At 44.1% G+C, this 57,606-nt stretch overlaps 1 protein-coding gene and 1 long non-coding RNA gene across 2 annotated transcripts; both read left to right on the forward strand.

Annotated features, from left to right (window-relative positions):
- Nucleotides 1-10,018: 10,018 nt before the first annotated feature.
- On the forward strand, nucleotides 10,019-45,413 carry LOC121166701 (splicing regulatory glutamine/lysine-rich protein 1-like). Its single transcript, XM_040995951.1, is given in 14 exon segments — nucleotides 10,019-10,217; nucleotides 16,839-16,972; nucleotides 22,810-22,929; nucleotides 23,787-23,791; nucleotides 26,407-26,571; nucleotides 26,701-26,879; nucleotides 28,086-28,216; nucleotides 29,060-29,174; nucleotides 34,474-34,593; nucleotides 34,969-35,265; nucleotides 40,154-40,249; nucleotides 41,191-41,216; nucleotides 41,219-41,331; nucleotides 43,276-45,413. Coding segments are annotated over 14 exon segments (1,812 nt in total). The 5' UTR covers nucleotides 10,019-10,056; the 3' UTR covers nucleotides 43,426-45,413.
- On the forward strand, nucleotides 29,182-31,424 carry LOC121166702. Its single transcript, XR_005885462.1, has 3 exons — nucleotides 29,182-30,228; nucleotides 31,295-31,300; nucleotides 31,413-31,424. It is a non-coding gene; the product is annotated as an uncharacterized LOC121166702 (long non-coding RNA).
- Nucleotides 45,414-57,606: the final 12,193 nt, after the last annotated feature.

Consider the following 57,606-nt stretch of genomic DNA (forward strand, 5'->3'; position numbering starts at 1 on the left):
TCAGCAAAGGGCAAGAACATGGCCTGCCTTCAGACTAGGAGCCCAGAGGAAATGAGGTCCAGGTTTTCCTTCTATTTCCTTCTATTTCTACCTCCCACCCCTACCCTGGACACGGTAGGCACAGCAAGAATTTCCACCTACCGCGCGGGGGAGCGATTCAGCTTTTTCTCTATCGTTTCTCAGCTCCAAGCGCACCCTTTTCAGTTTCAGCTTTTCGAAAGCGTGGCTGGGCCCTTTGCTAGACGGCACAGTATTAAGCCTTGTCAGTAGGGGGCACTGCGGAGCCAAGGCAGCGGGAAAGGATTTTTCCTTTGCGTTTCTGCTAGGGTTTCCCGACAAGGCTGGAGTCCGCTCGGGAGGACCACGTGCGTAGTGCGCAGGGTTCCCACGATTCTGCAGCACGGGCTGCTCCCCCAGGGCTTGAATCCTGCCCTGAATGTTAGAGGGTTACTCATTCTGAAGCAACAATCTCCAGAGCACATGATGGGGGTTAACTGGTTTGAGCATCCTTCATGATTGAGCGCTTAGTCTCCAGGATAGTGGGATTGGACACTTGCTAATGAGAGAGAGAGCAGTTATACAAATCCATCAAACCTCTCTGTGCTCCTGGTATGAGATGTAACCCCTTGACACTGCAGTCTCCCATGATGTGATGCAGTGGAAAGAGAGACCTCGCCCCCACCAAGCTGATGCCAGTGCTCTTGCCCTCAAACATCCAAAGCTAGAAGCAAAATAAGCCTCTTTTTTTTTTTTAAGATTTATTATTTATTGGAAAGTCAGATATACAGAGAGGAGGAGAGACAGAGAGGAAGAGCTTCCGTCTGGTAATTTACTCCCCAAGTGAGCGTAATGGCCGGTGCTGTGCCAATCCGAAGCCAAGAGCCAGGAGCCTCCTCCAGGTCTCCCACACGGGTGCAGTGTCCCAAGGCCTTGGGCTGTTCTGGACTGTTTTCCCAGGCCACAAGCAGGGAGCTGGATGGGAAGTGGAGCTGCTGGGATTAGAACCGGCGCCCCTATGGGATCCCGGGGCGTTCAAGGCGAGGGACTTTAGCTGCTAGGTCATGCCGCCAGGCTCAAGCCTCTTCTTTATAAGTAGGCTGTACCCGCTGTTTTGTAATGGAAACCTTACTACCATTGAACAAGATTTCTGGTGTTTTCTAAACAGAGCTGAGAAAGAAAGAGAATTTTTTTTTGCTCACTGCTTCATTCCCTAAAGGGCTGCAATGGCCAGAATTGAGCTGATCTGAAGCCAGGAGCCAGGAGCTTCTCCCAGATCTCCCATGTGGGTGCAAGGGCCTTGCTCTGCTGCTTTCCCAGGCCACAAGCAGGGAGCTGGATTGGAAGTGAAGCAGATGGGACTTGAACTGTGCCCATATAGGATGCTAGTTCCAGAGGAGGAAGATTAACATGTTGAACCACTGCATTATTCTCCCTATATATGTAATTAGATGTATTATATATATTACATTACATATGTATATTTTTCAGATGATTACAATGACTGCCACCTCTGCCTCTGGTCCCCACTGTTTTTAGTATATCAGCATCATGAGGACACGGGGTCATTTTAAGACAAGACTCTGGGGCCCGGCGCGGTGGCGCAGTGGTTAAGGTCCTCGTCTTGCACACCCGGGATCCCATATGTGCGCCGGTTCTAATCCCAGCTGCCCTGCTTCCCATCCAGCTCCCTGCTTGTGGCCTGGGAAAGCAGCACAAGATGGCCCAAAGCCTTGGCACCCTGCACCCGCGTGGGAGACCCAGAGGAGATTCCTGGTTCCCGGCTTCGGATCGGCGCAGTACTGGCCGTTGCGGTCACTTGGGGAGTGAATCATCAGACGGACAATCTTCCTCTCTGTCTCTCCTCCTCTCTGTGTGTGACTTTGTAATAAAAATAAATAAATCTTAAAAAAAAAAAAAAAAAGGAAAGCAGCCAGGAATCAAATCTGCACTCTGATCTGGCACACTGGCAGTACACATGGTGGCTCTATCCGTGGTGCCACAGTGCCAGTTTCCATGAAACCTTTGGTGTGCGTCTGTTTTTATTCTCAGCCTGCTCAGCAGTAATAAGTGGAACATTCTAGATCTGGCCTGGGCTCTCTTATCTTTCTCTGCCCTCTTATAATCTGCATGTTCAGACTGGAATGCCCTTCACTGCTCCTCCCTCCTTCCTCTCTGGGTGAATTCTTCATACAAGGTCAGATCAAGTAACATGCCTTCTAGGAAGTGTTTGCTTAGGACTACGTTTAAACAGCCAGTTCCCCCTGAGCTTGTCTCTGGTAGTAATTCTCAAAAGGTGATGTCTTAGGCTTCCCTTTATACTCACAAAAATTATGGAGAACCCTTCAGTGTTTTTTTTTTAAATTATCATTATCATTTTATGATACAGATCCATAGGCCCTGGGATTTCCCTTAACCCCTCCCTATGTTCCCTCTCCCTTCCACCTAGTTCCCCTTCATTATTACTACAGTATAGTTTCTCATAGAGAGTCTTATGTCCATCATGGACAATGGCAGAGAGTCCAGCATCCTATTGTCAAGATATAGTTAACAGTTTCATTGGCAGTCCATCTTTGATCTGGAAGTAGAGATGCATACTGCATTGTATCCTCACATCTGGATATGATAGTCTCCATTACACAGTTACCATACATCCCCTTAAATGAAAAGCCACAAAACAAAATCAACAACAGGAAGAGAAAAAGGAATTAAAATGATACAAAGTTAAATAAAATGCTACTGAGTGACTAATGTATCACTGAATAAACGGAAAAGAAAATCAAAGAATTTTCTTGACGAAAATGATGCTGCTGTACGATCTGTGAGTCAGTGAGGAATTTACTGAGAAATAAAATGTTTTGAAGATGTGGAACTAAAAACAATTAAAATCCACGAGATACAGTCTCCGCTGATCTTTGCTGGTGAAATGGGATTTGTCCTTTTTCCAATCCACTCTACTTATCTATGATGTTTGATTAATGCGCTAATTCATTCACATTCAGGGTTAACATGTATGAGTGGTAATTTGGTCCTGTCATTTTAGCAATGGGTTATTCATTGATTTAGTCTTCTGCTATTATTTTACTGGGATGTTCTTTGCATTTACCTTTGGTTTTGTTGGGTGCTATTCCTCTTCTCTGTCAAGAGAACATCTTTATCATTTGTAGGTCAGGTTTGGAAGAGGCATATTCTTTTAACTTTACTGTGGAAGAATTTTATTTCATTTTCAAAGACAAAGGAAAGTTTTGCTGGGTATGTTATCCTAGGCTGACAATTTTTTGCTTTTAGACTCTGGAATATGTCACTCCATTCTCTTCTGGCCTGTAGAGTTTCCTGTGAGAGATCTCCTGTGAGTTTAATTGGTATTCCTTAGTATGTCAATTTTTTTCACGTGCACCTCCAAGGATCTTTTCCTTTTGCTCTATTGAAGAGAACTTGATGGGCCCAGCGGCGTGGCCTAGTGGCTAAAGTCCTCGCCTTGAATGCCCCGGAATCCCATATGGGTGCCGGTTCTAGTCCCGGCGGCCCCGCTTCCCATCCAGCTCCCTGCTTGTGGCCTGGGAAAGCAGCAGAAGATGGCCCAAAGCCTTGGGACCCTGCACCCACATGGGAGACCTGGAAGAGGTTCCTGGATCCGGGTCTCCCACGCGGATGCAGGTTCCCAAAGCTTTGGGCTGTCCTCGACTGCTTTCCCAGGCCACAGGCAGGGAGCTGGGAGGGAAGCGGGGCCGCCGGGATTAGAACCGGCGCCCATATGGGATCCCGGGCGTGCAAGGCGAGGACCTTTAACCACTTGCGCCACTGCGCCGGGCCCAAAATCTTTTTTTTTTTTTTTTTTTTTTAAAAAAGGAACTTGATTATCATGTCATGTTGAAGATCACTTTTGGTCAACCCTGTTAGGAGTTCTATGCGCCCTTGGATGTTGTTTCCCAGTTCTTTCTCTAGATTAGGGAAGTTTTCGTTCATTATTTCGTTGAATACATCTTTAGTCCCAGTTTCTCTTTTTGAACCTTCTGGGACTCCCATAACTCTTACATTTGGGCTTTTAATCAAATCTTTTAATTCTTGAATATATATATTTAGCTTAACCCAGCTCTGCTTCCAGCTTTTTGTTTGTTTCCCCTGGTGACAGGAAATATCTTCCAATTCTGAGATTCTTTCTTTTGCCTCCTTCATCCTATGTTGGAGCTCCTCCAGTATACTTTCCATTTGCTCCACCATAGTCTTCATTTCTAACGTATCAGCTTTCATTTGATTCATTTCTTTGTGACATATTCCTTAAATTTCTTGAACTCCTGCATTACATGCTTCTCATTGTTGATAAGAAGCTTTATAACAAGTGTTTTGAATTCTGTATCCCCCATTTTCTTAATGTCTTCCTCAGTGAACTCTGAGGTTGGCAAAGGGTTTTGCTCCTTTGCAGGGGAGTCTTCAGTAATATTCATTGTGCCTTTGTCTCTTCTTTTGGTCATTGTACTTCTGGTTATCAGATTCTTCTCCTTGGGGCTGTGTCTAGGTTTCTAAGCTGTGTCACAAACAGGTCTACTGTTCAGTTTCACTTATTGCACTTGGAACATGGCTATTTGTTTGCAGTCACTTGTGCCACTCTATCCAGCAAGTTCCAGGGCTGGGTTCTTATGTTAGGTTTTCACCATTGTCTCCATAGCCCCAGCTCCTGGCTCACCAGTCTCCACCTCCTGTGATACCATGCTGAAGCTGCACCATTGTCTGTACAACCTTTCTCCTACTTCCGGTTGGAGCAGGTCCCAGGATTAGGGAGACACCAGGAGTCCTATATAGCTAGGTTGTTGGTGGTAATCTTGCCAGAACTTGCTGGCCACTATCTGGGAGCCACGTGGACCTATTTTTTTTTTTAATTATTATTTTACTTTGGTAATCTTTATATAGTTGATTAAGGCACAAAGGGTCAAGGGTTACAGGAAAGTGGGTAAGACCATTGATTCCATATCAATATTTCTTTCTTTTTCTTTTTGACAATCTTTGCATAATTAGGGCACAAAGGTTCAAGGGCTGCAGGAAAGTGGGTAAGACTAGTATTTCCACATTTTTTCCTATATCTGGGGTAAAGGGGGAGGTAAAGGGAGAAGCCCCACCCAGTCTCCCACCCATCCCAGGTCCCTGATGTGGGGCATGCTCAGAGGGTCTTGCTCAAGTGGTTTTGATAGTTTACCAGTTATGAATTGCTGCCAATCTCACCATTCCAAGCACAATGAGGTCACTGAAGAATCCTCTGATTGACATAGTCCATCTTAGAGTCTCCATTTGCCCAGTTATTCATTGCCAACATATGGCTGGGGTAGTTAATTGATTTGTTCTGTCCTCTGTCTTTTCATGGTTAAGGTTCTGAGTTTGGCAATTTGATTGGGGGCATCCCTAAACAAACTTTGTCTGAGGTGAACCCAGACCAGATTCTCACATGTACTTGCCAGTCCAGGGCCGGTATAGTCCATCGCCCCCATCAGCAGGTGGTTGCAATTGCTGGGTCGGTTCTGTTTCCAGCCCTGTCTTCACATGGACCTATTTTGACCCATACAATGCCAAAGTCAGTATTATTTTTCCTGTGGGACCAGTACAATGCACTGATCTCAATGAGTTCTCTCCAAGCTCAGCACATGCACAGCTCACTGTTGTCCCTGCAGTCTTAAAGCCTTTGCCACACCGTACAAAATGGCACCTGATGTGCCACTGCTGGAGTTCTTGATCTGCTAGCCGTCAGGTTTTAGGGCTACTTGGACCTGTTTCGGGGGGAACCTGTAGGATGCCACATTGTTACAGTTCACTGAGCTGCTGGAGTCAAGCTCCAGCTGAGTTCGGAACTCGTAAAGGGTGTGTGGATGAAGCGCAAAGAGGAAAGAAAGAGGAACCGCTAGGATTTCATGATCATAATGGACAATGTGGGAAAGCTGTCTGCTTTATTTATACAAAATCAGTCAAACTCTGGCTCAGACTTTTTACATCATGGTCAAGTTGGGAATTTCTAAGGATAATTCTGCCATTAGTTTTACCTAGAAACAATAGAAGTTCCTGCTACAATTCTTATCCTACAACTCAATCTTGTATCACAAAGAAAAGGGGAACCTAAAGATCAAGGAAAGAATGAAAGCCTAAATACAGGTCCCTTGATTAGCATAAGGTCAATGGGGACAGCCAAGACAGTAGGAATAATAGAAGGCCCTTTTGCAAGACGTTATTATTGACATTAACCTCCAAGCTCACATTGAGTAAAAGGCCAACCTCACAGTAGCAAACAATGCCTGGATGGATTAGGGTTCTTCCGCAGGGTGGTCCAGTGTCCATGCAAAAGAAGGTGGAGCTGCATTCAGGTGATTGTAGAGATGGGGGGGGGCGGCAAACAGGGGAAGTTCCTTGCGGCCCTGCCTGCAATGCAACAACACTCTTCACACCTTCGTGTCCCCCACATCCACTGCAGGGACCCCCAACACTGAGCCATAAATGAGTTCACTCTCAGTTCGGTGAATGCTCAGTCCTGTCCCATAGCATTTGCCTCCTTAAACAAAATGGTGCCCGATTTGGCTTTAGGGGGCAGACTGGGTTGTGAAATCCACCCTGTTCCCACACTGCTCATCTGGGACCTGCTGCTCTGTCTCTGCTCCTGGTCAAATCAAACAGATCAGCAGGACAGGCAGTTCTTTGGGTTCAGCTCCGGAGCTCCAGGTAAATGTCCCTTCCCACCTTGTTGCTGGTGTTCTGGCTGCTGCTGCAATTTGAACTGCCACTGAATAATGCCGCTGGGTCATTGCAACACCACATGTTGTGTCTGCTGCTTTCCTGTGTTTGTCAGTCTCTGGAGCCCCTTGCTGTTGTTCTGTCTTCTCCTGTTTCCTGGAATGTGCCCTCTCTGCTGGCTATTGTTTCTCCATCTGTTTAAACGTGTCCTTACCCTATTCCTCAAAGGCTTTTTAACCATGGGATCGCTATCCATATTCAGCATGTGAGAAACTTACAAGAACAAATCTGACATATTTCTTTAAAGGTTTATTTTTTTTGGAAAGGCAGATCAGATTTATGAAGAGAAAGAGAGACAAACAACTTTCACCTGCTGATTCACTTCCCAAGTGACTGTAATGGGCAGAGCTAAGCTGATCCATAGCAGCCAGGAGCTTCTTCCAGATCTCCCACATGTGTGCAGGATCCCCAGGCTTTGGGCTATCTTCTGCTGCTTTCCCAGATCACAAACAGGGAACCAGTCGGGAAGTGGAGCAGCTAGGATACAGACCAGCTCCCACATGTGAGCCTGACAGGGACAATTACCACTGAGTCATCACGCTGAGCCTGGATTGTATCTTACAAGATGATGTAAGTCCTGTGCCAGATGCCTCCCCCCCTAAAGATGATATTTTTGAAAGTTGGTAAAAGATCGGTTTTATTTTACTTTGTATAGCTCTATAATATCTGCCTTAATAGAAGACCTCACATGCTCGTGTGTTCAATCTGTTTTGTTGTTTGGAATGCAATAAATGAGGGACATCTAATCTGTCGCAGATAAAGAGGCAAAACCATTTTCACAGCTTTTCTAGATTTCTTTTGAGGAATGACTCGAAATATTGCCCCGGGAGATTGATGAGATCCTGCCATTTTAAATCTGGTGCCACCTTAAACACCTGCTTCCCCTAAGTCTGCATCCCGGTAAGGCCCCCTTGTGTAAGCTTCGCACCCTTTCAATCCACCGTACTTCATGACACCACGCCCGACATGTCCCTATTCACTAATCGCCTGCAGTAACCACCCCTGCTATCTGCTTCTACCACACCTGCCGATTCCACACTGCCACACCTACCTCTGTGCCATAGTGACTTCCCATTGTTTTGCTCTTCCCGTCTCCTTTGTTCTCACTCCCCTCTCTGCTCTCTCTCTGCTTTCTCTCTTCCTGCTGAAATAAAGACCTCCTGTGTGACTCGCTGTGTCTGGCTTTCTGGGTTTGTGGCAATATAAGTGACCAGTTCTAGGCATTCTTCTTGGATAATTCACCAAATTTGACATGAGGCAGCTTCTTAGAATGCAGTTGTAATGTAGGTTGGGGCAGTCTGAAACCTTACCAACTTTTGTTTTTTAAGATTTGGAAAGGCAGAGCCATAGAAAAAAGGAGAGACAGAGAGAAAGATCTTCCAGCCACTGGTTCACTCCCCAAGTGGCTGCAATGGCCAGAGCTGAGCCGTGCTGAAGCTGGGAGCATCTTTTGGGTCTCCCACGTGGGTGCAGGGTCCCAAGGCTTTAGGCCATTTTTTTTCCCTGGTTTCTCAAGTCACAAGTAGGGAGCTGGATGGCAAGTGGAGAATCTGGGACACTAACTGGTGCTGCATATGGGATTCCAGTGCATATAAGGTGAGCACTTTAGCCACTAGGCTCTTGTGCCCGGCCCTCAACTAACATTTCAAAAAGTCTATTTATTTTTATGTATTTGAAAGGTAGAGTACCAGCAAAGAGGGAGAGACAAAAGGAGAAATCTACTACCTGTTGGTTCAATTCTCAAATGGCTGGATTAGGCAGAAGCCAGGGGCGTGGGGCGGCTTCTGGGCTTGGGTGAAGAGCCCGAGGCACTTGGGCCATTTTCCACTCCATTTTTGGGGAGTCGGATATGAAACGGAGCAGTACATCTCCAGCTGATGGCGGCTTAACCTACTATGTCCTGATAGGAGACCCAAGTTAACATTTCATATTCTGCTACACTGAAATCCATTGCCCTCTAGAATCTCTTTAAGAAAAACACATTTATTTATTTCAAGGCAGAGTTATGGAATGAAGGAAAGCAGAGATTTTCCATGCCCTGGTTCGCTCCACTACTGGCCACAGCAACCAGACCGATTTTCCCATTGGTCATGTGGAAATCGGCTGTTCCAGGAGATGTAGGGATTGCCGCAATGATGATACAATGTCAAAAATGCATTTGTGAACATTCCTGGCAACTTGAGCAGGGAGGGCCTTGAAGTCCTGGCAAGCTCTGAAGCTCAAGGTGGCAGATACAAGCGTAACACAATCTAGTTTGTGTGTGAAAACTCACAGTACTGTTTCTCTGCTTGTGCCCACAGTAGAAGTACTTCCCCCCTTCTTCATACGGACTAGTTCAAAGGTGTGTGTGTGATGCAGGCCAAGAATGCACAACTTGGCCAGCGCTGGCGACACTTGGCTCCTGTTGCCGAGCCCAATCTACCTTTACTGTTCCTCACACCAGCAGAGTCAAGGTCAAGGACGCCAGAGGCATCTTGCATTAGGACGAAGACCCTTCGCTCTTGCAGACTCAACTGAAAGCGTCTAGAAGGCTCAGGGTACCGTGCAAGTCCCCGTGGAAAATCCACCCAAGAGCAGAGGCTTCAGAAAGTAACACTCCAATTTCTTGGGTTATCTCTAAATCCTCTTTTGTATAAAAAGTGCCCTCCTTCTGTTTTCTTAGTTACGGAGCAGGAAGTTCCAGTTTCTCGTGCGTGCCCTTACCTAGCAGGAGGATGGTATGTAACGCTCTTTTCCTCCTTGCGGAAGGCGGTTAATGCACAACAACGCGTCAACAGACCGCATAGCTTTTCTCTTACTCACTCGGAATCTACGTGCTTTGTAAAAAAAAAAAAAAAAAAAAAAAATTCCAAGTCTTTTCACAATCAGGACAGTGGCCAATTACAAAAAAAAAAAAAGTGGGGTAGTGGCTGTCCCCGCATGACCACGACGGGTCAGCCCGCGTGGTGTCCTAGGCCGCCCACCCCCTACAGGGCCCCCCCAAAAAAACACTGACGCACTTCTGAGGGAAAAACAAGACGGAGCCGCGATACAAACCTCCCCGGATAGAACACGAGAGAACACGAGAGAAGGCGGCGGCGCCAGGTCGGGCCGCGCGAGCCCCTCGCGGCGTTGCCGGGGCGACGCTTCCGGTGGCGCGCGCCGCCGCGGAGCAGGGGAGTCGCGGTCGGGCGGCTAGAGCAGCCCGGCGCTGCGCGTGCGCGTGCGGCGGCGGCGGGAGCGCGCTGGCGGCCGCGCGGGCTGCGCCTTCCCGGCTCCGTCACGGCCGCGTCGGAGACGTTGGCGAGCGGGATGAACAGCGGAGGTCCCTTCGGCTTGGGCTTAGGCTTCGGCCTGATCCCTACGGCGGTGATTCAGGTGACCAATCTGTCGTCGGCCGTGACCAGCGAGCAGATGCGGACGCTTTTTTCCTTCCTAGGAGAGATCGAGGAGCTGCGGCTCTACCCTCCGGAGTGAGTGCCGGGGCTCGGCTGGGGGAGGGGCGCGGGCGCCATGGAGCCCTGGGGCGGCGGGGGCGCGGGGCGCGGCGGGGGCGCGCGGGGCGGCTCACGTGACCGCCGGCCGCCCGCGCCGGGGGCGCCCATGTTGGATGAGGGCACCCGCCGCGCCGGCCTGGGCGTCCTTGGCTTGGCTTGGCCGGCCGGTCACAAAGGCCGTGGGCGAGGCGGGCCTCCTTCCCGGTGCTCCGTTCTCGTGCTGGCCCGCTCGGGAGATGCTAGCCTGGCCGCCTTCCCACCATCCACCCTGCGCCCCGTTGCGTCCCCTGGATTTAAGATGGCCGCAGGTGGGCCTGGGCTCGGCCTCATGGCACGCGCCTGGCCCGCGTCCTGCGCGCCTCTCGGGGGACGCCCGGGCAGCCGTCCCCGGTGCTTCGGGCCTCCGCCTCGGACCGTTAGCGCTCGGCCAGAAAGCCTGCGGCTGCTGACAGGCCGCGTGGGTTCCCCGGGCGCCTCTCGCACACTTGAATGAGCATCCTCGGTTTGACCCGCCCCGGGCCCTTCCGTGGGCTACATTGTTGTCCCGTCACCCTGTTGCACACCAGAGGGAGAAAGTTTCTGTTTGTCCAAATTTATCCACAAAGCAAAAAAAAAAAAAAAAAAAAAAAAATCCAAGCGTGGCCGGTGCAGGATTGTGCGTGCGGTGCGCTCCGCAATTTTGAAAGTCCAGCTCGGAGCGGACACTCGCGAGGCGCAGCCACCTCTCCAGCGGCGTGGTTGGAAGGGATCCGGTGTTCCTTGCCCACTGCGACTTATTCAGGAGAGGTGGCGGACGGTCCCCGCCGGGGCGCGAGAGCCGTCGGTCCTGAGCCAGGCAGTTTGGAATGTGTCACTGGTTTGAAGGAAGTGATCGCCTGTGGGTTTTTATCTTTTTCATTTTTGGAGTTAGTTTGCATTTGATTGATTTGAGTTATGAATCGGATCTCCGAGATTTTTCCGTGTGCACCTACGCAACAGTGCCGCCGCGTAGATGGGATGAAAGCTGTTAACATGTTTGGGTAGTTTAGACTTAAGGTTTCCCCTTTTTGGAGAAGATTCTGAGCACCCCTGTTCCCTCCGCGTGTGAGATTTCTTGTGCCCTTTCCGCTTCTTTTGATGTAGCGTGTATAGCGTGTAATCAGGCCACCCACTGCGTTATCTCATTTCAGCAGACAAGTCCCTCCCCAGCCGCCCCTCCCGCTTTTAAATCCTCTTCTCGAGGTTAAGTCTTGTTTTTTCTCGTGGAAGAAGCCGTGTTCTAAGGTTCCTTAGGTTATCAGGGATGAGATTGGTGCTTGTGGCATGCACATGTTTTTAAAAATGCCTTCTCAAGGCTGCGAGGAGTGCTTAGAGGGGCAGTTGGAACCCATCCCTGAAATGCTTTGTAGATGGTTTTGCGCCCCAGGTCGCAGGAGTAAGGTGTCTTCGCGAGTAGGGATCTGTGTTGCAGAGTACCTCGCCAACATCGTACCATCTTTCCACCTGTATTGTTGAAAGCTGTGTGTGCGTGGATTGCCTACCAGTTACTGGCAAAAACAGCCTGGGGAAATGTAATTTTTTCCAGCTTTCTAGTAGCAGGGGGGAGAGAAAGAAAGAAATCTTCCATTCTCCCGTTCATTGCTGCCATGCCGGTAACAGGCAGGATTAGGCCAGGGTAAAGGCAGGAGCCAGAAGCTGGGCCTGGGTCCTACGCCATGCTCTGCTGCCGCCCAGGGAAGGTGTTAGCGGGAGAGTAGAGCTGCCGCTGGGTCCCTAGTACTTGGAGGGGGTGTGGCAGCTTAAGCTGTCAGGCTGAAAGGCTGTCTTCCTTTCTGGCTTCTGTTTTTATTTCTTTTATTTTTTTTTTTTAAAGATTTATTTTTATTTATTTTTTTTTTTTTATTATTTTTTCATTGGAAAGGCGGATATACAGAGAGGAGAGACAGAGAGGAAGATCTTCCGTCCGATGATTCACTCCCCAAGTGAGCGCAACGGGCCGATACTATGCCGATCCGAAGCCAGGAGCCTCTTCCGGGTCTCCCACGCGGGTGCAGGTTCCCAAAGCTTTGGGCCGTCCTCGACTGCTTTCCCGGGCCACAGGCAGGGAGCTGGAAGGGAAGCTGGGCTGCCGGGATTAGAACCGGCGCCCATATGGGATCCCGGGCGTGCTAGGTGAGGACCTTAACCACTTGCGCCACCGCGCCGGGCCCTATTTCTTTTATTTTATTTGAGAGGCAGAATGGGGGAGAGAGAGAGATCTTTCAAGTGGATGCTACGGAAATGAGTACTTGAGCCATCACTGTTGCCTCCCAGGGTCTGAGTTAGCAGGAAAAAAATGCAGGTAACTGGGGGGGTGGGGGGGGAGGAAGGGCTTTTCCTTCCTTCCTTTTTTTTTTTTTTTAAAGATTTACTTATTTTGGTTGAAAATCAGAATTCTAGCTATCTTCCAGTCACAGGTTCACTCCACAGGTGGCTGCAATGACCATAGGTGGGCTGTCCACGTGGGGAGGGAAGAGGGGCATGGCCCTCGGCCGCCCTCCACTTCTTACCAGGCTTCTCCAATTCCCAGGGGCCCTCCACTTCTTACCAGGGAGGTGGATCTGAGGTGGAGTACCCACAGGAGATTCCTGTGCCCCGTTGGAGGCTTAGCTTGCTGTACCACAGCACTGGCCCTAGCTTTATTTTTTTAAAGGGTTTTATATTCCATTCAATCCAAATTCATGTATTTGTACGTTTTGGTTTGCCATCAAGTTTTGTTATTTACTAAAAAAAACCCTTATTCTTCAAAAACATTTTTTTTTCACTGGGTGTTAAATGCAGACATCAGAGTCAGGTGAGTCTCCTGGGCACAGTTGCTTGCTGTGTTTCATTAAGCCTGGTGTTGGCGTTGTACAATTAAAACAAGATGGCTGTGATCCTGTGGGGTGCGTTGTTGTCTTGGTGAGTTACCATGCATCCTTTAAACCAGGCGTTGAGACACCCAGGCCAGGGCCGAGCAGATCCTGAGGCCGAGCAGATCCTGAGGCAGAGTGCGTCTGCTTGCTAGTGAGATGTACCAGAAAGCCCTAACTAGATCTGAAAGTCACAGTGATTTATAAACACATACTTGTTTGCTGAGATAGTGATTATCTGCTTGTAGACTTGCCTCTATGTCATAGTGCAGCTTTCAGTGTTTTAAAATAGTCCTTGCTACCTCCACTGAAAAGCTCAAATATTTACATGTTTACAAAGTAAATATACACTGGCCATTATTTTCTGTCTTAAGGAAAGTAATTGGAGGTGAAGATAAAGAAAATTGCTTGGGAGACTCAAGTAGGAGACTTGGATTGAATTCCCAGGTTGTGGTTGAAGTGGAGACGGAGCGATGTCTAGAAACCGTACTCCCAGAACAAACCTATAGTTTGAAACTAATTCCCGTGGTGTCACGTGTAGTCTCCTTGCAAAGCAGGCGCAGATGGCCTTTTCCTGCAGTTATTATTAAAGTAGGAGTGGTCGGAAATGTTTCTCATTTTCAGCAGTGATCGGTTAGGTTTGGTTAGGTTTTCATTCTTTCGCAAGAGGATCATTCAGTTAAGGGAATGTAGCTTTAGTGATGGGTTTCAGGCTCTTCAAGATTTCAGAACTGCGGGTGACTTGTTGCAATGGCTAAGGCCTTTTTTAGGTCATTGTAACCATAGATTGGTTTGGCTGCAAAGGATAGAAACAGTGTTTCTCAGGCAACCTGCAGAAGAGGCTTCAGCTGGTGGAAGGTTAGACTGAAGGGGAAGGAGCCGGGACCGGTAGGACTGGGTCTCACTAGGCTTGGTTGCCAGCTCTGTCTGTCTGTAGACTCAACAGGGTACTGCCTGGCTCTTGCCAGTGTGCTAGGCGGACTCTAAGTTCCTTTCCCGGCCAGTAGAGGATCCGATTGTTCTGAGGCATTTGGTCCAGCCTCACCACCCAAATTATAGTTTGCTATTCCACCAGTAAAATTAGCCCTTTTGGTAGGCAGCAAGTCCTTTGTGGTTGTACAAAACTTAAAAAGCTCTTAAGGGGTTCATTCACATAAGGAGATTCTAGAGGCGCTTCAGAGATGTATGGAAGGTGGTAGCATGCGGGAGGGGTACTAGTCACCCTGACACCTTCACATGTTTTACCTCAAGACCTGAAACTTGAGCCTTGGGGAAAAGTGAAATTACAGTTGGCCCTACTGCCCAATGGAATCTCTAGTGTAAAGACTGAAGTAGCGCCTAGCGTTTCCTTTCAAAACCAAAAGTATTTGTATATGCATGGATTTGGGGGTGTGGTTAGATGATGGAGGAAGGTCTGAGGATGTCTGTTAGGAAATCTAAGGGGTGGAGTGTTAAAGTGTACGGTTTAGAAAGATGAGTGACAGCTTTTGGGGGGGCGGGTCACTGGTAAAGGGTTGAAGATGGAGGCAGCGTGATTGGGTGGGAGCCCTTGTAGTATTCCATGTGGGAAATATTGAGGGCCTGATTAAAGCACTGGCCATGAGGATGAAGAAAGGATTAAAATGACTTATTTGAGAGAGAGCTTCAGCAGAATAAAATCGGTGTAGGTGGAATCTGGGAAATCCCCAGATCTCAGTAATTTTAGAAAACCGATGAATTATTACATGTGATTGGTGGGGTTGGGAACTCTGCTCATGGAGTCACCGGCATGAGGCTTTTGAATCAGCCACCTGTCTTGAACATTGCTGCTCACTGTGGCAGAGACATTAAAATGCAAGCAACAAAATGGAAATTTACCGTGAACCCAGAAGCCCTGGAAATAGGTGAGCAACGCTGGTGACTGTCACGCGAGACTCCTAGCTTTTTTTTTTGTAACCTGGGGTAGAGTGGTGGAATCATGAACAGCAGTGTGGTGGACAGCAGAGGGCTGAACTGGGAAGGAAGGGGGCTAGGGAATGGAAGAGAAGGGTTGGGTCCCAGGGAGCACCAAGGTGTGATCTTGCATAGGTGCTAGAGTTAGAGAGCTCCATGGGAGATTCGATCCTGGGAAGCTGGGAAGTTGGGTTGTTCGAGTGTTTAACTCTGTGACTATATATAAAGTGTTTGGATTGTTGTGTTGGATAAGTAGGGGGTTTTGGTAATCCCGGCATGAATCTGAAATTCGAATTGCTTAGGGCGGTGAGCTGTCCAGTGAAGGGGGTAGCAGTGTTCTGGTGCTTTCCTCAGCAGTACCAGCGTGTTAGTCGAATAGTACCAAGTTTTTACAGCTACAGTTTGTTATCCTGGTATTTGGCTACTACGTTGTTTCAAGGTTTGTTTCTGTGAGTGATTGCAAAGAAAAATTTTTGAATTTTAAAAATGAGTATTTGTGCAACTACTGATTCTGTAGTATGTCAGGATAGCTTGAAAATTCTTGAGGAGTTGACTAGTTAAGGTTGTAGGAGTCTGCAGCTAGTTAGCCCTGCACTCGCAACTGCCGTGCTCCTGTTCAGGAATTGTGATCAGTTTCCTTCATTTGTTTTGTAAAACAAAGTAAATTCTACTTATTGCACAAGTCTTAGTTTTCAATATGTACTTTTTTTAGTGTGAAAAATTGTAATGGTTCAAGTGTTTACATTTAATAAGGGCTAGTGTCTGTTATTTTGCATATAAAAGATAAAATTTGTTTCAAAAATTTTCATTTATAGAATCACATTGCTGTCTAGCTTAAAACAGTCTGCTAAGTGCATTAAGACAAATTTTAGTTCTGTATTTGTTTGTAAGACTGATGATATTGTTAGTGATTTGAAATACTGAAGAATCACAGGATGGGCGTGGGCTTGGGATAATGACCAGAGCGAGGGGATGGCTGTGTTATTGTTGCAGGTCAAAGCTGTATTTGTAGTTGTACTCGATATTTCCTTAAATGAAGAAGTGTTTTGTATTTATGTCATTATGTCATTAGCTGGATGTAATAAAATGTTTTTTTATATAAGATTTATTTTTATTATTTTTTCATTGGAAAGGCAGATATACAGAGAGGAGAGACAGACAGGAAGATCTTCCATCCGATGATTCACTCCCCAAGTGAGCGCAAGGGCCGATACTATGCCAAACCGAAGCCAGGAGACTCTTCCTGGTCTCCCATGCGGGTGCAGGGTCCCAAAGCTTTGGGCCGTCCTCGACTGCTTTCCCGGGCCACAGGCAGGGAGCTGGATGGGAAGCAGGGCTGCCGGGATAGAACCGGCGCCCATATGGGATCCTGGGCGTGCAAGGCGAGGACCTTAACCACTGCGCCACCGTGCCGGGCCCTGGATGTAATAAAATGTTACTGTCAGAAGTTTGTTTGAAGCTCTAAGAGTTGGAACTTTTATCATGGGACTTGTCCATTTTTGATATGATGAATGAACACCTGTGAGTTACATCAGCCGTTTTCATATTTTACTGATTGAGTTTCAAGTTTTAGAAATCGGGTTATAAGTCTGCCCATATTGCCCTCTGTCTTGGTAGATTGCCATTAAATGACTAAATTTAATTTTCAAGCCTTAATGATTTTAAGCAACAAAAAAATCAAATATTAGTTTGGTTATGTAAGATTTTGTAAAGATGAAAGAAATTGTAAATGAAACGACGAAGCCAGACAAATGTTTGTTAGTCCAATTGTGTTTTCTTCTTTTTTATCTTTCAGCAATACACCCCTTGCGTTTTCATCCAAAGTATGTTATGTTAAGTTTCGTGACCCTGCGAGTGTTGGTGTGGCCCAGCATCTAACTAACACGGTTTTTATTGACAGAGCTCTCATAGTTGTTCCTTGTGCAGAAGGTTAGTATTGCACCTGTTCTCCCGTTTTGATTCTTGTCTTGTCTGTTACTGCCTTTGAGTGTCCGAAAGATGGCCGGTAGACAGCTCAGGGTGTGTGTGTGTGTGTGTGTGTGTGTGTGTGTGTGTGTTGTATGTGTGGAAGAGAAAGAATGTATGTAAAAGCAGGGATGAAGTTTAGAGAAGGAAGGAATTTTTACTCAAGAGTAAATGCTGTAAAATGGTTAATTGATTTTGTTTGTTGAGGGTTTATAATTTCTCACTTTAAAAATTGTAAATTATTTGGCTTTTTTGGTTTTGCTTTGGCTTTTTAAATAGTCAATTCTCTGCTTGCTTCAACAGCACATATACTAAAATAGTCAGTTCTCAGGTTGTAAAGAAAGTTTTCTGAAATTAAAAAAACATCGATATGAGAACTTTCATATGTAAATAAGTGTTTATCCTGTGTGTACTGATAGTGTTACCAACAGACGCGATGTACACATTTTACCTATAGAAGTGGTAATGATAAACAGTCATGGTTTGTGCTTTCAGATAGCCTCTTAGATGATTGACGTGCTTACCATGAGATCATTGTTTTATATTCAGAATAATTGTTTGCAACTGGAATTTACTTTTTTCTTTTTGTGACTTTTGGGTGGGGGAATTGAAAAATTGTCATGCTTCCTCCCTCCCAAAACATTTTTTCCAAAGCTTCTTTTAAAAGAACTAAAGAACTAGCTGTTAATGATTGAAACAAGGCTAAAAGCCTTAATGATTAAATTTTATGGCCTACTGCTTTAAGAGCTAATTGTTACTAATAATTTTTAGTAACTTCTTTTTACAGAGCCACTCACATACAGTAAAGTGTGCTGAATTTTGACAGTTCTTGTGTGTAATGAACTATTCAAAAAACTGACCATGGCACGTGTACATGAATTGTAGTATTGGGTTATTGTATATCCTTAAATCAGATTTTCTCAGGTAGATAATGGTAACTGTTTTACAACATAAAAGTTTACTAGAAGCCTCTTAACAGCTCTTTTATTGGCCCAGATTAATGTAACATATATAATCAGCTGTACTTTCAGATTTTATGCATTATTTCAGCATGCCTATTTTGGTTGTCAGAAATCTAACAGTCAAATACAGTGAGTATCTGGGCTGATACTATTGAAATCCCAGAATAGAATGTTCTGATTTTTTTCAGATAAATTGGGAGTGTGTTATCCTGTTTGGGGGTTAGGGTGGGTCAGGAAAATAAAAAATGTTTTGCAATTAGTTATTTGTTAAGCACACCCTTACCTGCTGATGTAAGGATAACGGAGCCCAAAGCTGGAGAGTGGGGAGAGGGGCTGGTTAATGGTTGGTTCTTCACCTGGAAGTTCCATCCCAAGAAACTGCATAGGAAAAAGAGTAGGTAGAGGGGTTTAATAAACTGAAATATAACTGCAAGTTATTGCAGCAACATGACAGGGTCTTTGATTGAATTAGGTAGAGGGGTTTAATAAACTGAAATATAACTGAAAACTATCGCAGCAACATGTCAGGATCATTTATTGAATTAGGTCCTTACTAATTGGAAGAAAGAATTCTATGCTTGTTTTATTGGGACCTTGTTACATTCCCATAGAATTGTTGAGGTTACACAGGCCCTGATTGGTTTGTCATGAATGTTCAGGGTTCCTCCTGTTGTCTATTTTACTTGATAGAGAGATAAATGTAGAGTAAATGTAAACTCAGTTACAACTTTTTAATATATTGCTACTGTTTTGAGACAAAAATTTACTATTTTTGAATATGAGACCTCAAGCATAATTTTGAAGTTTGGGTAGAAGTGAGCATTTTAGAGCATTAAGCTATAAAATGGCTGGCATTAGAAAAGCATTCAGATACATTTTTTATTAGTTATTAAATATGGAAGTTACTATTAAGATTTTTTTGGTGACATGCAGTACATTATGCGCCGCAAGCAGAGCAGTAATGTGCTAGTGTAGTAAGGCAGTGGTGAGTTGAAGCCAGCCGCAGGAGAGGGGCTCCCATCCAGAGCCTGCGTCCAGATGCCATGCGCAGGCTCTTGTCCACTTCCCTGATTGCGTCATTGCCTTGACCTTATTGAAATGGCATCATGACATAATGAGAAAAACAAAAGGAAAAATATTCGCAAAAACTGTTTTTAGGTCTTTGGTTTGCTGTGTTAGAGTGGACAGCAGTGTGAAGATTTTAGGCTGTGGAAGTTTCATACGTTGGGAGCATTAACTATTGTTAGTAAAACATGCCATTTTCAAATAAAGTGTGCTTGGATCATGCTCATCCAGATAGGACTCGTTTTTGTTGTTGTGTGCATTCCAGGCTTCTTTTAGAAATAAATGTGAATTAGCAGATAGAGCGGGCTAAATTCAGACATGACAAGGGTGTCAGCTTAATCAGCAGTCATAAGTTTATGTCCACATTTTCTGGTAGATGGATTTTGACTATTAATTTGGTTTTGTATGTTTTCTCTATGTGATATTTGTGCACTATTAGATGACTAGACTGGCCGAGGCAGACCTGTTACACTTGCCTGAGTTAGGCATTGTTTGCCCTGCCACTAAACCTGCCGACAAGTGACACCTTCCCTGGGGAGTGAGATCGGAGTCTCAGCCGCAGAAGATGGACGCCCTGTCTCTGTTTTTTTATTGTTTTTGCTTTAATTTCATTTCTTTTTCTTTATTTTGTCCCCCTTTTGTTTTGTTTTGTTTTTGTTTTGTTAAATCTCTTTCACTTTAACTGTGAGCTGGTTCTCCAGTTCTTTGTAAATGGTATTCCATTAAAGGTCATAATGTGATGCAAATTATATTGGGAGTTGGTTAGAAGCACTCAGCTTTAAGATAATTGCTCATGTAGTAAATTAGGATATAGTATTGTGAATCGCAGTATGAGTCTAATTGGTGTTTGTAGCTGATCGGGTACATTTTGTTCTTAAAGCATTAAACTCTGGTAAGAATTTTAGGGACACTGAGTATAGCGTGTTCTCAATGTAACGTATTTGTAGTTTTTTTTCAAGTCCAAATTTCACATAAAAACCACTGCTTCTAATTTTCATCCTTCCCCTTAGAATTCTAGTCATACAAAATTTATAATTTATCAAGCAAAGTAAGTGAATATTTTATGGTGGTCTGAATAGGGTGAAAAAAACCTTTACTTTTTTTTTTTTTTGCCTAAGTGGGGAATGGGCATTTGAGAAGCTATTGGTTGCTTATTTTCGTGTGTCTTTTTGTTTGTTTGATTTGTTAAAAAAAATTCTTCTGAGATTACAATTTTAGTTGGATTCTTAAGATTAAGATTTAGACTTTAATCCCATGAGAGATTTTTCTTCTGAGTTGTCATTGAGTATAACATGGAAAAATGCTAAATGCATTTACATCAGCCGTTTTCATATTTTACTAATTGAGATTCAGGTTTTAAAAAATTGGGTTATAGGCCTGCCCATATTGCCTTCTGTGTTGGTAGATTATCATTAAATGACTAAATTTAATTTTCAAGCCTTAATGATTTTAAGCAGCAAAAAATGTTGATTATGTAAGATTATTAATGTCTGATCATTAATGTTTGATTAAGATTTTGTAAAGATGGAAGAAATTTGTTTTAGACTTTATGTACACTAACTGGGGACTTCAGGAAATTAGAAAAATTGGCCACGAGATAAAGACAGATTTTGTACAAACTTTTAGAAGCCCCCTCAGGTTTGGATAGTGTATTTGATAGAAATCCATCATAGAAATTAAACTGTGAAACTTTTTTTTTTTTAAAGATTTATTTTATCAGAAAGTTGCAACTTTTTCTTAACCCATTATGTCTTATTGTCATATATATGGTGCATACAAAAACACCGAGCAAGAAATATATTGCTTATGGTATCTTTGTGATAAATACTGCGACATTGAGAATGTAAGACTTGATGGGTTATTGCATCCTTAGTGACAGTGTCAGACATGGTGGCAGCTGCTGGAGTGGCAGTGTGTCACTGGAAGGCTAGGCCGATCGCACAGTCTACTGGTGCATCATGAAGGCCAGATGGGGAAGATTTCATAGTAGAAAATAATGAACTTTTGACCTGTGTCAGACACCCTGTTAGTCTTCCATGCTGTCTTTATGGATGGTTTTGCTTATTAATTGGCAAACATTACTAAATTGGAGAAATTACTGTTGTTTTTTTTAGGTGCAGTTGTTAGGCTAGTGAACCATAGGGTTTGCACTTCCCAGCCTCAGCTGATGCAGTCAGTGTGTTCAGATTTTATAAGTGTTTTTCACAGCCATATATTTGTACCAGGAAAATCTGTGATATTAGTGTAAGTAGCATAGCATATATGTGGATGTTAATACATGTGTTAATATGAATAACTAATATACTTAAAGTAGGTTATTGTTATTTGATGTCTCAGTAAGGCTATCTACCTTTTGTTTATGCATGTTGAATCTGTTTTCTAGAATTTACATTGAAGTAGTTTCTGTTTTTAAAGATATGTTATTAAATTTACTTAGTGTAAACTTATTTAGAGATTTGTGTCTGTGCGTCTGATTGTTTTCAGTAGCATTTTTACCACTGGAATTAGGCATGGATGCATGAACTGTGCTTCAGCTGTGGGTGACTCTGTACACTGTCTTGAAGAATCCGTAATGGAGATACATGCCAGCTAAGCTACCACATGAGTAGTGCTTCTAAGTACATGGAGTCACCTGTTTTTAAAAATCTTTGTTTTGGCTAAGATGATAAGAAAAAATGTGAAAGTTAACAAGTTTTTGCCAAAATTAGTTGGTTAAAATTTAGCAAATGTGGCAAGTCAGTGTACCTATTTCACAGTGAATTTTTCATCTTTATTTTTTTTCTTATTAGTGTGAAATTATTTTAGGACTAACTCTTGACATATGGCAGTTAAAGTGTTGATAGGTAAGACACATAAGCCACCCTTCTTCGGATAAGTATGCAAAAGCTGACTACAAGGTTAATGTTTTAAGAAGTTTTCCTGAAAGCAGGAAGTCTTCTTGATGCAGTTATCTGATGTAGGTATTTTCCAAAACTTTTAGCAGTTTATGGAGGTGTGTTCCTTGGCAATGGATTCTTTTAGACATCTCAGATATTGGTGAGACCTTTGAGTGAATGGATGTAGACTGCCTTTTAAATTACAGCTAGTATGTTAAGTAGATTTTTATTTTTATTTATTTTTTTTGTTTATTTGGAATTGAATGGAATCTGTTGGATTATCAAAATTGTTTGCTTCACAAGTAGATAGCTTGAGTAACAGGGTAGGGGCACTCATTAAGGAACAGATTTCAATTCGCACATATTTGGTTTTTTTTTCTTTTTTTTCTTTTTTTTTTTTGACTGATTTGGTTATTTGCCATTTCTGGGGATTAAACTTTAAAAAATGTTCTTCTTTTCTGTATCTGATGTTCTGTGTGCTATTAGTGATGCAGCCAACACGAACGGTTGTCATGTGTAACACAACTTTCGATCACCGCGAAAACACCGTCCTGGGAAAGCGTCCATGCTTGATATCGTTTGGTTCATGAACATTAAGTTTCCAGTACAGGTGACCCATAGCTCAAAGTGTTACATAATTGTGTACATTATTCAATTTTTAAGATAATATTCCATTAATGAGATTTCTAGTCTTTGAAGTTTTGCTCACTTTTATTTTTCCTAATAGAGCAGGATAAAAGGAAAGACTTAAGTTCTTATTTATTTCGTTATACGGATCTGATAGATAGATTCTCATTTATTATTATTATTTTTTAAGTGCCAGGGTAATTGTAAAGTCATAGTGTCATGTTTGTGTGGTGTATCTGCCTTCTTTAATGTTTGGAACTTGCCTCTGCAGGTAAGATCCCTGAAGAAGCCAAAGCCCTCTCCTTGCTGGCGCCCGCTCCGTCCATGACCAGCCTGATGCCTGGTGCAGGGCTGCTTCCCATCCCCACCCCCAGTCCTTTGACCACAGTAAGTGCTCGGAGTCCACTCCGGGGTCACATTCAGCTAGGGATCATTTGAGTGAAGAGCTCAGGAAATTGTTGCTGTTTTGTGTCTTTTTTTTTTTTTTAAGTTTTATTTTTATTATTATTTTTTTTATTGGAAAGGCGGATATACAGAGAGGAGAGACAGACAGGAAGATCTTCCATCCGATGATTCACTCCCCAAGTGAGCGCAAGGGCCGATACTATGCCAAACCGAAGCCAGGAGACTCTTCCTGGTCTCCCATGCGGGTGCAGGGTCCCAAAGCTTTGGACCGTCCTCGACTGCTTTCCCGGGCCACAGGCAGGGAGCTGGATGGGAAGCAGGGCTGCCGGGATAGAACCGGCGCCCATATGGGATCCTGGGCGTGCAAGGCGAGGACCTTAACCACTGTGCCACCGCGTGGGGGGGGGGACTTTTTTTTATAACTGGAGAGAATTTCTAACCTCTTCTTGAAGATTTTCACTTCTTTTCCCCCTCCACCCCCCTCCGTGGTCATTGACTTAAACTGACTTTTGGAAATGCTCCTAACATAACTATTGACATTTGAGAAGTCATAGATTATTCATCAGAGAGTTAATGGAAATCTAAATGTTTTAGATTACATAGGACACTGGAAGGTCTGGGTGATTTCCAGATCATAATGTTATTTACCAGATCATGAGGATTAGAGATCCGTTTTTAAAAATCCATTTTTAAGATGGATGTTCCACAGTGGGGGAAAGTATTATAGAGAGGCACGCTCATGAACTTGGCCCACACTGGGCCCAGGCTGGCATGACTCCCCCATCCCAGTGCCCGCAGTCTTGTTGCACTGCCTGGCCTGGTCTAGTCAGCCCTCTGTTCCAGCTTCTGTTGGTGGGTGCTGCAGCCTATCCCAGCCCAGTCTGATTGCTGTCCTGGTCCTAATGTGAACCGGTTAGGGTTGTGGCCTGATCTGGCTCCTCCTGCCCCTTGCCCTGGTTCTCAGATCTGCCAGTGGGTGTTATGAACTGGCCCAGACTGGTCTGTCCCCAGACCTGACCCACATGTATGCTGGTGGGTACTGTAACCTGGTGTTGTCTGGGCTGCTCCTTGCCTTGCTTCTTGTGCTCACCTGCAGGGACTGCGTCCCAATGAGTTTCCCAAGCTCCTCTATCGAGTCTCCTCCCAGTGGCAGTTCTCAGGCACACCAGTGGATCATTGGCCCAGGTTGACTTTGTCTACCTCCTGCCCTGGCAAGATCAGTGGTGGCTTTGCTCAGTCAATCACACTCATTCTGGTTCTTGTTGGTTGTTGCAGCCCAGCACTACCTGGTCCGTGCCCAGACACAGCTTTCACATAGTTCAGTGGGAGTCAAGACCTGACCTGGCCTGTTCTACACCCAACCTGGCTCTCACGAGTACCAGTGGGGGCTGGAGTCAAGCCCAATCTGTTGCTCCACAGTCCCAGTGCACACCCACACTGGTGCAGGCTGTAGCCATGTCCAGCCAAGCCTGCTGCCCCCAATCCTACTCTCATCCTCACCAGTGGGAACCCCAACCCAGCTGGGGCGCCCCCTGGGCTCCCCAGCAAGGCCTGACCCCATCCACAGTTCTTGGGCGAGCCAGCAGAGATTGCAGTTCCACAGGGGTGAGCCCACATTGCCCCCACAGATTCTGCTATCAGACCCACTTCTCACTCTTGTTCTCCCCTCCAAACCAATTTGCTGTCAGTCCCCTACTTACATACACATGTTGTGGACTTGTCTATGGAAGTCCCTCAGCTGTAATTCCTAACCTGGGCATAAAAACCACAGGTCATCTCTCACTGTCACCTGTGAGATCCCATCATTTCCCTGTAAATCAAGACCCTTCAAACTGTGAGGGTGCACTGCCAGGCGGCCCCAGAGGCTTTGCCCAGTGCCTTTGGCCAGGCCCTTTCGGGGGGAGCCACACGACCCAACTACAGGCACCAGTGGGTCAAAAAAAGTAAATAACTTCCAGGATAGGGTGGTCCCAGAAACCTGCCTATCGTCCCTCCTCTAGCCCCCGGGGAGTCAGTGTGCTCAGCTGTATGTACCTGTTGGAAAAGCCTCCAGGCGTTGGCTTCTGAAGGTGTGCAGCGAGCGCCCTCCCCCAAGGCAGCCATGTGGCCCAGCTACAGCCACCCGGGTGGGTCAAAAAAACTTTCGTAATATTTTAAAAAGTTTTATATAAAGGGAAGGCAAAATTATTTAAAAGATTTATTAATTTGAAAGGCAGAATTTTAGAGAGAGGGAGAGAAACTGATCTTCCATCTGCTGGTTTACTCTCCAGATGGCTGATGGGGCCGGGGCCGGGGCCGGGGCCGGGGCCGGGCCAGGGGGCTGGGGCTGGGGCTGGGGCTCGGGCTGGGCTGGGCTGGGCTGGGCTGGGGCTGGGGCTGGGCTGGGCTGGGGGCCCGGGCGCATGCGGCGACGCGCCTGGGCTGGGCCAGGGCCTTCTTACAGGTCTCATGTAGGTGTAGGGGCTAAAGCACTTGGGCTGTTTTCCTAGGCACATTAATAGGGAACTGGATCAGAACTGACACTGGTGTTGGTACCTCCGGCCCCACTTCATCTGTGAAATTGGTGTAACAGTAATAGTCACCTCAGGGTCAATAGGATTGAGTTAATCAGTCAGCAAAATTAGATGCTGCTGTAATAGTTGGGTTTTTTTTTTTTTTTGGTTTGGAATTCAGTCATTTTGAATTACCGTCAAATTGATTTGTGACTTCGGTGTTTGTGAAGTCACTTATGAGATGAAACTTTTGGTTTAACTGTGAAGTCAATACTTGAAACAATTTTATGAAGAAATCACACAGGATGGCATTCTGTCTGGTTTTAATGTTCAGATTGTAAGCATGTATACTTTTTGCATTCTGTGTTTTTTGAATTTTTGTGCTTGTTACATAGCTCAACTTCTAAGCGTGGTGCTAACGTGTTGTGTTCCTGGGTTCAGGAATTCTGTGATGTGCTTCATGTAGAAAATGTGCGATAAGAAGTGTCGGAGTCATTTATTCATGCCAGTGATGAGATTTATATTAATGAATAACAGCACACTTTAAAGTGTCTTTAAACGGAAATTCATAAAAATAAAAATTATATGAGTGTCGGTTGACAAAAATACGACTACAGGATCTCAGGAACCTAACCCTGTATTTTCTCAGAAATAGTTATCAGTAGTCGGTAATACCAGTTCATGGTTCATGAATGCATTATAGAATGTAACTACTCAACATTTTATAACAGAAATAGGATGAATTTGTCCATATTTACTATTAAGTTTAAACAGACTTGAAATGTACTCAGTTATAAAATGTATTTCTAAATGCACTGGAAATAATGTGACCTCACTATCTTAATCTGAAGAATTAAAAAATGCTTCTGGGCATAAGTTAGGCGTCTGTGGTCTTCCATTCTTGTTGGATGGACTCATTCTTACTAGTCTTTCTGTTGAGAACAGCATGTGTGTGTGTGTTCCTTTTCTAGCTTGGTGTCTCGCTTAGCAGTTTGGGAGCGATACCAGCAGCAGCGCTGGACCCCAACATTGCAGCTCTTGGGGAGATACCACAGCCACCACTCATGGGGAACGTGGACCCTTCTAAGATTGACGAGATCAGGAGGACGGTGTATGTTGGCAATCTGAATTCCCAGGTAACTAAAGAGAAACGGAGTGATTGTAGATGCTGCTCTGTATGTCTTCTAATGAATTGTCACTTGATAAAGATGTACCTGATTTTTCAAAAGTGTGTACTTTATTAAAGTGTCACTTTGTTTCTTCAGACAACTACAGCTGATCAACTACTTGAGTTTTTTAAACAAGTCGGAGAAGTAAAGTTTGTGCGGATGGCAGGTGATGAGACTCAGCCAACTCGGTTTGCTTTTGTGGAATTTGCAGACCAAAGTTCTGTGCCAAGGGCCCTTGCTTTTAATGGAGTTATGTTTGGAGACAGGCCACTGAAGTAAGGAATCTTAAACAAAGACATTTTAATGATTTTGAAAATAATTTAAAGTATGCTTGATGTAATAGAGGCCTTTTTTTTTTGCTAGTAATTGGCAATGTGTGTAAAGGAAGACTTTGTGTTAAGTATAAATGAAATACATGAGATAATTAGCTTTCAGCCTTTAAATTCCTGAAGTTGTTTATTTAAGGATGTTTATCCTATTTTCTCATTTTTCTATTTCTAAGGTCCAGTTCAACGTTAATGTTGTTTATGTACTCTACCTAACACGTGTGTCCTTAAGCCTTAACAAAATCAAGTTGGTTTTTTGTTATGACCCTAGACTAATGGACAACTTACTATGTGATTTGAACTACAGTATTTCTAGTATAAAAAAAAACTTGAGTGAACTCAGATTTGCAGCAAAATATATTGAGAACGTAGGATGGTTTTAAACCAATTGTTTTGACTTTTAGGGTTGCTCCTATCTTTGGTTGTGAAAAAAATGGTGTAACTTTTTAGATACTCAAGAAGTTCTGTTTCAAGTGATTATTGAGGGAAACTTGGTTTTGTCTGAATTCCATAAATTCCCTGATTTACAGAATTTGATCAGGATTTGCTTTGAAAGGAGAAATAATCATTTGCAATGGGTGCTTATCTTGGCAGTTGTGGTGGGGGTGAAGTGTGAGGCTCATTAAACATTGTGTGCATTCAGAAAGCTACTGGTAGTAGACTAGGCATTCTACCAGAAGGCTGTCAGCTTGGAATGTGTGTTTGACTAGGCCAGAGTTCAAGGTTAATTGAAATGGTACACGTGCTGCAAGCTCTGCCTTCATCCTCCCAGATTGCCCACGTTATCGACAAAATCTTAGGAGAAGTGATTCATTGGTATTAAGTATAAAATCTACAAAAGAGCCCATCTTAGTTGTAACTCTATGATACATAGGAAAATATTTCCTCTAGTCCATTTGGGCTGTTGTAGAAGTCAGCTACAGTTAAGCTTTCTTTTGATTTGGTTTTGAATTTGTTAGCAAGAGATGATGGCAGGTAGGGATGAGGTTACTATTCATGGTTCAGGGTTGTTTTAGAACATGAATTTGCTCTATCATTCTCAGTGTGCTTTTGAGATACCCTCAGATTGATAAGTATTGTGTAAGCAGTTAATGATTTCATGTGTTGTATGTAAATAAGGTGTGCATTTGTGATATGCTAATATTTTTAATTTAGAATAAATCACTCCAACAATGCAATAGTAAAACCCCCTGAGATGACACCTCAGGCTGCAGCTAAGGAGTTAGAAGAAGTCATGAAGCGGGTCCGAGAGGCTCAGTCCTTTATCTCAGCAGCTATTGAACCAGGTAAGGCTGTGGTGTTGTTACATAGGCCACAGTTTACAGGTCATAGAGCCTTAGGACTGGAAGGAATTTAGAAATTGCATTGTTCAGTCCTTTTCTTTTACATAAAAGACTGACACTCAAGTAGTAAGTGGCCTACTCATGTCCAAGTGCATTCTAGCACAAATCTTAACTTTTCCTGTGATTTTTAACAGCCTGTTCGAGTAAATGAGCTCATTATAAATTAATAGCAAACTGCATTCAAATTTATTTGTTACAAGCAAATTGTCTTACGGTGAAGCTGGAAATGAAGTAAATATATTTAAAATGTTACAGTTATGGAGGTTTGCCTTCCTTAACATTTTAATTTTACAACTAGAAAGGAGCCCATTATTTTGAGAAAATATGGATTTTCTATTTTAGCACAGAGTGGAACACTAGTTCGAATTTTTGTGTTGGTAAAGTAATTTAAAAATCCAATCCAGTGATGCTTGGGTAATTACTTTTGAGCAGATTTTCTAAATTAGCCGTCAGAATTTAAGCTTCAGTTCTAGGAAAATAAATGGAGACTTAAAATCTGTCATAGGAATTACAGACATGTTGTAATCGTACGTTATGGCAGCAACAAAATATTACGAGCACCTGTTTATAATCATCTGGTTTATATGTACTGCTGCAGGGTGGCTGCACTCCACGAGTTTATGCAATGACTTTCTTGGATGTTTCTGAAGGATAATTGCACAGGAGGAGGATGTACAGAGAGTAGGCCCCTTGCACTATATGTGGTACATTCCACTTGTGCCTAATTATTAACTGGGATCTTTAATTGTTCTGAGCTTACACTGCAAAGTGGTTTTTTCCTCCCAGAGTCTGGAAAGAACAATGAAAGAAAAGGCGGTCGATCTCGTTCCCATACTCGCTCACAATCCAGATCTAGCTCAAAATCTCATTCTAGAAGGAAAAGATCACAGTCAAAGCGCAGGTGAGGATCTCTGCTGTTGTATTTTACATTGTTTCCAGTGTTCATATATTAAAATTGCTCACATTGTATGAAATTTCAGTAGTGCTGGAAGTGTGGTTTCCAGCAAATATTACCTTTGTTGGAATTTAGTTAAGAAACGCATTTTGTCAAATTCACAGTTCTTGATGTTTTAACTAATTTTCAGTTTTGTAAGTTGGTTTTCTAGGCAAAGGTGGTCTATTGGTTTTTCTAGGAGTAAATAAATTAGTCTTTATATGGAGATTACAAACTCTATTTTTTTCTATTGAGGAGAGGGAACATAGTGGCCAAACTGAAAATACTACTGAAGTTCCAGCCTTTCTTGTTTTCCCAGGGTAGTCCAGGCTTGGGGAGCTCTACCTCACGTGTTAGAGCAGCTCTGCCTCCTGTGCCGGGTGTCCTTGGGACTCCTGGGGATGGGACCCTCCTGTGCCGGGTGTCCTTGGGACTCCTGGGGACGGGACCCTCCTGTGCCTGCTTTTGGACCAGACGTATGTGCACTTTCAGATCCATGTTTTGTATGGTGTCTAAGCTGTAGTCTGTTCTATCTTGTTTTTTCTTAGAGCTTTGTCATTCTGATCTGTGTGTCATTGCTTTGCATTTGATGCAAAGGGAAACTCATAAAGTGAACTTGTTTGGAAGTACCCCAAGAGTCACATCTGGAGGTGCAGTGTGAAAGTGTGTAGTGTGGATCTTCATTGCATGTTCCATGTACGTCGTGTTTGTGTCTTGAGAGAGGAGAAGCAGGCCTGCTTGTGTACCTGTCAAGGCTGTTGGAGAAGGTGCTGTGTTTCAGGGAAGGGAGAAAAGGAACCAGTGTGCATTTATGTGGAAAATCACCAGCAGGCCCAAGTTGGCCTTCCTGTGATAATGAAAGACATTCTAGGAGCAGATAGGAACATAGGATGCTGTTCTGAGTCAGCTGAGTTACACTTTGGGCTATTTACTTACCTGTGTATACTGCTCCATTATTATTTGTTTGCAGTAGGGTTTTCCCGTCTTTCCAAGATCTTCCAGTAGGCCAGTTCCGAGCCCAGTTGACTCTGTAAGGAGTGGACAGTGCATTGGACATGAGCACTGAGGGAGGAGAGCAGATGAGCAGCAGTGACAGACTGGACGCGCAGATTGCTGGGAGGGCGCGCAGGAGGCCGAAGAAGCTGAGCCACAGTACGAGGTCATTTGTCCAAAGAATGAAAAGACCAGTGACTCAAGTCTTAAGAGAGTGCCAGGTTCAAGGCTGGAAAAAACCCGAAACTGATGGTTAAGATCATTTTGCTCTTGATAATGATCTATGGGAAGTTTCATATGCTTTTGGAAATTATGACACAGTTTCACAATTTAACTAAGGTTTTTGTTATTAACTACTCTATATTTGGGTATTTCCACTCTACAAGGGTTAGGTGAGGAGGGTTTTTCAGTCTTAATTGTAATTATTCTTACTCATAGGAATAGTGTCATGTCGATGTACCCCTGTAGCATTTGAAATTGCTAGCTGTTGGTATGTATGTGTGTGTTTTTGGCCAGCATATTCTGCTTTTAAACATGCTTATAGAAGTACAGCCTCAAATAAGTTGTTAAACAAACATAAAAGGGCGCTGTTTCTTTTTAAAGTAAGTTTTGAAAAACAAGTTCCTTATCCAAAAGCCTTGTAGGTAGATAGGCTCTTGGGTTGGAAGAGCCCCTGCTGCTGCAGGCTTGGGAGGGCTTTCTCTCCTCAGCTGGTGGAGGCTGGTGGAGGCCCGGTGGAGGCAGCAGCCTGGTGGAGGCTGGTGGAGGTTTGTGGAGGCCTGGTGGAGCAGCAGCCTGGTGGAGGTGGCAGCCTGGTGGAGGCTGGTGGAGCCTGGTGGAGGCCTGGTTAAAGGCTGGTGGAGGCCTGGTTGGAGGATGGTGGAGGCCTGGTGGAGCAGTGGCCTGGTGGAGTGACGGCCCAGGAGCACAGGTGGCAGGAGCTGTTTGTAGTTTTTCACTTGCTTCAGATGCTTCTAAAGTTCTGCTTCCCAGTCACGGAAACATCAATACGGCTCTAACACTCACAGTTTGATTTCGTAGTGTTGGATAGTGGAATTGTGGTAACTGAAGGCTGGTAAGGTGGAAGGTGGAAGGTGGAGGTCGGGCAGTGATTTCCAATGTCCAGTTAGTTTGGGGGAGTGTGTTCAGCAGGACAGTTGGGGTGACTGGGGGAGTTGACAGCGACTTATAGTATATTTTATAAAGAACCAGAAGGAAGGAGTTTCAAGGTTCCCAAGCAAAGCAATGATACATGTTTGAGATGGAAATGCTTCCTTCACTTGAGCATTTCATATTGTTTGCATATATCGTATAGAATTATCACAATTGTTCTGTGTCAGTGACAGAACAGGTTATGAGCTGTGCTGCCCCATCCCCACTCTCTCCTGTTCTCCCTGTTCCCTTCCTGACGGTGAGCCAGGGCGAGATTGCTTGTCACTGTGACCTAGGATTGGGGAGATGTATTTCTACTTTGTCGATTTTGATACTTGTTTTATTCAGAGCCACAATGAAAGAAAAGGTGGGTAGTACTGTAATTGTGGTTTTTAAGTTAAGTGACCTTTATGGGCCAGCATAGGAATATAAGACATTTTATGATTTTTTAATGGAAAACAGCTGATTTACAAGTGAACTTTGATGCAACGTGATGGTAAGTTGCTATTTACAGTTTTATCTAAAAATATCTTTCAAATTATTAAAAATTAAAGGTGATAAAGATACATCTTTAGGTAGGTTAGATCTACTTTTGACTGTTAGCATTAATCAGAAACCAGGACATTAGAAATGAGGGAATATTTAAGTTTCAGAAATTCATTACTCAAACAGTGGCTTTTTGTACTCTCAAGACTTGCTGGGTGAGGAGGGAAACTAATGCATTAATGTTTTGCTTGTTTTTTTGTTCATTATTTATAACTGCTGCACTTAATCCTTAAAAATTTTTCTTTGCCTATTTAAGGTTGGAAAGCACCTTTTAAGAAAAAACAAAATAATTGTACTTTTAGTGAGGTTAACCTGAACAGAAATATTATGATGACAGTTTTTATTAAGCATGTTGAAGCAAAGGCATTTTAAAATAAGCCTGACTTCAGCTGGCCCAGCCTTGGGCATTGTGGCCATTGGGAGTGAACTAGTGGACAAAACATCTCTCTTTCTCTCTGTAACTTTGACTTTTAAAATAAGTATACTTGTGGAAGTTCATTGCTTCCTTGGCATTAAATAAGAATGTAAGCTTTATGTTAACTTTAAGTGAGAATGATGATAGTGCAAGTGGAGTTAATAAGCATTTGTTTTGTACCAGATACTGCCGTGCAGTCTCTCAGTCAGGGTCTGATGATAGGCCAAGTCCCTGGACCCCTGCGTCTGCGTGGGAGGCCCGAATGAAGCTCCGGGCTCCTTGCCATTGTGGTCATTTGGGGCCTGAGCCAGCAGAGGGAAAATCTCTCTTCCCTTTTCCTTTCTATGTAATTCTGCCCCCCCCCCTTTTTTTTTTTTTTTTTTTGGAAAGGCCAACTTGAAAGAGGAGGAGGGGAGCGAACTTTCTGTGCTCTGGTTCAGTCTCCGGTGCCTGAAGCAGCCGGCTTGGCCAGGGCTCCGTCTGGTGGGGGCGGGGCGGGGCTCAGTCAGCTTGGCAGGCTTTCTCAGGAGCAGTAGCGGGAAGTTGAATGGGAAGTAGAGCAGCTGGAAATCGATTCACACTCCAGAGTGGGATGCTGGCATTGCAAGGCAGGTTAACCTGCTGTGGTGTAACACTAGTTCTTAGAAAAGTTCTTTAACTAGCTGTGGGTGTCACTATAGGTGTGAAAAGTTATTGCCGTGTAATCTTGGATTATTTTTATCTAGTTTTAGCTCACGTAAAAGGATTTTTGTTTTCCTGTCAAGCTAGCACTGATACTACTACTAATACTGTGCCTACACAATCTTTTTTCTTTTTAGATTTATTTAGTTTCATTTGAAAGGCTGAATTGCAACAGAGAGAATGAGAGATCATCTGTCCTGGGTCATTCCCCAAGTGACTGCCACCGCTGGGGTGTGCCAGTCCTAAGCCAGGAGCTCCTGGGTCATTCCCCAAGTGACTACCACTGCCCGAGATGTGCCAGTCCTAAGCCAGGAGCTCCTGGGTCATTCCCCAAGTTACTACCACCGCCGAGGCTGTGCTAGTCCTAAGCCGGGAGCTCCTGGGTCATTCCCCAAGTTACTACCACCGCCGAGGCTGTGCCAGTCCTAAGCCGGGAGCTCCTGGGTCATTCCCCAAGTTACTACCACCGCCGAGGCTGTGCCAGTCCTAAGCCGGGAGCTCCTGGGTCATTCCCCAAGTGACTACCACTGCCCGGGATGTGCCAGTCCTAAGCCAGGAGCTTGTTTCCAGGCTCTCACATGATTGCAGAGGCCTGAGCACTTTCCCAGGCCTTTAACCAGAAACTAGATTGAAAGTGGAGCAGCTGGGACTTAAAGCAATGCCTTATGGGCTACTGCTGCCACAGGGCAAGGAAGTTTAGTTTGCTACAGTGCCAGCTGCTGTACACTTTTCTTAATATATTTGTAAGGACAAATAACAGAACCTTTTATAGAAACTATTGAATCATCAAAGCACTACTCTGTGAAGATGAATTATAACCAGACTCCTTGCTGATTGAGAGTTAAAAGGCAAGGGGCCTGGCATTGTGGCATAGTTAGTTAAGCTGCCCTCCTTCTGACAGCAGTACTTGAGTCCCATATGGGTGCTGTTTAAAGGGCCAGCTACTCCACTTCTTCTGAGCCAGCTCTCTGCTGATGGTCTGAGAAAGCAGCAAAAAATAGGCCAAGGGCTTAGAATTGTGTATCCACATGGAAGACCCAGAATTAGCTCCTGGCTCCTGGCTCTGGTCTGGCCCAGCTCTGGGCATGTGGCTATCTGGAGAGTGAACTAGTAAATGGGCGATCTTTCTCTATCTCTTACCCCTCTGGCCGTCAGTGTCTGTAACTTTGCCTTTTAGATATATAAAATAGGTCTTAAAAGACGGTTTTTAGCATAAAACATGGAGTACGAGGGAAGCTTTTTGTACTAATGTGAAGCATCTCGTTAATTGTGCCACACGAAGCCGCACCTGCGGATAACAGCGTAGGTCTCGTGCAGTGCATAACTAGAGAAACGTCTGGTAACAAGTAAACTTGAAATTTATAGATTTTGATAAATAGTATTAGGATAGATTTTAAAATTTTCATATTTGAAAGACATCTTCAATTTAAAAATTTTTAAATTTTAAGACTAAGTTTTTTAACAATTTATTTTTCTTAGGAGTAGATCCCATAATAGATCACGTTCAAGACAGAAAGATCGACGCAGATCTAAGAGCCCACATAAAAAACGCTCTAAGTCAAGGGAGAGGCGCAAGTCCCGGAGTCGGTCACGTTCACGGTGAGTTTTAGGGAAATTACAGAGACTGTTTTCATTGGCTTCGTTTGTTAAAACTCTGTTGTGGTTTAGGTTTTAAATGAGAGAAATAAAACTTTTTTTCTGGTTGTTTTAATAATCTAGGATTAATATTGGTTGCCATTGATTTGAATCTGATGGTCAGTATGATTCATGAGGTTTCCAAACTGCTCCACTCAGCCTGGTAATTGCTTCATTTAGCAGCTTTGTGTACACTTGAGTTGTGTAGAATTTATATGTTATGTCTATAGCCATTCTAAATGATTTAGTGTTGGTGATTGTAAAGGAAAGAGAGGGAGGTCCCAATTGGGTGGGGAAGAATTGCTTTAGTTATTAATTAATTAATTTTTGTTTTTAAAGGGACAAAAGGAAGGATACTCGAGAAAAGATCAAGGAAAAGGAAAGAGTGAAAGATAGAGAAAAGGAAAGGGAAAAAGAGAGAGAGAGAGAGAAGGAACGTGACAAGGAGAAGGAGCGGGGTAAAAACAAAGATAAAGAGAAGGACAGAGAGAAAGAACGGGACAAAGAGCCTGAGAAGGAACAGGACAAAGACAAGGACAGATCCAAAGAGACCGATGAGAAGAGGAAGAAGGAGAAGAAGTCCAGAACACCACCCCGGAGTTACAATGCCTCCAGAAGATCTCGAAGTTCCAGCAGGTTCGATGATGCATAAAATGTGTTCCGGCGGGTTTAGCTGGTGGCGGAAAGATCCTTGTGTGCAAGCTGAGCCAGTGTGGCCAGGTCACAGTGTGCTCCCCTCCTTGTGCTGTTTCCTCTAGCAGAGGGATCGCCACAGTCATGAACATGGGCAGACTTGACAAGTTTTAGCTGCCGTTTGTGGTCTGTTATTTTAACCTGCTAATTCCTGTTCTTTGTTGTGGTTCTCTTTGAGGGTAGAAAGGTAAGGGAGGATTTCTTTTAAAAAAAAAAATTATAGAATTTGATCTCATAAGCTCATTTTTTTCATTCCCTTGATACAATGTTAATATGCAAAATGTGTTCTGATGGTGTGGTGTTTGTCCTTACTGTCATGGGAGGTACTCGTTTGGGAGGAAGAGAGAGGTCATGTGGCATTCCACTCTGCAGATGACCGAAGTGGCTGAGGAGGGAGGGGCCAGAGCCCAGAGCTGCAGCCCAGAGCACAAGCCAGGGCTCCCCTCAGGCTGATAGGAACCCTCTTAATGGAGCCAGAAATCAAACTCAGACACTGAGGGGAGATGCTGGTTTCAGAAACGCTGGATTAAATGCCAAATCCCTCACTGAGAATAGTTTTTAGCCCTTTTGTTGAGTTCATGATATGGATTCTCAGTCTTTGTAAATTTTAATGGTTACTCTTTTCCTCAATATAGTTCCCACTTTATTAAGAGTTACACTGCCACCAGGTGGCAGTAGGTTTCCATAGTAACATTTGCAAAATGAGACCTCTTCATGCAATTGAGATATCTAAGTGTACAACCTTATTCTGGGTGATATTATGACTGTAAATAAATGGAGTTCCTGACTTGTGATAAAATGTCTCTGAAATATATTTGTGTTTTAAAATAAAAAGCAAACGCCTGGCATGGTAGCCTAGTGGCTAGAATCCTCGCCTTGCAGGCGCTGATTTGCATGTCCCAGCTGTCCCACTTCCCATGCAGCTCCCTGCTTGTGGCCTGGGAAAGCAGTGGAGGACGGCCCAAAGCCTTGGGACGCTGCACCCGTGTGGGAGACCTGGAAGCAGCTCCTGGCTCCTGGGTGTTGTTCGGTTTAACTCTGGCTGTTGTGGTCACTTGGGAAGTGAACCAGTGGATGGAAGATCTTTCACTCTGTCTTTCCTTCTTTCTGTAAATCTGCCTTTCCAATAATAAAAAAAAAAATCTTTAAAACAAAAAAGAAGCTGTGTGTGTGTAGAGGGGGTGTATGTGTCTGGAAATATGTCCAGTCTATATTCATGTCTGGTATCAGCCGTTAGTTGGATCAGAAGTAGAACAGCTGGGATCTGAGTTAGTACCCATATAGATGCTGGCATTGTAGCCAGTGGTATTACCTGCTGTGTACCATAGCACCTGCCTTTTTTTTTAAGATTATTTATTTACTTGAATGGCAGACTAACAGATCCTCCATTCAGTGCTTCACTCCACAAATCCTTGCAGTGGCTGGAACTGAGCCAGTCCAAAGCCAGGAGCCTGGAGCTGCTTTTGGGTCTCCTACTTGGGTGTAGGGACCCAGGACTTGGGCTGTCATCTGCTACTTTCCCAATCCATATGCAGGGTTTTGGATTGAAAGAGGAGCAGCTGGGACTAGAACTGGTGCCCATCTGAGATGCTGGCGTTGTAAGCAGAGGATTAGACTGTTGAGCCACTGTGCCACCCCTTATGCCTCCTTTTTAAATATATGTATTTTTAAAAATTATGTAAGAGTCAGAGTTAGGAAGAGACAGAGAGAGGTCTTTCATCCAGTGGTTCACTTCCCAAATGGCTGTAAAAAGGGCTGGGCCTGTCCAATGCAGCTTCTGGATCCCCGGTGTGGGTTCCCACGCACTTGGACCTTCCTGTCTGTCCTGAATTCTATTGGCAGGAGTTGGATTGGAAGTACAGCAGGCAGGACTTGAACCAGCACCCACATGTGGAGGCTTACCCACAGCAGTATCTCCTTTCTTTTTGCAAAATTGGTACTTCAGGGGACAGTGTGGTGGCAGAGAGATGAATCCTGGGCCTCGACACTGGCATCCCCTGCGGGCACTGGTTCCTGTCTTAGGTGCTCTGCTTCCAGAGCAGCTCCCTGACAGGGCATGGGAAACCAGCTGAGCATGGGCCACGTCCTTAGGCCCCTACACTCTCACGGGAACCCCAAGGAGGCTACTGGTCCTCACTTTGGATCAGCTCAGCTTGGGCTGTTTGGGGCATGAACTAGTGGATGGAAGAGCTCTCTCTCCTTGTCTCTGTAATTTTGTCTTTGAAAGAAAAATAAAATAAATGTTAAAATTGGCACTTTAATGGTTTGTTCCTAACGTTAGCCTTTGACTAATACTGAAAGATCAAGGATGATAATGGCAGACATTTGCCAGATAATTGTACCTCAGTGTATTTTCCGGCCTCGCATTATTTAATCCTCAGAGTAAACCTGTGTGGAGACTGTTGTTGCCATTTCAAGCATCAGGAAACTGAAGCTTACAGGGAATCTCTCATGTGCTCTGTACTTCAGCTTAAAAGAACTCTGAGAACGAGCATTCACATTGGCTGATTCACCTCCCACATAGCTCCTGGGACCTGGGCAGGAACTGGAAACTCCATCTGAACCCAGCTCTTGGTGCACACTGGTGTGTGTAGCTGGAGCTGAGGGGTTGAACCTCGCTACTCTAACGTGACATCTTAAATGCTGGACTGAAAGTCTGGTCCCTGAGCTGTGCTTGTGTATCCAAAGTTCAGTAGCACTGTTCCATTTTTATCTTCTTTCTTTCTTAAAAGATTTATTTATTTATTTATTTATTTATTTGTTCATTTTTGAAAAACTGGAGTGACAGACAGATGGGAGACCTGCGTTGCGCTGACCCATAGCCTAGGTGCTGTGCTGGCTGAGGCCGGCCCGGGCTGCATCCAAGAGTGTGACTTGCTGTGGGTCTGCCGTGTGGGTGGCCAAGGCCCGAGTACGCTGGCTCTCATTTGCTGCTTTCCAGGTGCATTGACAGGAAGCTGGATCCGAAGTGGGATGGCTGCGATTCAATCCAAGGCCCCCAAGTGACTGTTGAGCCCATTGAGCCATAACCCTTTCCCTCCTCTCCTTTTAGAGGTTTGCGAATTCCTCTAATCACCGTTTGGTACCTACTTTAAAACATTGCCTCAGGAGCAGGCCTGGTGGCACTGGGACTGGAGTGGACTACCTGGGCTCAGTTCCCACGAAGGCTCCTGATTTCTAGTGTTGTGACTGTACGCTCCAGCAGTTAGGAAGCGATAGCTCCAGTCACTGGGTCCAGCTCCGTGTGGAACGCCAGGTTGGACTTCCTGACTCTGGACTTGCCTAACCTGAGCCTTTGTAGGAATCTGTGGAGTTAGTGCTCACTGTGTTGGTCGGTCTTTCTCCACCTCTAAGATAAAAGCAGAGCAGCAGACTGCTTCAGAAGCAGCGGACTGGCAGCCTTGTTATATTCGTGTGTCTTACTGGGGCTGAGAGATTAGCTCCAGATTCCGGCACATTGGACACACGTGAAGTAATTGAACAGCCTTTGTTTGTATCAGTTGAACCCTTGGAGCCTCCTTGCACTGCGTAGGCATTATTGATTGTGTGTCATGTGTGCCTTTGTGTTTGTGTGATGACCCTTCCTAGTACAAACAGATGTTTTAGTTTTTATTTTAAAGATTTATTTATTTTCATTGGAAAGTCAGATACACAGAAAGGAGAGAGAGAAAGATCTTCCTGCCACTGGTTCATTCCCCAAGTGTCCTCAATGGGTAGAGCCTCTTTTGGGTCTCCCACACGGGTGCAGGGTCCCAAGGTTTTGGGCTGTCCTTACCTGCTTCCCAGGCCACAAGCAGGGAGCTGGAAGGGAGGCGGGCAGCCTGGACACAGACTAGCACCCATATGGGATCCCTGCATGTGCCAGGTTGAAGACTCTAGCCACTGAGCACCAGGCCTGAATGTTTTAATTTTGAATAACTTCATCATGTTTAAATTCTTTTTTTCTGAGCTATTTTATGTCACTTGATCTTTAAGAAAATTCCCTTGCTCACATTTGGTGTTAGGGCTGGAGGAATAGGATAAGCACCATTCATTTCTAAGAGTGTAGCCATTTTCAGTGTTTTATGCTTTCAGAAGAACTTGGTGTGAAGAGTTTGAGTTTTTCGTCTTTTAGCAGTTTTCTGCCTTTCAGACACTCTGGGTTTTGTTTATTACATCAGAAACATTATAACTCCTCAGAACAATAGCCCACTTAATATTTTTATTTCCAGAATGTATCCCCACCTGTATTTTCAATAAAAATTTTGATATTTGAAAACATTTGTGATGTTAGAATTAACACTATTGTTGAGAAAAGTAGGGCCTGTGCCAGGGCTGGGGAGGGAGCCCGTGCCTGGCAGACTCATGCCCGACTGGACCTCCTTGGTGCTCTCATGCCAGGCCTGTAGTGCTTGAGCTGTGTTCATGTCAGATAAAAAGGCTCAGGTTCAATAATGTGATCCTAGCTGTGTATCCAGTAAAATAAAGCACTGGAATTTAAATCTGAGTATAATCAGCTCTACTTGTTCATTGACTCACGGCTTTATTCCTAACTGATAGTCTAGAGTATTATCCAGAGTTAGCTTATTATCATCAGCAGCTGTACTTGTATATCCATCTGTACACCACCAGAGATGATGTTTTGAGCAGTCTGTGCAATTTGTGGTTCATTATTGGGCCTGAGTTCTGAAATGAGGAAATAGGACAGGACAGAACCATAAAGATTGTTATTTTCTGCTGACCTCTAAGGAATAGTAAAAATGCGCTTGAGAGTTCCTTGTCTTTTATATATGTGAATTGCCCCTTATATGGCTGGCTGTTATTTAAAATATGACGTGTTTTTCACTTCCAGGGAAAGACGTAGGAGGAGGAGCAGGAGCTCTTCTAGATCCCCAAGAACATCGAAAACCATAAAAAGGAAGTCTTCCCGGTCTCCCTCCCCGAGGGGGTAAGTTAAGATCATGAGCTGACATGACACTGGAGCAGGTGGAAAATCTACAAAACAAATTCTCGCTTATATTCTGAGTGAATATTCCATTTGCCCCTTTCAGAAATGAAGTCTTAAGAGGTAGATATTCAGTCACCCTCAGCTTCCACTTACATGCTTCTTGTCTGTCCCCAGGCTTTGGTATTATTGTTCATTTTAGTTTTAATTTTTGTTTATTTGAGAAACAAATGAAACTCCTGTATCTGATTCACTCTGCAGACGCCTGCTGTCCTTGGGGCTGGAGGCTAGGGACTCGACCTAAGTGCTGTGTAAATAATTACACTATATGATGTGGGGGAATAACAACAGGGAAAAATGTCTGCATATGTTCTTTGTCAGTGTAGTATTGCCCCCCCCAAATATTTTTTTAAAGGTTTATTTTATTTATTTGAAAGGCAGTTAGAGAGGGAGAGATTGCAAAGCAGAGATTTCCCATTCACTCATCCACTCCCCAGATGCTGCAGTGTTTGGGGCTGGCCAGGGTGCCAGAGGCCAAGAGCTTCTTCCAGGTCTTGCACATGGCTGCAGGGACCAAAGCGCCTGGCGCATCCTCTGCTGCTTTCCCAGGCCACAAGCGGGGAGCTGGATGGGAAGTGAGGCAGCCAGGACATGAGCCAGCGCCCACATGGGTGCCTACACTTACAGGTGGAACATTAGTTTGTTGAGTCACCTTGTTGACCCTAAATTGTATGTCTTTTAAAAAACCAAGTAGGGTAAGATGGGGGTAAGCCAGGGTGTAGGACCCATTTTTTGTCAAAATAGCTTACTAGTGTGTCTGGTACAAGGAATTTTATTTTGTGTTGTTTCAGGGGATGCCCTGTATTGGATAAGGATATTTTGTCAAAACTATGATAAATCTCTTTAAGCTATTAGATGCTGACATGTTATTAATATTCTTGTAGCAGAAATAAGAAGGATAAAAAGAGAGAGAGGAACGGGACCACATTGGTGAGAGGAGGGAGAGTGAGCACTCCAGCTCTGTGAAAAAGGACTGTAAAGACGGCGAAGGCAAGGAGGACAGCGCTGTGCTCACAGGAAGTGATGTAAGTCAGCCGCCGGGTGCGGCACGGTGGGGAAAGCGCTAAATGGGAACGAACTTTTTAAAACATGATGTTTTTTATAATACAAGCATTATTTTTAAATGTTTATTACAGAGGTCAGGGCATGGTATTGCTGGCCTGTGTGGGGCTCTGGTAGAGGGCGAGGAGGGGTGAGAGATGGGTTTGCAGGTGGAGGTGGTTTAGCAGGTATGCCCACTGCCTGGTGTACTGACGTCCCCTCCGGCACCCTGGCAGGCAGGAGGCTGTCCAGGGGCGTGGGCACTGTGGCAGGTGACATGTTCTATCTGTCCTCGCCAGGCCTCTTCCTTCCTCTTTCTGTGTATGTTCATGTTGTTTGTTCAGGGCTGCTTCAAGAGTGTCCACAGGACTAAAATTGCTTGCTGTTTTTGAAAGAAAAAAAGTGTTAAATTGATCAATCTCGTTAAATTTTGAAGATAAGGGAGTAAATTTTAAAAAAGGTTTTTTTAAAGATTTGTTTTTATTAGAAAGACAGAATGGCCACAGTCATTGGAGCTGAGCTGATTTAAAGCCAGAAGCCAGGAGCTTCTTTTGGGTCTTCTCGTGGGTGCAGGGTTCCAAGGCTTTGGGCCATCGTCTGCTACTTGCTGAGTTACAAGCAGGGAGCTAGATGGGAAGTAGAACAGCCAGGACATGAACCGTGCCTTTATGGAATCCCAGCTGAGACAAGGTGTAGAATTAGCTAGTTGAGCCATCGTACTGGGCCCAGCAAATTAAAATTGTGAAAACTGCAGTCCTGGGTCAGAAGAAGTAGCTTACTGGCTGAAGTTCTCTCCTTGCATGCCTTGGGATACCATATAGGTGTCAGTTTGTGTCCAGGCAGCTCCACTTCCCATCCAGTTTCCTGCTTGTGGCCTGGGAAAGCAGCAGAAGATGGCCCAAAGCCTTGGGACCCTGCACTTGCATGGGAGACCCAGAAGCAGCTCCTGGCTCCTAGCTTTGGATCATCTCAGCTCAGGCTGTTGCGGCTACTTTGGGAATGAATCAGCGGGTGGAAGATCGTTTTTGCTGTATCTCCTCTCTGCAGACCCAATTTTCTAATAAAAGTAAATAAATCTTTGTGGGGAGGAAAACAAAAAAAGGAAAAGATGAAGAAACAGAGAAAGATTGATCTTCCATCTGCTGGTTCTTTCTCCTAGCGGCCACAACAGCCATTTCTGAAGTCTGTTCTGGTTTCTCACATGGCTAATAGGGCCCTAGTACTGGCCATGTGCCTTCCCAGGCACAGCAGCAGGTCCACATCGCAAGGAGGGTAGCTGGACTCGCACGGCCTCTCCTATGTGGGATGCAGTGCTGTTGTTGCCAGGGCGACAGTGGTGGTCCCTTGTTCTTTGTTTTTGCGTTTTGGTGTGTATCTTATCTTTTGGAAATACTTGTAATCTCTTCCATTTTTTTCAAGTCTGTCAGTTCTTACAATTTTTTGTTTCCCTCATTTAATTTTATAAGAAGTACAAAGGGGAAGTTTTTACACTACTTGAGTGTTTTTTTTTAATATGAAAACATAATGGGTAGAAAATATTCAGTCTTGTTTCTTCAGAAATGATAGACATTGGAGCTGGGACTGTGGTGTATGTGCCACCTGCAGTATGAGCACTTCATGTGGACTGTGGTTCTAGTCCCTGCGGCTCCACTCCTGGTCCAGCTCCTAGTTCATGCCCCTGGAACAGCAGTGGAGGATGAGCTGAGTGCCTGGGTCCCTGCCCTGGGAGAAGCCACTGGCTTCAGAGCTTGGGCACTAAAGCCTGTGGACACGACCTACATGCAGGCTTCCTGTCACTCCATCTCCGCTCTCTAACTCGACCTTTCCGAGAAATCAGTCTTATGAAAAAGATAAGACATAATTTTTGCTTTTATTGTGGGCAACTCTTAGGAAAATGTTAAATGGGCACATTAATATTTTTTTTGTAGGAGAAGGAGGAGATGAACGAGGCAGATTCAGATGTGGGCAAAGAAGTCGGTGACCAGGACGCACCGAGGACTGGGGACAGCCACGGGCAGCAGAACGGCAGCTGTCAGCCTGACGAGGAAAACCTGTCTGCCCAGTCAGACACGGTGTAGGACCCTCCAAGGCCCCTCTGCACTCAACGCTGGCATCCAGTCCAAAGCTTTTACGTCTCACAACAAGATGTAATAGACAGGGAGGAAGTCTAGTGGAGCGTAAAAGATAGCAGCAAACGGCTTTCCAATCCTTAGGTGACTTTGTGGCCATCTTGTTTCTGAATCAGAAAGCACGGACATGGAGACGGTAGCACACGTTACTCAGCCTTCTCATGTGAAGTCTGTGCAGTTCCATGGTGGCCGACATACTTGCCATGTGGTTTATTAGTGTCTGCCAAGAACCATTGCAAATAAACACAACATCAGAGATCCAAATTCATACTATCCTTAAAGACTGGTGACAAGCTTTGCAGGCTCTTGACAAGGCTGGTTACTGAATTTTGTATCACTTTACTTTTTTTTTTTAAAGCAGTTTCAGTATGTAAAGTTTGATGATGTGCTTGAAATTGGTGGAAATATAAACACACCCCTTGTAAGTGCAAAGTATGTAAGAAGTTTTCGCCTTTACAAGATTTACAGTGATTGTGTTTAATTCTCACTTGTTTTCTTTTGTTCATCATTTAGGACAGCAGTTTTTCTTTAAGATAGTTTTACAGGTTAAAATTGTTTAAGTGGATTAAAAAACAACTGACACTGCATGCTACTGTTCTCTCTGAAAAGAAAGAACCCCCTGTGCTGAATACTAATACGTGTTAGTATTCCGTGTTTGAGTCGTTGGGTCTACCCGCAGAGTGAGCGTTTTCTTTTAAACTTCCTTGACATTTCCAAGCTTACTGCGAGTAGAATTGCAGTGTGTGTTGTCAGCTGTAGGTGGCAAAGGCGTCCTTAGCAAAAGGAAACTGGGTTTTCAAAATGGGCTATGGGAGCACAAGCTGAAGCTTTAGTGCCTTCTACAATGTTTTCTAGAATTTTCTATGTGCTAGTCATCCTGAATTCATATGGAATCTAGGTGGATATTCTGTTCATACCCATAGAGAGGTATGCAAGTCAAGTGTCAGGAGAGCTGCTTACTTAGTTCACCTAATATGAAAAGGAAGTCTTGTTTTCAAGGCTGATTGTTGAGTTTAACAGTACAGTTTTGGGACCATCAATTTTATACTGTGACAATTGAAGCATGCTGTTCTCCCTAAAAGGAACCTTTTTGTGGTCTATGTTGATGTTGAATGACCTTAATGATTACCTCTCAGTTGTCTTCTCTAAATGATGTGCTGACTGAGGGAAGCCTCGTTTACCAGGGAGGTTGTGTGTCCCAGGGTATGTTTCCTTGAGTTTAAAATTCGGGTGGTCCGTCGTAGATAGACTCACCTTTCCCTGACGGTGTGCAAGACGACAGCATTGCAAAGGTTTTTCGTCTCAAAACGTTTAACTTGTGGTTTTTGAATTCTTTTCATTACTGTTATATTTCCAAAAAAGTAACAGTTTTAATTAGCATGTTATTAAAAAATCAAGTATAATTTTATTTTAATGCAGTCTAATACAATCAAATTACTCAGTTGCCTTACCTCAATGGGAAGAGTTACTTGTACAGATAGAGTTAAAAAGCTGAGTAGCAGGTGGTCACTTGGTTTCACCTTGAATTTTCATGTTAATACTGTTGAGGTTGAAGTCTTTGGTGAAGACTGAAAAGAGTTGCCCCCACCGCGAGTAATGAAGCCTGGTTTGATTATTAAGCTGCTTAATCACTCTTTTTGTGTTCAAAATTACTGTGTGATTTTTTTTTTCCTTTTTGTCAACTGTGTACATTAAAACTTTGGAAAATGCTTTACTATGTAAAGTATAGATGGTCATTTTTATCATTCAACCACATACGGTTGGCTGTAAACAGCTTATTCTGATGTAAGAATGCTGGGTGCATATGGAGAGGACTGTGTAGGATTATGTGTCTTGCATCAATAGCTGTCTTATTTATGATATGGAAGTAGACTAGAGCAAATGTTTGAATCTTTGTTATTTTTAGTACCGTTTCTCTAATAAAGCTAAGTATTTTAGAGGAAAGTATTTGTTTATGCATTTCAAAAAAACAATCAGTTTTCATCCTGCCTTTCTTTTCATTGGCACAGAGATTTTCTGTTTTTTTGCCACAGGGAATGCACGTTTTGTGTGGTGTTTATAAAACTGTTTTCCTCTTCTCTGGGCTCTGTGAAATATCTTTCATGCTGGTCATTAACATGAAATCTGGTTCCTGCGTTGATATTTAGTCACTGTTAAAGTGATCATGTGAGGCTTGACAGATCCTGACTTGTGAATGGGATCCGAGGATCCTAGGAAGTAAAACCAGCCTCTCCGGGGTTGGATGTTTGACTTGTTCTTAGGGAAGCAAAACTTGGTAGGGTTTTGTATGTTTGTTGTTGACTGGAGCCGATATGTTTTCAGTTGTAGATTTCTTCTCGAGTTACTTTGTTTTAATACAGGTGTTGTCGGGAAAACTTGAGGTGAGGCTCAGCAGACAGCATTTTACGCTTGATACAGATTTTGTTTAGCTAGAATTATGTAAGAGAATTCCTTAAATTGTAGTTGCTATTCATCAGTCTAGAAAAATTCTTTTGGAACTCTCACTCTTGCTTTTCAGCAACCCAGACTAATCCTAGAGGACGGTCCTTCAGAAGCTTGCCCGTCAGTTCCAAGTGTGAAAACGCGTAAATGCTTCACTGTTGGCTTACCCCCTGCTGTGACCCGGGTCCTGTCTAATTAGCTCATGACTGTATGCACCTGTCAGTTGATGACCTTCCCTGGATTAGGGTTCCGTTCTGAAGGGCTTCGGTGTTGGCCATATTCATCAGGAGTGTTGGGGGCTGGCGTTTTGATTTGCTCAATTAAAAGCTGGCATCCATAGTGAGAAAAATTTTTTGATCAAGAAAATAATCTCATTTGTGATGCTAATCATTTTCGGGACTCTGTCATTGTCTATGTATATGTTACTTACCTTTATTTAAAAACTTAAAAAAAAAGGACCCTGACCCAAACACGCTCTCAAATGAAGATAATGTATGTAAGAATTACTGCGTACAACGGCATGCTTTAGTCTACACAGTAACGCCAAGTCAGAATTTGCTTTGATTTCATCGCCTTTGTTTGTCAGATTAGCAGAATTAATCCTTTTGGATTGAAGCATTGAGTACTTTTTTGGTGGTCATTTTCTATTTTCATTAAAAGTGTTTGATTTTTTAACTAGCTTGGTTGTCAAGTATATCTAGTCTTGTGAAGTAGAAGGATCTTGCATTCCTTGTATGTTTAAATATTTTAAAATTTTTTACTAAGTATTTTCTCATAATTCCCACTCTTATATGTAATAGCCATTTAAATTGTTTAATCTCGAATTTCAAAAGGGATAAAACATATTTCTGGAAGCAGGAATCTGGAGTAATATAAGAATCTCTTAAAATTAACTTCCCTACTTTTTGGGTTTATGGGTGCAAGCTTTTTTTTTCCTTCGTTTTAAAAGTATACATTTTTATTAGTAACACTGACTAACAACTGATACTATTTTAAAAATAAGCTAAAGCTGTTTATGAGTTCTGGTCCATATTCACATTCACTTAGATTGGATTTAGTAACCCTTTCACTGCTTTTCATAACTCCTAACAATTTATTTAGAATTGTTACTTTGTGTCTGCTATAACGTTTCTTAAGGTAAAGTCTTTAAACTCAGAGTCTTAATTTGTTGTCTTGTTTTTAAATTTGTATCTGTCTAACAGTATAATTTTGGAAATTGCTAATTTGGGGGCGACTTTTCATTTTACCTCCAAATTTTATTTTTTCAGGACTGAAGTAGTTCCTTCTATGCTTGGGTTTTGTTTGTTAGATACCTTCTTGAGTATGTTTGTAAGTTCAAATTGAAAATCCTACTAGAGGAAGAGATTGTTCGCTACCAGTGTAAGGTAGACAAGCATACTGTTGATGAAGCTCAAGATGATTTCTGATTTCCCCAAGATCTGAGTACACTGTGCAGCTACACCGGTGAATGTGGTAGTAATCTGCCTGCTGAATCCCAGTAGAGAAGTGCTAGGGAAGAAGTGCTGTGGAAGTGCCAAGGGAAGGACCTCCAGTGTAAACACACAGACGCTGCCTAGGCGGATATGTTTGTGAGTAGGATGACTTTTAAAATGGTATTAATAAAGATTTATTAAACGATGCTGCTATTATGTTGCTATATTTTTAATAAAATGCAAATTTAAAATATTGCCACTGTTGAGTAGTAATTTCACCTATTTCTGGGACATGTGTTTGCGTTTTAAAGTCTTCCATGACTGCAAGGCGGCAGTGTCCTGTCAGTGCTCACAGTTACCTTCCAAATGAATGTCTGCAGTTGGTGCGGCCCTGCTCCGTTACGTGCTGTTGTAATGCTGGTGAGTTTTTTGCACTTCCTCTTGCTTTTAGGTGTGCTGTGATATTTGCACGAGGAACGTTGTCACACATCCTAATAGCCGATACTATGCTTTTGTCCCCTTCTCAGAATCGTATCTGTGTGTGCTCAGGGTTCTCGGTGAGCGGGGACAGCACGTGGGTCCAATGCCCTGATCAAACAGGTGACTCATTTGCTTATATTTGGGAACTTCCCACTAAGATATTTGTTACTGATTTCTAACTTAATTCTACTCTGATTGGAAAACAATCTGTAGGCCAGTGTTAAGGCGTGGCTGGTTGTGCAGCTCTGCGAGGTGCCAGGATCCTGTAATGGAGCACTTGTTTAAGTCCCCTTTGCTCCCCTTACCCAGTTCGCGGCCGATGTGCTTGGGTGCCTTCCGTCCACATGGGAGACCCACATTAAGCTCCTGCCTTCTGGCTTTGGTCTGACTCAGCCCTGTTACGATCATTTTGGGGAGGAAACCGGTTAAAAAAATTTTTTAAGCCCAAAATTTGTATTTGATTCTGAGATTTTCTGAGATTTGCTTTGCGGCTTAACAAATAATTCACTTTGGTAAGTGTTGTACGCTTGAAAAGATTGTGTCTATGTTACTTTTGTAAGACATGCTCTGTCATGTCAGTTAGGTCATGTCATCTGGTAATGGTGTTCAAGTCTGCTGTACCCTGGGAGGTCCTGGGAGCGCTTACTAGATTGGTAGATCTATTTCTTTTAGTTCTTGTTGCTTTATGCATTTTAAAGCTCTGTTCACTGTGTTCATAAATGTCATTGACCGTTTTATCATTGTAAAATTACTCTTTTATTCCTAGTTCTGATATTTGCTATGGATTTTTTTTTTATTAATGCTCATGTTGCAATCGTATTTTTTGTCATAAGTTTGATTTTGTCACCTTAAAAAAATCCTCTACATCAAACTTATTTGTTGTTTTTCATTTAAAGTGTGTTTTTTGTGGTCAGTATATAGATTGTACTGTTGTATCCAGTCTGACAACTTCTGCCTTTTGGTTGACTTGTTTAGCTCAATTATGTTTAATATTATTAGTGATACTATCGAATTTTAATGTACTGCCTTAATTATTTTTCCATCTTTTTTGTTCTTATATTCGTTTATTTACTTTTATTCATTTTTATTTCCTTATGTCTTATTTCATTCTTATGTTTTATATTCATTCTTATATTCAGTGAATGTTTTTAATTTTATCATCTTTCTTACCGTGATAATTTTTCTGTAGAACCTAGACCACATACACCCCTTCCTCTCCATTTTGAAGAATTTTGACCTGTGACCAGCATTGTGACTTAGTTCCACTTCTGATCTAACTCCCTGCTGATGCTCCTGGGGACGCAACAGATGGTGGCCCAGTGCTTGGGCCCTGGCCCCCAGGAGGAATACCTGGCCCGATCCCTACCTCAGTGGGCACTTAAGGAGCAAACCAGCAGATGGAAAATTGATTTCTTTCTCTGTGCCTTTCAAATAAAAAATCTTTAAGAAACATTGTTTTGAATGAAAAGGCAAAGACACACACATATCACACATACGCCAACACGGAGATATGGTCTGTCTGTCCACTGACGAGCTCCTCAAATGCTGCAACAGTCAGCAGTGTCTAGAATTCTGGGTCTCCTGTATAGGTAGCAGGGACTCAGGTAGTTAGGCCTTCGCCTACTGCCTTCTAGCGGGCGGGCATGTTAGCAGCCTTGCATTTGTAATGGTACCATAGTCTGCTTATTAAAAATAACAGTTTATTCATTTATTTGAGAAGCAGGCTTTCAGGAAGGAAATTAGAGACACAGAAATCATGTCCACTGGTTCACTTCTCACATGGCACAACAGCCAGGTCTGGATCAGGCCAAAGCCAGGTGCCAGGAACTCTGTTTGAGTCTCCCACATGGATGGCAGGGGCTATATTCTGCCTTCCCAGGCATATAAGCAGGACACTGGATTGGAAGAGAACCAGCTGGGCCTCTGATAAAGAATGCTAGTGTCCCAAGTGGTGTCTTAACCCACTGTGCTGCAATGCCGCCCTCCCCACCCCAGTATAAATATAATACATATAGTGTGGAGACGTTGCAGTTTCCCAGGTGTGTGATTTTTGTTAAATGTTTAATATAGGTATTAAAAATACCCCCCTCCTCCTCCCCAACACAACAGTTTTAAAGACATTTATTTCTTCAAATTGTTGGAAAGGGAGAGATGAAGATCTTCGTCTGCTCATTAACTCCCCAGGTGACCACATTGCTGGACTGGGCTTGTCCAGACCCAGGAGCCTGGGTCCGCCTCCGTCTCCCAGGACTTGGGCTGTGTTTTGCTGCTTTCTCAGAAGGAGCAAACATGGCCCAAGGAGCTGGATGGAAGTGGAGCAGCCTGGACTCAACGGGCATCCATATGGGATGTGGACAGTTGCATATGGAAGCTTCATTATGGCATGGTGCCGGCCCCTGGACCCTTTTAAATTTTAAAAGTTTTTCATAGTTATTTGTTAGGCAAATTTATGTAGACAGATGCAGAGAGATCTCCATTTGCTGGTGTGCTTCCCCAGTGGCCTCAATGACTTAAGGCTAGGCCAGGCAGAAGCCAGGAGCCTGTAGCTTCCTTGCTGGTCTCATGTGGCTGCAGGGCCCTAACCATTTGAGCCACATGCTGCTGCTTTCTCAGGCGTGTTATTGGGGAGCTGCATGGGAAATGGGGTGTTAGAGCACAAAGCACCCCCAGGTAGGATGCTGGAGTTCCTAGGCAGCAGCTTTATCTGCACAGTGCTGGCTCTTAAAATGTCTTTTAAAGACATCTTAATGAAGAAAAGGTGTCTTACCTTTGCTCATTGATGTACAGTTTATGATGATCTCCACTCCTTTGTGTAAATTTGTCTATTATCTGAGATTCCTTCTCTTGGTTTACTTCCCAAATGGCTGCAGGGACCAGGTCTGGGCCAGGATGAAGCCTTGAGCCCTGAAGTCCGTCCGGGTATGTCACGTGTTGGTTTAACCTGCTGCCCACAGTGCCCATCCCTGGACTGAGACTTCCAGGGTTGGATGTTGGTGCCTCAGCACATCCTTTAACATTGCTCGCAGGGCAGGTGTTCCGATGAATTCTTTTTACCTTCTGCATACTGAGGAAGTTTGTCTGAAGTACGTATGTTGATACTTTGCTGACTTCAGAATTTTTCATTAACGGTGTGTTTTCTTTGCCCCACTAAGTTCTTTGTTTTCCTTCAAGATGTGTGATGTCATTCTTCCTGTTCCTCTTCTAGCTTTTTCCAGTGGCTACTTTTTTTTTTTTTTTAAAGATTTATTTTTATTATTTTTTCATTGGAAAGGCGGATATACAGAGAGTCTTCCGTCCGATGATTCACTCCCAAGTGAGCGCAGTTATGCCGATCCGAAGCCAGTCTTCTTGCAGGTTCCCAAAGCTTTGGGCTGTCCTCGACTGCTTTCCCAGGCCACAGGCTGGAAGGGAAGCGGGCATAGAACTATGGGATCCCGGGCGTGCAAGGCGAGGACCTAACCAGCTCCAGTGGCTACTTTTAAGATATTTTTATTCCCTTTGGGTTTCATAAACTAGACGGTTTTAAATATTTTTTTCTTCACTTGTGTCTCTTACGCTTATTTTTTAGTTTCTTGGGTCTGTCTAGTGGTTTTACTAAATTCAGAAAGTTTCCAACCATAATTTCTTCAAATATGTTTCTTTTCCTTTTTCTACTTTATAGTCTCTAATTATGTGTATATCTGGTTGCTTAAAGTTTTTCCACAATTCATTGCTCTTGTTCATTTTTCTTCAGAGTTTTTCATTATTTCATTTTGGGTAGTTCCATGCTGTAAAACTGAATGTATTATTGCTTGCATAGTTTTATTTGCTGCACTATGAGCAACATTTGGCTCTAACTCAAGCAGACACCTAGACTTGAAGCCATAAGTGAGCAGTACTAAGGGGGTAGAAATTTAACTTAGGTTCTTAGGCTGTTTGGAGTATGCTCTTTGAAGCTGATACTCTGGGATCCCATATGGGCGCCGGTTCTAATCCCAGCAGCCCCGCTTCTCAGCCAGCTCCCTGCTTGTGGCCTGGGAACACAAGCAGGGAGCTGTCAAGGACCGCCCAAAGCCCTGGGACCCTGCACCCGTGTGGGAGACCTGGATGATGCTCCGGGTTCCTGGCTTAAGATTGGCTCAGCTCCAGCCGTTTCAGCCACTTTGGGAATGACTCATCAGGTGGAAGATCTTTCTCTCTGTCTCTTCTCCTCTCTGTATATCTGACTGTCCAATAAAAATACATCTTTTAAAAAAATATTTATTTGAAAGGCAGAGTTACAGAGAGCAAAGGTGGGAGAAAGCTTCCATCTGCTGGTTCATTCCTCAAATGGCTGCAACAGCTGGGACCTGAGCTGTTCTGAAGCCAGGTGTTTCTGCCAGGTTTCCCGCCTGGGTTCAGGAGTTTGAGCACTCGCGCCATCCCCTGCTGCTTTCTCAGGCACAGCAGCAGAGAGCTGGAGTAGAGGTGGAAGAGCTGGGATCTGTAGCTGTGCCGTGTGGATTGACTGCCACTGGTGGCTTTAGCTGCAGGGCTGGCCGGGAGGCTTGCTTTGAACAGGCTGTGTTATGCCTATCTCTTTGCTTCCTCACTTGCCATGGCATCATTCCTGTGCCTTGGTGCTGTGTCAGCATGAACACCAGCGCCAGTGGGGCTGCACGATGTTGAGTGGTGAACTTCCAAAACCGTGAACATACATAAATCTTCATGGGGCGGAGGGAGCTTGCTTAAATAGTAGCTTACGGCAAGGTGACACGCATTCATCTGCTGTTAGCCAGTGTATGTTAAAAAAGAAAAACACTTTGCTTTGCAACTCGAGGAGTTCAATTTAAAGTCAGTTTTACATTTTCTGTGTCTTCATTTTACTTTCAAGTCTGATTTAAAAATTTAAAGTACTATTTGTGAAATGTACTATGTTGGATGCTGAATATTTTTGTATTCTGGGCACTTAAAATTTTTCTTTTTCTTGGAGGATATATTTATTTATTTGGAAGAGTTGCAGAGAGAGAGAAAAGGAGAGACAGAGATCTCCCTCTGCCAGTTCCCTTTGAAGACGGCCACAAGAGGCAGGGCTGGGCCAGAGGCCAGGAGCAGGTACCTCTTGCCGCGCTTCCGTGGGCTGTCTGCTTTTCCCAGGCCATCAGCAAAGGAGCTAAATTGGAAGTGGAGCCCATAAGGGATGGGGACACCAGGCAGCAGTTGTGTACTCCACACTGCTACATCAGATCCCTAAGTGTTTTATTCTGGTGAAAAGCAAGGAGAGAAAGGAGAGACATCTCCTATCATTGGTTCATCTCCCATACATCTGCAAAACATGTGGCTAGGCCAGGCCACATCCAGGAGCTGGGAATGTGGAACTCAGCCTGGGTTTCTTGTGTCGGTGGCAGGGACACAGCCACCTGCACCTTTACTTTCTGCCTTTCTTGGAATGCTTCAACAGAAAGCTGAAATTGGGAGCTGCTTTGGGGCTTGAACCCAGAAACTTTGACCGGGAACATAGGCATCGTAGCACAGACTGTAACTGCAAAATGTTGGCGTGGTGGTGCAGTGGATTAAGGTGGTGCTTGCAAAGCCAGCTTCCCATATTACTGCACTGACTTGTGTCCTGGGTGTTCTACTTCCTGCTAATGCATGTGGGAAAGGAGCAGAAGATGGGATCAGTGCTGTCTGCCTGCCGTGCGTGTGACACACCGGGCTGGAGGTCCTGGCACCTGGCTTTGGCTTTTGGGACCTGTGCATGAAGCACCTCTGTCACTCTACTTTTCAAAAAAAAAAAAAAAAAATTCAGAATTGCTCCTGGATCCCGTGGGTCTTCTTGAATTCTGTTTTGTGATGTACGTGACTTAACCTGAGAACTAGTTCTTTCAAAATGTAATTTTTAATCTGTATTAGGGAGGGCTGCAGCAACCTTTCCCCGTGTCCCATGCTCTGCCCCCCATCTGAGAACTCTGCACACCTCTCCCCCACCCCCTCAGGCCCGTGGGAAGCAGTTTCTAGCTGAGCTCTGGGTGCTACCCTGAGACCCTGCAGCTGACTTAGTTGTCATTGCCCAGCTGAGCACCAAGGAGCCGGAATGGTCCGCAGGTCTTTGAAGCTCCCTGTGCAGCCCTCTCTGCACCTTGAACTTGGACTACCACGCTCAGCCCGAGTTCCTGCTCCTACTCCTCTAGCCTGTATGCTTGTTCTGGGCAGTAAGCTGGGGCAGGCAGTAGGGCTGATGCGGGATCACTGCTGACCCGCACTGCCTGTCCTCTGTCTGATGGTTGTTTTCCCCCCATCACCCAGGTTTTTCTGTATGTGTGTGTTTCCAGTGGCATGGTAGCCATAATGCCTGTTACTCCGTTTTGGCTAGCAGGGAAGTAAGTTGTACTTGTTAGCCATGCTTCTATGACTTTATGCATTTTGCTGATGCTGTATTGTAACTAACCAAAAAAAAAATATTAGCTGTGTTCTTCCCAGGGCCTTAGAAAGGATTGGTACAACAAGTTAGGGTGTCCTGAGGTTTAAACTGTGTTAACTTCACAGTCATTCCATCTTCTGCTATATTTGAGAAAACAGGGAAGGTGAGGTTACGCTCTTACCAGAAACAACATGGCCAGCCACAATGGTCCCAGAGACCCAGTTCCTCCAGGCAGGACCCTGCCCCCAGCGGCTTCGTGTAAAACCATTGTGGTTCTAGCTGTGTGCTTCTCGGTCAGGCCGCTTGGCATCTGAGGGGTTCCAGTGCATCTAGTGGAGTGTGTGCTTGCACCGTAAAATCACTTCCTAGCACCGCTTCCGGACTCGGTGCCTGCCAGTGTCTTTGGGCTGTATCTAAGCCCTTGGCCAATCGTGTGATGTGAGAACATACTAGCCCCAGCACTTGAGGTTAAACTGAGATGCATTCTAGTTAGAGTCATATGACTTTAGAGCAAATCATGAAACTTCACGATGTTAACTAAACAACATGAAGTAAAACTAAGCGTTGTCAGTCCTGTAAATCCCCTCCCCCAGACACAGGAGAAAATACTGAAATCATCTCCCTCGTCCTCCCCTCTTTCCCATCCTGCCGCTTTCCACCCTAATCGGAGGCCCACAAACCCCCTCACTCATGTCATCAATATTAAAATCATTTTTAAGATTGTCATGTGTAGTGGAAAGAACTAACATTTTGAAGTTATACGGCTAGTCTGTTTGCTTTGAGAACTCTATAGGTTCATGTCAACTTTTTACCCATTTTTAAGCATATTGATGGGCCTGGCACGATAATCTAATGGCTAAAAGTCCTCACTTTGCATCAGTCGGGATCCCATATGGGTGCTGGTTTGTGTCTCGGCAGTCCCACTTCCCATCCAGCTCCCTGCTTGTCATCTGGGAGGACCCAAAGCCTTGGGACCCTGCACTCACATGGGAGACCTGGAAGAAGCTCCTGGCTCCTGGCTTCAGATGGGCTCAGCTCTGGCCATTGTGGCCACTTGGGGAGTGAATCAGCAGACGGAAGCACTTTCTTTCTGTTTCTCTCTGTATATCTGACTTTGCAATGAAAGCAAATCTTTTAAAAAAAAGATAAGAATATTGTTAACAGTATAATACAATCAAGTGCAGTATTTATGTAACTTTTCTTTGAATTAAAAAAGGGATTCTGTCAGCCTATCTTAAGAAACTGAAACCCAATGTGGTGGGAGCAGGGCCGTTGCCAGTCCTTGGATTCCTTTGTGTAATTAGGAACAGGTGTTGCCTCTGGGTGGCATAAGCTGATGGGTGCACAGCATGGTCAGTTTGGAGTGCAGGCTCCTTTGTCTATGGGGCAAGGCATCCTGGTGCAGCGAACTGGACACTCAAGGCTCACCGTTGTTGGGAGGTAGGTCAAAGAGTCTCCTTTGGTCCCACCTCTGGCTGGAGAGATAGAGGGATCATTAAGAGAATTGTTGGCTTAAAAAAAAGGATGAGACCCTGAACCCGTGCAAATAAGCTACAGAGGATTGAGAATGTGCAGCCCCCGTCTGTAATTTAGAAATGAAAGGATTTGGAAATCATCTCACTTATACTTTCTGCTCTGATTTTGCAAGGTGAGGAAGCCCAGTGTTAAGGCGGAAGGGAGCAGCCAGGGGGGCCTCTGCAGGCGTGAGCTGGTGGGATCTGAGGGGCGCCCGATGAGCTCACTCTAGGGTGGTGGCTTTTACAGGGCTTGGTACTTAGTCACCAGCAACTTCCAGTATTTAACAATTACTTAAATAAAATTTAAATCATTTCCTTCCACACTGACAATGAGATTGTATTCCATCTTAAAGATCCAGATAAAAATGTTAAAGTTCTCTGAATACAGGACTCTCAAACATCATTATTTCTGATATTTGGAAGAATACAGTCTTCCCTTCAGTGGAGGTCATGCTGCTGTCTAATAATTCCATTACCCTTGCTCTATCTGATTTAATGTAATTAGTGTTCAGAGATATCCTGAAAGGCTGATGTGACCTCATTATCAGTACAAGACTTAAAAGCATTATAGATATTAAATAATCAACAAGAATATCTAACATCACACTAATACAATTTTCTGTTCTTCCTGATCAGGTGGCAAAAGTTTAATGAGCGATTTAATTGATAAACCAAGTTGTCTTCTGGTTTTCTCCAAGTATTGGAATAACATTAGTTCACATGAAATACTAAGGTTGAGAACTTAAACCATCCTCTGCTACTTTCCCAGGCCATAAGTGGGGAGCTGGATCAGAAGTGGAGTAGCTGAGACACGAACTGGTGCCCATATGGAATGCCAGCACCACAGTAGAGAATTAGTTTGATATGCCACTATGCCTTCCTCCTTAACATTAATTTATTTCTGTGAAAGAGTTACAGAGTGGCAGGTAGAGCAAGAGAGAGAGAGAGAGATCTCCCACCTGCAGCTTCATTTCTCAAATGACTGCAACAGCCAAGGCTGCACCGGGTTGAAACCATGAGGCAGGAGCTTCCTCCAGGTCTCCCATGTGAGTACAGGGACCCAAGCACTCAAGCCATCTTCCATCGCCCTCCCAGGTGCGTTACCACCAAGCTGGATCAGAAGCAGAGTAGCCAGGACTCGAACCAGCACCTGTGTGGAATGCTGTTGTCCTGGGTGACAGCTTAACCCTGCTGAACTGCAGTGCCTGCATCAAGAGATTCATGCAGTCCTTTCCTAGTGTCAAGGCAAAAACACTATGGGCATTAATTACCATGGCCTCTTGTGAGGTTGTGAGTTAAACCTACACAACCTATTCCTCACCTTGGAAAGCTTGTCGACTCTTGGAAAAACAGTGGAAGAGTTACCCATCCCATAAGAACTCATTAATGCATCTTAGTATGCTTGCTCTGCTATAGCCAGTACTTTAAAATGAGTTACTTAGACACACATACGATTCTTGCCTACAGTTGTGGAGGTTCAGAAGTCCAAGGGCCCCAGCACACTCCACAGGGCAGGAATGGCTAGGAAGCCCCCATGGATGTCATGGATAAGAGGACCAATCCCATCCTTTAGGGCTCCAGCGACATGTCCTGGTTACCTTCCTCAGGCCTCATCTCTTTGTTGTATTGGGCATTAGGTTTCAAATCCTAATCTTGAGAACACAAATATTTAAAACAGCATGCAGTGCAGAAAACCACCAAGAGTGTGGTTTGTGTGGTGTGGTCAGGAGGAGCCTCGGAAGATGGGACTTGAAGGATGAGAATGAAAGGACATGGGAGAAAGACGGAAGTGGAGCTGAAAGCCAATGGCCTCCCAAGTGGAAAAGAGGTGCACACTTTGCAGGGACTGAGGCACACAGACGGAAGGGAATGCTAGAAA

This window comes from Ochotona curzoniae, unplaced genomic scaffold (genome assembly GCF_017591425.1).
Source record: "Ochotona curzoniae isolate NIBS_2020 unplaced genomic scaffold, NIBS_Ocur_1.0 patch210, whole genome shotgun sequence".
Taxonomy (NCBI): Eukaryota; Metazoa; Chordata; class Mammalia; order Lagomorpha; family Ochotonidae; genus Ochotona; species Ochotona curzoniae.